The sequence below is a fragment of the Ranitomeya imitator genome, chromosome 10, assembly GCF_032444005.1.
Source record: "Ranitomeya imitator isolate aRanImi1 chromosome 10, aRanImi1.pri, whole genome shotgun sequence".
NCBI lineage: Eukaryota > Metazoa > Chordata > Amphibia > Anura > Dendrobatidae > Ranitomeya > Ranitomeya imitator.
The window spans coordinates 97,504,339-97,576,427 of NC_091291.1; the positions used below are offsets into that span (position 1 = coordinate 97,504,339).

A 72,089-nucleotide genomic window follows, 5' to 3' on the forward strand; every position below is an offset into this window, starting at 1 on the left:
TCTGTCCTGGAAATCCCGCGTTTGATTGGTCGAGGCCGCCAGGCCTCGACCAATCAGCGACGGGCACAGTATCGACGTAGAAATCCCGCGTCTCTGATTGGTCGAGGCCACCATCAGCAACGGGCACAGCGACAATGATGTCAAAGGACGTAGAAATCCCACGTTTCTGATTCAGCGACGGGCACAGTATCGACGTAGATGTCATAATGGTTGCCATGGCGACGATGATGTCATAAAGGTTGCCTCGACCAATCAGCGACGACTGCGCAGGCGCAAGCACAGTCTGGGCCTCACAGAGTGACGCTCCCGGGAGATCGCGGTGTGCGTTCACACTGAACGCACACCGCGATCTCCAACAGAGAAGCAGGGACCGCCAGGAGGGTGCGTATCGGCCATATTCACCTGTCCTCCGTTCCACCGCTGAGCGCCGCCATCTTCCCGGTCTTCGGCCTGTGACCTTCAGTTCAGAGGGCGCGATGACGCGCTTAATGCGCGCCGGCGCCGCCCTCTGACTGAACAGTCACAGCCAGGAGACCGGGAAGATGGCGGCGCGCAGCGGTGGAACGGGACAGACAGGCGAGTATAGTAAATGCTGGGGGGCCTGAGCTGGCGGAGATACCGGCACCTGACCCCCACAGCGCGCCGGTGTCTCCGCCTGCTCAGGCCCCCCAGCACTCGGCGCCGAGCGGGTCAGAGGCAGTATGGGGACGCAGGATGGAGCAGCACATGACAGGATGGGGACGCAGGATGGAGCAGCGCATGACAGGATGGGGACGCAGGATGGAGCAGCCCATGACAGGATGGGGACGCAGGATGGAGCAGCACATGACAGGATGGGGACGCAGGATGGAGCAGCCCATGACAGGATGGGGACGCAGGATGGAGCAGCGCATGACAGGATGGGGACGCAGGATTGAGCAGCGCATGACAGGATGGGGACGCAGGATGGAGCAGCGCATGACAGGATGGGGACGCAGGATGGAGCAGCGCATGACAGGATGGGGACGCAGGATGGAGCAGCGCATGACCTGATGGGGACGCAGGATGGAGCAGCGCATGACAGGATGGGGACGCAGGATGGAGCAGCGCATGACAGGATGGGGACGCAGGATGGAGCAGCGCATGACAGGATGGAGACCATATACCAATATAAATGCTCACCACCCGGGCGTAGAACGGGTTCAATAGCATAATATAAAAAAAAAATATATATATATATATATATATATATATATATATATATATATATATATATATATATATATATATATATATATATATATATATATATATATATATAAATTACCGGCTTTTCAAAGGACAGCAGTGCGTTAAAATTGGACAGCAATACGGATGTTGCGATAAAAAAAAAAAATCTCATGACAATCGCATAGGTTACATCCGTTTTTTCGGTCCAGATTACGGACCGTTTTTTTCTGCCAAGTGGAAAGGAGCCCTTACAGCATGCACAGTTACAGCCGCGGGCTTCCAGCACACATCCTACTTACCATCCCCGCACCCTCGCTGCATCTCTTTCAAGCGCCAGCAGCTCTTCCAGCCGAGCGATCACATGACCCCGCTTATTAAGGTAATGGATATTCACCTCTCTCCACTCCCATAGGTGTGGACTGAATACTCATTACCTTAATGAGCAGGGAGACATGAGCTGCTGGGGCTGGAACTAGATGCAGCGAGGGCACGTGGGAAAGGTAAGTAGGATGTTTTTTTTTTGTTTTGTTTTTTTAATATAGGAACCATGCATACAAGGACAGGTATAGGGAGCCATGCAGACAAGGACAGGGATGAAAGGACAATGCATACCCGGTTTATACTCGAGTCAATATGTTTTCCCAGTTTATCGTGGCAAAATTAGGTGCCTCAGCTTATACTCGGGTCGACTTGTACTCGAGCATATACAGTATATTTGCATCTCAAGGGCTGTGCTCAGTATTTTGCTAGTGAAGACATAAATAAGGTGGAAATGTTCTTATATCAGATCCCATTTGAAAAAAGTAATGTGTCAGAGTGCAAATCCCCAGAGCGAAGAGGAAAGGCTGGAAAAGTTTGGATATTTTTAGAACTGCGAGTGTCACTGTGGAGTGTGACACAGGCTGTAACTTAGTACAAGATAGGTAATGTACTTTCAAGAGGTATTTAAAAATGCAGCATATGAACATGGACTTGGGGGCAATTATTTGTGATCCATTCAACATTTTTCAGGACGCAAGAAAAAATTCAAGTATAGACAAACAATCCTCAAAGTTCATTTTTATCAATATAGAAATTTACAAATAAAAAGGAAAACGAAACGTCTTGAAACCACTCACTCCGCTCTAGTACATGTTTAAAGATATTTACAAACAGGACAGGTGCACCAAAAAAAAAAAAAAAATGTTCACAGAAAATCAGAATGGATTTTCCAAAATTAGTCAGTGTTGGTCCACCAGGAAATGCTACCATGTGGATAATCAGAATGTCAATCTCCAGAGAGGACTGTGAGTCTTGGCACAGGGTCGGTCATGAAACATAAAAGCGCTTGGCTTCTTTCCCTGGGCTGTGAGGACTATGGCGTTTCCTCTTTGTGCGGCAATGAATGGACTTAAATAAGAGTTTTATATACAAAAATACAAAATTTATATACAAAGAAGAAAAAAAAAGTCATGTCTCGGAGTTTGATGTGTTTTCTCCTGAGTCACAGAGACTGAGCAGGCACGGAAATTGTTGCGTCGTTGATTGTTCTGTCGCTTTGGTGGCGTCTTCTTCCCCATGGTCTTCATCCTTGTCTTTGAGATTATTTGCGGTGATGCCCTTCACACACATGATGCATCCCTGTCGGCATCAAAAACACAGACATTAGAGATTCTCACAATATTGCACTGTGGTGAGGACTGTACCCAAGCTATACATTTTTTATATTAAACTCTATAAAAGGCCAGTTTGTATTGTTCTCCTATAGGGCTATTGCACATGACCATAATTTCGGTTTGAGCGCAATCTGACATAACACCGGATTGTACTCAGTCAAAACTGTAAAATCCATAAAGATATCTCTGGAGAGGGGACACATCACCCTCACATTGAACATATGAGTAATTATAAACTGGGGAAGTGAGAAATAGCTGACAATTCAACCTCCATTGAAGTAGGACCTCCTGCCGTGAACAGGTAATTACAACGGGGGATCTTCTGAGAGCCAGTCACCGAGTCTAGGATTCGTATACTCATAGGTGGATTATTAAAATTCCAGAGGCAAGAGCTTCCTATGCTCAAAAGGAATCTCAGACTCTATGGAGCCAGTTGTCAGTGATGAATATTGGGGTTTGCATCAATCCGATATTTATGGGAGATATATTTTTGGCGTCATGGCGAAGTGACGAACATGACATTCTTTAACATCAAGGTAAGGATGGAGTAACTTAATATTGGTCAGATGGACAATGCCATCCATGCCATGTTTCATCTATAGAAAGATAAAATCGTGATAGGAAACATGACATCTCCCACCTAGGACCTCCAGGGGTGAACATATCCTGAATGTTGGGGATCTCATAATCTTCCAAAGACCTAACAAATCCCATAACCAGCCCCCCATATGTGCTCACCAAGGGGAGGTACGTGGGAGTAACCTTGATCTAATAAAAGACAGCATTTGGGTTTTTGTCATTTTTGGAAGAGTCAGTGCTCTGTGGTTGTGTCCATTGCTCTAAGGAGTGCTTTCCTCCGCGAAGCTCCGAGCCATTTCCGGGACACTGGTTTAGCACTTGTTCTTTGGGTATCCCTTTTACACCATGCGATTGCATATACTGTACTGTTTTGTTTCCAATTTGTAAGGCCTCTTTCACACTTCCGTCATTGGCTGTGCGTCAGAGTGCAGTGAAATGACGCGTCAACGGACGTTGTGAAAATAGAGGCAAACGTGTGTGACGCATCATGAGAGAGAGCGAGAAAAAGATTTTTTCTTCCCCCGGGTTGGAATATGCTTCCAGGCATCCTCAGATGTAAAAACTGCATCCGTCACTGGATTCCTGCGTTTCACAGTGTGCGCAGGATCCAGTGTCCATAGGCTTCCATTCTGTAGAATGACGTATGCCGCAGGAGGCGTCGTGGAACTTTTTTCCACTGCAGACAAAAAACGTTTCATGGAACGTTTTTTGCAAAAGATGGCTCGTCAAATTCCGCAGGATCCAGTGCACGACGGACGAAACATGTGACCATCTGTCGCTAATACAAGTCTATGAGAAAATGCAGGATCCTCCAATTTTTTTTTGCAGGATCCTGTTTTCTCAAAAAACGACATATCTCGACGGGACTATAAAGACGGAAGTGTGAAAGAGGCCTAACATCTTTGAATATATTTTTTTGTTTTTATCACTAGGTTATGCAAGTCAATGAGTCCATGGAAACCATCGGACTGCACTCCAATGACAGAGTGTAGTCCGATTTTCAAGGATTAACATAACTGATAAGATAGATAATTATTTTTTTCATCTTTTCTCATCCGAGAGAATTGGATCACACGATCATCAGAGTTTGATCAGAGTGTGATTTCCATAATCGGCCCGATTCTCTCTGATGAGAGAATAAATGCTGGTGTGACCACAGCCATAAGATGAGTATTTAAGGAATAAGAACTGGAATTGTAACCCGTACTTGAGTGTCTATCTCCTGGGGGATTGTCCGGTTTCGAATCCACGAATGCACCTCTGCCAGCTCCTCCTTTTGCGCTTCCGTGAACCAGGGCTGCTTGTTTCGCATGGCAGTCAGTTTCTCCAGGTCTTGTTTCAACAAAGTCTCCATATCCCTGTAGAAAGGAAGAAGGAGAGCCCAGAAATGATATATTAAAGAAGGGTGCATCTCAGCATCAGGAAGCAAGTGAAGAGCACCTGGCACTTTAAACAGACGAGGCGGACTTTCGTAAATATATCATGCATGATCATTTAAGGTTTGGGTACAGCTGCCCTTAAATACACACATTCAGATTATAAAATGAAGAAATCTATCGCATTCTCCTTATCCCTAAAATTGTAATATCAAGAAGGAAAAGTCGTGACTTTATGGAATTCACAGGATCCACAGAAAAGTTAATAATAAGCAAATGATCTGTGGAATTATTGAAATCGTAGACTTTTCATTCTTGGCGCAACAATTTCAACGTTGATGAGCTTATAATGAAATTTGGTAAAATCTGCCAAATTACTTTCCCAATTTGTGAGCAATACAATAATTTCAATTTCCTACAACTATAGCCTCTTTAAAAAGGGAATCCATCAGTAAGATCAACTCCTGAAACCGTATATATGGCCATTTGAAATGTAAATCCATTGTCACCTTTACATCTTCTATCTGTTGCTGCATTCCTGAGAAATTAACATTTACTTTTAATGGGGTGGGCTGATACAATTTTTTTTTTTTTTTTACACTTTATTTTATATTCTACTTTGAGAACTTGAACTCACTATAGTCTGGTTGCCTAAACTATATACTGCAATCTCAAAGTAATGTAGTATATGGTAATTATCATGGCCGCCTATTAAGGACAGCCACAAGCTCCAATTGCAGGCAGGGGTGCCTTCATCAGACCTCTAGCAGCAATAGCAATCCATTGGCACCCTGCAATCCTGTGGGGGGGGGACGATGGATCCATGTCAAGGCTCCGCCCCATATTTGGGCGCTTTAAATGCTGCGGTCAGAGACTAACAGGAATTTAACTGGTTAACAGCGGCAGGTGGAAGCAACTCCACATGCTGCTGTTGCTGATGATGGGTTTGAGCACACGCTGCGGATTACTCTGCGGATTTTTCCAGACTGATTTTGGTAAATCTGCAGGTAAACCGCACTGCGGATTTCCTGCGGAATTACCGCGATTTTTTGGCAGATTTTGTGTGGATTCCACCTGCGGTTTTACACCTGGAGAATTCCTATTATGGAGCAGGTGTAAAACCGCTGCGGAATCCGCACAAAGAATTGACATGCCGAGGAATAAACAATGCTACATTTCCACACGTTTTTTTCTCCGTAGCATGTGCACTGCGGATTTTGTTTTCCATAGGTTTACATGGTACTGTAAACTCATGGAAAACTGCGGCTAATCCGCAGCACGTGCACATAGCCTAAGCATGTACATGATGAAGGACTAGCTTGTAAAGATAAATTGGGCTAGCTGACAAATTTCTTTTATATAACCCCACTTTATCATGAAGCTTAAAGTTGTATAAAAGAAAAACGAAAAAACACATAATCGATGCACCCACATTCTTATGTTAAAACTTTTCAATGACCTACACTGCATTTCCATGAGACTGGTTTTGATCTATCCCTAACATTAATTCTCAATAAACCGTGCGGTCACTGCTGGGGGGCAGCATTAGGATAGGGTGCATAGTAAGTAAAATAAGCAGCACAATACTGGTTCCAGCCATGCCCATTCTTACCTTGCGGGGACCTGATAAGTCATCATAATAGACGTAGGTGTACGCTCGATCATAGTCCATATGGAGTCTCCGGCAGCCCTGGGAAAAGAGTCTGCTTGCACAACCTCCTGACGTTTATGTCCCTTCTTGGAAGTATCGGAGGACTTGCTAGCGAAATACTTGCTACTGTTACTACTCCCTTTAAGGTGTAATAGAGAAAAAAATAATGCAAAAAATTATAAGTCTGGGGGTACTGTTATAATGAAGGCCGCCATTCTCATGTATACAGGTAACACAGCTCACCATTATCCAGGTCTAGACCGTCAGATGACTACTATAATGCTCAGAGTGCAAACAATCTGCAGAACACTTACGTAAATCAGTACAAATGACTGCCATTGTGTCCACTCTGATCATCTGAAAGCAAAAAAAAAAAAAGGGGGCTTGAAGTGGGGATTGTGGGTCCCTGCGCAGAGTCTGGACATGACCGAATAAATAAATGTACGGTAGATTTATCTGTCCGTCATCTCTGCACGGCCTCCGCTGTCCCCCTTTCAAGCTCCGTTTTCAGTCTGAGCTCCCTGGTCTGCGCTCGCCACAATGGACAGGCACAAAAAAAGGGGCTCTACACGAAGAGCTCATTTCCCTTAAGGTCATGTATGTGGTGATGGGCTAACATTTATGAGTACAGAGGTAATCAGAGATGCTCGCTCAGTGGGCGCAGTGTGCATGGGATTTCCAGGATCACAAAAAAATAGAGAGGACATGCAAGTGCAGATCCTGCAGCCTCTAATGTTTATATATAAATATATAGAAAGTAGTGAGTAAAATCTCTCCCTCAGCCACATACATTGCAGGGGAGAACCTTAGTGGAAAACCCCTTTAATATGTCCTGTTTACAATAATGTAAAGTGTAGCTACGCTGTTAATACAATGTCACATTTATATATAATGCGGAGGAACTTCACAAATTATTTGCTTAACTTTGATTGTGCTGCACCGTGTATGGCAGATCTATCCAGAGCTGCATTCAGAGTTCTGCTGTTTGCCCTCCACTGCATGGGTTAGGAGCATAGCCATTAAGGTGTTTATCCCCCTCCTTACCCCATTACTATACTTACTCCAGAGCACTGTACATGTGCAGGGGGCTTACATGCATATAACAGATATAAGCAGGAACTAACAGCGGCAGACTGGTACAGAGCGGACCCTGCCCTCACAAGCGTACAATCTACAGGGTGGTGAGGGAGGAACTGCACCAGCTCCGTTGGTGGCAAGGTGAGAGCAGGGTAACTGCAGGCGTTTCTGAAGAGAGGAGTGTTCAGATTGCAGCTGGAGACTTCAATCATGGAGATTGAGTTCCAGAGTGTTGGGGATGCTCGGAGTGCTGGTTCACACTGTCCAACCAAACAATGCCACCCTCCATCTCTAAAGTGCCAAAAACTTCTTTTTTTTTTTTTTTGCATTAACAAGTACGTAACATCCCCCACTAAGCTCTTAATAACTGCCCTGAAGCATTGCGCTCCAGCATGTGCACGCAGACAGAGTGGGGTACCGGATAATAGACCGTCTGAGCTGCTGCAGGCTCTTCCTCCTAAGCTCATCGCTTCAGAGCAGCCTTTCGGATTGATCAGTGAAGGTCTCACAACCCCGACCCCCACCAATCTGTGAAATGTGTAAGGCAACGTTCACACTAGCGTTTCCCGTTGTGCGTCGTGTTTGCGTCGGGCGACGCACGCGTCATGCGCCCCCATGTTTAACATGGGGGACGCATGCGTTTTTGTTTGTTGCGTTGTGCGACGCATGCGTCTTTTTTGCCGCAAGCGTCGGACCAAGAAAACGCAACAAGTTGCATTTTTCTTGCGTCCGATTTTCGGCAAAAAACGACGCATGCGTCGCAAAACGCAGCGTTTTTGCGTGCGTTGCGTCGCCAACGCAGCGGCACACAACGCTAGTGTGAACGTAGCCTAACAGAGGAATCAATATTTCACAGCTCCAAAAATGCGTCACGGCGCAGAGTGCTCGGCATAAAGGAAAAGACAGAAAGTAGCAAGCTGTGAGGCCGTGCTACAGATTTCTGAATGCAGCTCTGGATGTGACTAGACCAAAGGATCTTAACAATACGCTCAAAAGCGAGCCTACTCTTCAAACGTGTAGTTAAAACATAATTAGAGCGTTCGTGATTTTAATTTTTTTTTTTTTTAACTCTTTAGGTGGCTCCCAGGCAAACGTCACGTACAGCCGATTAGTTATATATCAAAAGATATATCCAAAGAAAGAGCACATAAAAAATGACAATATTCTCACAACTTTATAAAAATCAGGGACTACTTGACAAAGCAACTGCAACACCAAGCAGGTAATTGCTTCCCCTTCTCTTCCAAGATTTCTGGGTATCCCTTCTTTCCCTTTCAGCATGCATCTGGATATCAAATTATTTACCATTCTCTATATAGTAAGCTAACTAAGCTGTGCTAGGGAATGGCACGAATATGTATGTATTCTCTAGCCACTGGTGCCGGGGACCTGCAATCCGATGTCAGGAACTTGTGTATGTTCTTAAGCTCATAAGTTCTTGACATCGGACTGAAGTTCCCTAGCACAAATATTTAAAGACTATAGTGGTGCGTGTGATAGAGAAATACGATAGAGTAAGAGATTATATTGTAACTCCCTTTATTTCTTTTCCTTACATTGGATGATGCCCTATGAATGCAGATACATATTTTTTTTCTTTAGATTTCTATCAATACAGTTGTAATATTATTGTCATTTTTGGTTGTGCACGTTTATTGTGTTTTATGGTCTCCAACACTTGTGTAGTACCCTGGATTTTCTTATTAGAAGTGCCCCTTTATTGCTTTTCTATACATCCTAAAAAATAATAATAAAAAAAAAGAGACTGTTACAATGAAACCGCCAGCTACATTATATGGAGCGACCTACTGCGAAATTACCAACCTCCGCAACAAGTCACAATATCTACTCCCGCTCTGTACTTTACGCTACCACTGTCTGGATGTTATCCCTTTAAAGGTGAATACAAACCAAACAAATGACATAAATGTCAGGGTCACTCTGGGCAAGTGAAAGTGAAGGAAAGGACACATATGTTACCTGTAAAACACATTAGAAAAAATATCTTTAGTAAAGTAACCAAACAATGGTCAAAACTGGAAAGAAAAAGAAAAAGAAGAAAAAAAAGAAAATGGAAAAAAAAAAAAAAAAAAAAGCAACCTAAAATTTAAAAAGTTTCATACGAGAAGTTTAGGATTAGTGATCGAGAAGTTTAGGATTAGTGATTTCCACAACCGGTTAATTGGTGTTGAAAGACACAAAAGTAAGAGCCTTGACAAAGCAGTCACAGGTTACTTACCCATGGCTCTTGGCTATATGGTCAATGCAACTAAGGTGATCTGTCCAGCCCTGCCACCACCTAGAATGTATGCGCTTTATTCAGTTATGCACCGATACCAAACAATCTGGTATACAGTTCAAAGCAGAACAAGACATATTAATTGTGCTGTTAAGTCCATTGTTTGAGCATCGTCAGACTAGGATAATGGATACTTACAATAACACACTACTTATTCAGGTGACCAGCAAACTTTCAGTCACTTCATACCTATGCCACTTCCTGAGGTCCCATTTGAGGTAGAACTGTTTGACCCAGACCTCAACGAGCTGGAGTTAGCAGATCCGCTTCCTGAAGCGGCCGATCCAGTGCCGGACCGGGAGTCCTCCTGTAGTAAGAGGTCGAAGAGTTCACTAGAAGTCGAATGGCTGTCATTGTTCCCGCTGTCCTCCCCCGTGTCCACCTGAAAAAAGGGAACACAACGAGAATGCCCGTCAGACACAAATGATCATCATCTATGCCAGAAATCATGCATTGGAAACTTTGAATATTTTTACATTTATGTACAACTTCTAGAATACTGACCCCTATACACAAAAATATATATAGAAAGGTAGTAATAGAGTTCTATTCTTATATAAATCGGCAGTATTATAGTAGTTATATTCTGGTACATGGGAGCAGTATTATACTAGTTATATTCTGGTACATAGGGGCAGTATTATAGTAGTTATATTCTTGTACATAGGAGCAGTATTATAGTAGATATATTCTTGTACATAGGGACAGTATTATAGTAGTTATATTCTTGTACATAGGAACAGTATTATAGTAGTTATATTCTTGTACATAGGAGGCAGTATTATAGTAGTTATATTCTTGTACATAGGGAGCAGTATTACAGTATAGCATAGCAAAAAAAAAAAATCTTGAAGTGGATGAAATAAATTATATATTCATAGTATTTGATCCCTTGGCTCCCCCTGTTGTATGCATGGCTCACCCGGTCCTGCTTGGCTCGGCTCTCCCTGTCTCATCATTGTATGCATGGTTCACATAATCCCCTCCCACTTACCCTTCTCGCGCCGTCGCTGCATCTCTGTCCCTGCTTCTTCGTTGTCCTGGCGCCGGCAGCTCTCCTCTCCTGTGCTGAGGAGTCATGTGGTACCGCTCATTAAGATAATGAATATGCGCTCCACGCCTATGGGAGTGGAGACTCGTCCATATTCATTACCTTAATGAGCGGTACCACGTGACCGCTCAGCACAGGAGAGGAGAGCTGCTGGCGCCAGGACAGAGATGCACGTACGGAGATGCAGTGATGGAGGGTGAGTATGATTTCTTCTGTTAGCCGGCGGCTGCAGCTGTCACTGTGCCACAGCCGGTGGCTCCTGCCACTGCTCCCCCTCCCCCGCCAGCATTCTGGACAACTGACTCGTGTTTAAGCCGAGGGGGGTGTTTTCAGCACAGAAAAATGTACGGAAAATCTCGGCTTATACACGAATATATACAGTAATTTATAAATTGTGATTTTCTGGATTTTATTTTTCATAAATATTCAGTAATTTATAAATTGTGATTTTCTGGATTTTATATTTCATATTCTCTCTCTCAATGTTAAAATTTACCTACTCTTAAAATTATAGACTGTTCGGGTCTTTGTCAGTGGGCAAACTTACAAAATCAGCAAGGGATCAAATACTTATTTCCCCCACAGTATATTACTCATCCACTTCCAGAGTGCTGGATTTTTTTTTCCTTTTGCTATGTGGTCAGTGATGCCACACTGGATCCATGCACCTGTGCCTCAGTTGAGCGGGCCATGTTCCTTCCTTTTCTATGCAGTATTATAATAGTTATATTTGTGTCCCTTATGAGCAGTATTATAGTAGTTATTTTCGGGTTCCTTACAGGCAGTATTATAGTTTTTCTATTCATGTTCCTTACGAGCAGTATTATAGTTGTAATAACTATTATAATACTGCCTCATGTACAAAAATGTAACTACTATAATATTGACCCAATGTACAAGACTATAACAACTATAATACTGCTCCATACATGGATAAGAACACGGTACGAGCTAGAATATATTCAATCCAATCTTTGCTGTACATAATGTTATGTCGTGGTTACCCCAAACTAAGAACACAACTCACACATTTAATGTCCGCTTGGTCTTCTGTTGTTGTTCCTTCGGGAAGCTCCGCTGGTTTTGGTAACTCCTCTTGGAGAAGGACGAGCTGTAATGGCGAACTGCTTCTAGAGTTACTAAAAAGATGCGGATCATCACTCTGAACATCCTGCTGCTCATCTGCGGACATGGGAGATGACGGTCGAGATGCTGGGTCCATAAAGTCTGTTGGAATTTGTGATGGCACAGTTTGGGGAGCAACTGGCATTCCAGTGTATGGATAAGAAGGTGGACATGGGTATTGAGCAGGTAAGAAAGGCTGAGGTATCTGCTGGTTGATAGGCGGGTACAGATTATAATTGGGGAGGATCACAGCCATTAATGGGCCCATGTAAGGTGGGGGGAACGCTGGGAATGGCTGCATATTGTAGATGTTCGACTGTGGGATGGGCTCAGGAGCTACGGTTGAATTGGTACAGTCTCCTGCCATCGTGGTGCCCATGTGTGGGACCTGGAACCCTGGCATGGGATAAGCTGGTTGAATTGGAATCATCATTGGAGCTGGGAAGGTCATGTTTGAAGGACTTGGGTTTGAGACTTCAGACGGTGGCCAAGACTGTGGCAAAGGTCCTTGCCTTCTCGGTCGTGGTGGTAGATTGGGGTGAGATCCGTTACTGTCCGATGATTCCATAGGTTTTTGCCTCTTGTGCTTGCTCTGTTTTTTACCTTTTTTCCAAGCAGCCGGAGGAGTGCGCTGAGGTAAATGTTCTCCTGAGAATACAAAGCCAATAAAATCCCGAAAGTTATGGAAACTCGAATGGTAATGTAACTAAGACCATCCTGCACCATGCCATACAGTTATGGCGCTGGGATGGAGTAGGCTCAGGAGCTGCGCCCATGCCATCAGTGTTGGTTGGGATCAGTTAACGCCAACCCTTGCCATTTAGTCATTCAAAGCCTAGAAAACCACCTCTTATCTGGTATCGCCTCATCACAACCCTGACTATAAAATGAGCATGTTACTGATCCTGCAAGGTGAAAGGCAGAAAAAAAAAAACGGAGAAGTCGTCAGTATCACAAAATGGTACCAACATAAAACTACAAGTAGTCCAACACGAAAGTCATACTGCTCTACAGAAAAACCTTGGGGTCATTTTTTTTTTTTTTTTTTTACAATTAAATACGGTACATGCATTTTGGGCTAAAATGAGTCAACTGATTGGAGAGTTTCTAACCCTTTTGTCTGTCTTTCTGAGTGGTTTACTGGAACCCACGATATTTAGCAAAAAAATGGTTCTTTTTGGCAAGACACCACAACCAAAACATCTCCTAGCTTAAGCGGTCTTCACATAAACTAAAAAGTTTGACCCCGTGGAAAGTCAAAGTGATAACTATGCTGGGCATTATCAGGATACAAGACAACAGACAGTCAGCCATGACGGCTACCTTGTAAACCTTGCTCATGGGAGCAGGCTTTGCTCCGGCTGTCCTGCTGTAGGTAACTACTGTATGGAGACTGCATGATCCTCTGCCGGAATCTGTGCACATAGTTCTGCTCCTCTTTTTGGGTATGGGCAGACAGGATCTCCTTGGTTAATCCGACCTGCTTAAACTCCTCTGGGGCTACACTGGAGCCCGCAGCTTGAGAAGATTTCATATCTATCTGTTCACTACCAGCTGTAGCGTCTTCTATGGCTGTCACCTCTGGAGAGAAAAGGAAGTAACAGGGTTATTTGTCCGAATTACACAGCCATAAAACACAGCACAACACATCAAAAATAAAGGTAAACAGTGGCAATAATCAAACTAAACAAAAAAAAACAAAAAAAAAGCTGAAAAAATACAACAAATCTCAAGAATGATCAGCAGCTTGCCTTGTAAGTGTATGAACTACACGAGCCAATATGAGTTATGGCTGCAGACATGGGGCTGGGTGAAGCTTTCTAATAAACCCCCTGCCTCCTGTGCACAAGGTTATATGGGATCATGGCATAAAGGGAAACTGTCAGCAAGAAAATGCCGTCCAATCTGCAGGCATCACGTTCTACAGCAGGAGGAGGCAAGGAGATCAATATATAGTTTTGTGAAAAAGGATTCAGTATTACCTGTTTCATTCATTTAATCCTGTGCTTTTCCTTAGATTCGGGGTCCAGTGGGCGGTCCTATCAGTGACTGACAGCTCCCTCTGCATGCACTATTCTACAAAGAAAGCTGTCAGTCATTGATCGGACCGCCCACTGGACCCCGAATCCCAGGACGATCAGAGGATTAAATGAATGAAACACAGGTTGTACTGAATCCTTTATCACAAAACTAGCTATTGATCAGTTCCACTCCCTCTGCTCTACAGCATGATGGCTGCGATTGGACTGCATTTTCCTGCTGACAGGACGGCAAGGAATTAAAAGTAAAAAAAACAAAAAAACCCACAGTGCACTTATTAGAACGCTTCACACCATTTCCATAGTCCTCGTTTTTGTGCTAGTAGGGAACTCGGAGGTTTCCTATGACCGGCCATTTAAAAAAAAACAAAAAAAAAAAACGGCATTTTAGAAAAATAAAGGAGTGGAGACATCCATATCAGACCCCCTCATCACTCCATACATTTATCCAAATCAGAAAAAAAAAAAACTGAGAAAAAAAAAATATATGTATTTGTTTCAAAATGACTAAAAAGTTTTCACCAATTTTTGGCTTTTGCGCTTTTCACAAATAGAAAAAAAATATATATAATTTCCATCGGATTACCCATTTTGATCTTCCTTGAAATCTTTTATTTTTTCTTACATTGTTATAAATATGCAGCGCAGCGAAATAGTAATTGGTGGAGAACGGTCCATTATGGACATTGGATGATTCTATTAACCCCTCAGACTGCAGTTTAGCAGATCTGAATTGGAAAAAAAAAAATAAAAGTTTAAAACCAGGAGTTAAGCAGCACATAGACGTCAGATGTCCAACAGTCTAATGTCTATGGGGCTGCCAGATCTTATGCCAAAAAAAAAAAAAAAAAAAAGATCTGTGGTGTTAAATCGTTCCCGGCGACAATGAGTCTACAATACCCAACTGCTGCTGCTCTCATCTGCATAACTTAGTTTTTATTTTTAAAGGGTTAGCTTGGCTACAGCCAGCTATGTTTTGTGCCGTAATCCAAGAAGGCTTTAGCTGGAGGCTTCCCTTATATTTTGAGTCTTATGGAGCAAGTAAGTGTGGCTTGTTCCTCGAGCACAATCCTGCAAACTAAGAGTCAAATGCATTAAGCATAAGTCAAACATTATGATCTGCAGACAAAGAAAGAACTTGTGAAGTTCTCCTCTGGAATGTAACCCACCTGACTCGGGCCGAGGAACATGTACAATGGTACTGCTGTAGCTACACTGGCTGGTGACTGAAACCACACTCATTGCCTTGATGGACAGGGTAAGGTCGGTCAGTGGAGCTCCCACCACAGCGGCTGTTGTCTGAGCATCGGCGGTGACCATCGATTCTGCTGATAACTGACTCGTGGACATTGGTGCTGGAACATCTTGCAACGATACAAGAAAGTCGAGGACACTTGAAATTTTTCTTTTTTTTTTTTTCACTTAAAATATCCAGATTTCTTTCCTAATTTGTGCAAACTTATTAAAGGATCCTCAGCCAGTACAGTAACATTCCCGCAGACTGCAAAGCTTCAAGGTGGCAAGGTATCGGAAATGTTAGATTACTGGAAGTCGACCCAGTGCATCAGAATTTGAGAGGAGCGGTTACTTTTAAAAGGGCTATTCCCAAAATGATAAGTTATCCCCTATCCCAGAATATACTGATCGCTGTAGGTCTGGCAGATAGATTCCATAGCACGGTTCTTGTGATCATGGGGGAACCTGAGATCTGCAGAGCCCAACCTTGAATGGAGTGGAAATGCTCATGGTCAACCCCGGCTGCATTCAATGTCTATGGGACTGCTGGGCAAAGCAAGCCCCGATCTCAGAATTACAGCGGTGGACTGGGAGGAGGCCCAGCGGTTGGATCAACAGCTATCAGTACGTTATGGATCCCGTAAGGATAGAGGAGGACTTAACATTTCGGGAATAAACCTTCAGTGTCATTAAATGATGCATCGGAGACGTATCCATTCTGTCAGGAAGCCCTCCCAATCATTAAGCTTCATGGTGGCACCAGTAATCCATGACTCAGTAGCGTTACCACCACTAATCAGTGACTTAAAAATTTCCCTAAACCAAAAAAAAAAATAAAAACCACCTTACCTGAAGGTTAGGCCACGTTCACACGTTCAGTATTTGGTCAGTATTTTTCATAAGTATTTGTAAGCCAAAACCAGGAGTGGGTGATAAATCCAGAAGTGGGGACGTGCTTCTAATATACCGTACTTTTCTTCTGATTGATCCACTCCTGGTTCTGCCTTACAAATACGGATGTATAATCCTGACCCAATACTGAATGTGTGAACGTGGCCTTACAGTGAGTCACCATGAAGCTGCAGGTTTTTTTCAGAGATAGAAGGGTCCTTTCTGAAGATCTCAGAAGTTCCTCTCTACAAAGAAAGAACTCTGCTAGGAAAGAGGTTTCTCGGAGAGCGCCACACGGCTAGAGGCCCTTGCAGCACTCGGGATCCTCGGCCATTTTTTTTTTTCTTAGCCACACGGCACTATGCGAGTTTAACTTTTCCATAGTTTCTTCACAAATTTGCACACAATCTCCCTCTTGCTCAGCAGTGGAATTCTCTTGACCCGAGAGACTCGACATGGACATTTACGAAAGCATAAAGCTTGGCGAGAAGTCTAAAGCCTTATTAATGGATCTGTCCTTTTACTGCCGTGAAAACCCGTCAAGATGTGTGTGTGGAAGAACAATGCGGAGGCAAAAAGGAACAATCTCAGGACATTATTTTGCTTGAACAGTGTTAACAGACCATGCACATTAAAACGCCTATACCACCAATCAGGGAGGAAAAAAATACATAGACAACCCCCTCTCGGGAATACTGTATGCTGCCACCAAGGGATACTGAGTCCACCACACCTGGATACAATTATTCATTATTTTTTTGACTTTTTATAGAACTGAAGTTCACAGCATCTAATTGGCCTCTTATATAAAATACGGTGGGAGTATCGGCACACACAAATAAACAAGAAAAATATGGAGTCTATGTAAATACAAAACTTTTAAAGGTTCTGATACCATAGCAAATATACAAAAAAAACAAATCAGGATGCCTACTACAACCCTCAGAATAATAAGCACAAACACCTGATGGTGGTTATGGTATATTTATGCCTCTAATCGACTAAACATTTTTCACATTATGAAATTAAAGCAAAACTTACATATTAGGACATGTGAAACAAAATTATCACATTAGGGTTGCACAATCATCTCAATAGAAATCTTCACTTGGAAAAAAACAAAAAAAAAAACAAAAAAAAAAAAAAACACACTGGTCTGCTTTTATTCTTTCCAAAACAATATTGAGATATAACTCTACCAACTATTCGCCTTAAAAAAAAAAAAAAACAACAAGCAACAAACATAAAAAAGGAAGAATCGGATAGTATTAGTACAAAGCAGATCTACTTCATAAGGCATGTCTTTATAAAAGGACAGTATGATTACGCAGGTCATCACAGCCACAATATATACATACATTTGTGTGTTTTTTGTAATAACTTTTCATGAAGTTAAAAGATATATAAATAAAGTAAGTGTTCCCATTGATTAAATTTGCTCATATCCTCACACAGAAATTGTTTTTACCTTTCAAATTCTGTAGATCATTCTGTCCAGGGACACCCTGCTTGTCGTCCTCCGAGGAGGAGGTGGTATTGGTGCAGGACTCACATTTCCTCTTTAAAGATGGGATGTTGTAGCTCTCCAGATACCTGAGAAGAGGCAAAAATGGAGAATTACAAAATTATACTGATCCTGAGTTACATCCTGTATTATACTCCAGAGCTGCCCTCACTATTCTGCTGGTGCAGTCACTGTGCACATACATTACTGATCCTGTACTGATCCTGAGTTACATCCTGCATTATACTCCAGAGCTGCACTCACTATTCTGCTGGTGCAGTCACTGTGTACATACATTACATTACTGATCCTGTACTGATCCTGAGTTACATCCTGCATTATACTCCAGAGCTGCACTCACTATTCTGCTGGTGCAGTCACTGTGTACATACATTACATTACTGATCCTGTACTGATCCTGAGTTACATCCTGCATTATACTCCAGAGCTGCACTCACTATTCTGCTGGTGCAGTCACTGTGTACATACATTACATTACTGATCCTGTACTGATCCTGAGTTACATCCTGCATTATACTCCAGAGCTGCACTCACTATTCTGCTGGTGCAGTCACTGTGCACATACATTACATTACTGATCCTGTACTGATCCTGAGTTACATCCTGCATTATACTCCAGAGCTGCACTCACTATTCTGCTGGTGCAGTCACTGTGTACATACATTACATTACTGATCCTGTACTGATCCTGAGTTACATCCTGCATTATACTCCAGAGCTGCACTCACTATTCTGCTGGTGCAGTCACTGTGTACATACATTACATTACTGATCCTGTACTGATCCTGAGTTACATCCTGCATTATACTCCAGAGCTGCACTCACTATTCTGCTGGTGCAGTCACTGTGTACATACATTACATTACTGATCCTGTACTGATCCTGAGTTACATCCTGCATTATACTCCAGAGCTGCACTCACTATTCTGCTGGTGCAGTCACTGTGCACATACATTACATTACTGATCCTGTACTGATCCTGAGTTACATCCTGCATTATACTCCAGAGCTGCACTCACTATTCTGCTGGTGCAGTCACTGTGTACATACATTACATTACTGATCCTGTACTGATCCTGAGTTACATCCTGTATTATACCCCAGAGCTGCACTCACTATTCTGCTGGTGCAGCCACTGTGTACATACATTACATTACTGATCCTGTACTGATCCTGAGTTACATCCTGTATTATACTCCAGAGCTGCATTCACTATTCTGCTGGTGCAGTTACTGTGTACATACATTACTGATCCTGAGTTACATCCTGTATTATACTCCAGAGCTGCACTCACTATTCTGCTGGTGCAGTCACTGTGTACATACATTACATTACTGATCCTGAGTTACATCCTGCATTATACTCCAGAGCTGCACTCACTATTCTGCTGGTGCAGTCACTGTGTACATACATTACTGATCCTGTACTGATCCTGAGTTACATCCTGTATTATATCCCAGAGCTGCACTCACTATTCTGCTGGTGCAGTCACTGTGTACATACATTACATTACTGATCCTGTACTGATCCTGAGTTACATCCTGCATTATACTCCAGAGCTGCACTCACTATTCTGCTGGTGCAGTCACTGTGTACATACATTACATTACTGATCCTGTACTGATCCTGAGTTACATCCTGTATTATACTCCAGAGCTGCACTCACTATTCTGCTGGTGCAGTCACTGTGTACATACATTACTGATCCTGTACTGATCCTGAGCTACATCCTGTATTATACCCCAGAGCTGCACTCACTATTCTGCTGGTGCAGTCACTGTGTACATACATTACTGATCCTGTACTGATCCTGAGTTACATCCTGTGTTATACTCCAGAGCTGCATTCACTATTCTGCTGGTGCAGTCACTGTGTACATACATTACTGATCCTGAGTTACATCCTGTATTATACCCCAGAGCTGCACTCACTATTCTGCTGGTGCAGTCACTGTGTACATACATTACATTACTGATCCTGTACTGATCCTGAGTTACATCCTGTATTATACCCCAGAGCTGCACTCACTATTCTGCTGGTGCAGTCACTGTGTACATACATTACATTACTGATCCTGTACTGATCCTGAGTTACATCCTGTATTATACCCCAGAGTTGCACTCACTATTCTGCTGGTGCAGTCACTGTGTACATACATTACATTACTGATCCTGTACTGATCCTGAGTTACATCCTGTATTATACCCCAGAGTTGCACTCACTATTCTGCTGGTGCAGTCACTGTGTACATACATTACATTACTGATCCTGTACTGATCCTGAGTTACATCCTGTATTATACTCCAGAGCTGCACTCACTATTCTGCTGGTGCAGTCACTGTGTACATACATTACATTACTGATCCTGAGTTACATCCTGTATTATACTCCAGAGCTGCACTCACTATTCTGCTGGTGTAGTCACTGTGTACATACAATACTGATCCTATACTTATCTTCAATTGCATGTTGCATTATACTGCAGAGCTGCACTCACTATTCTACAAAATTCCTGCTAGAAATAAATCAGCAGACTTTCAGCCACACTCCCTGCTAACACCTTAGCTGTCTTATTGCTCAGATTATTTTGATTTACATATAGAAACATTAGCAGTAGAGAAAACGTGAGTTGTGGCGCATCATTTTTCTGACACATCAGAGACAGGCTATTTAACTATGTTTGTCCAGGAGGCAATGGAATCACTAGAATGGGGGCCAAGTGTGTGATCCTGCTGGCCTCCTGTAGGAGCAGCCATCAGCCAGTGATTGTATGTTCTCTGTCTGCGCTTTGGCTTTAGATGTCAATAGAGCAGAAAACAAAAAGTACATCAGTAAAAAAGTTATATAAAAATCTTATCAATCCCAAATGCTGAGAATTGACCCTAGAAAACACACACAATCGTGCCTTACCTAATAATACTGTCCACACAATTGATCTGCTGGTAGGAGGGGATTTGCTGGCCTTTTCTGGAGGCATCGCATGATGATGCCGCTTGTCCCTCCACCATCACATTCTCCTGAAGAGGCCTGAAGAAAGCGGTGTGGTTCGGTTTGGCTGTTAAAAGAAGAAATGATCAGTTTTCACCTAATTTCCCTTATCAACAAATGACAGATTATTTTTATTTTACTACTTCACCACTAGGTGGCGCAATTACACTTCGTATGGAATAATAATATTAATAATAATAATAATAATAATAATAATAGTCATAACGTGGCTACAAGACACTTGTGTGGCACATGCCTACTCAACCATAGGTCCTACATGTGTCCACTAATCAGTTTGGGACACTCCGAGACCACACCCCAAGAAGATGTGGGGTACAATCACCTTTCACACGCTCCTTGTTCAGCACCTCTCGTCTGTTGGGCGGACGTTTACTTCTGGTATCTATGTATGCCTCCTGCCCCATGTTCTTGATACGGTTAATGTCTGTGCACACCTTCTTTAACGTCATCTGTAACAACGAGGGTGGGGTGGGGGAAAACAAGTCACGTAAACCGATGGAGAATGGATTCAAATAACGTATTGGTTTGTCTTGCTTATAAAGTGCCATTAATTTCTATACGGTTTCGCAGACATCAAGTAGTATACAAATTATTTATACACAGCATTTAATATAGTGTGGAAAAAACCCAAAAGTACTAATTATATATTTAGCAAATGTGTCCACAGCCACGTCACAACTGTCCCCGAAAATATGCAAAATAATGTCTCAGATTAATCGCTCTGCATGGATAGATTAACGGGTTTGATACACAGTGGACCATCATTTAGGAAAAAAAAAAAAAAAAAAAAACAATGTACACCAGAACCAAATTTACAAATCAAGCATCAAATGTGAAGTAACAAGAAAAAGAAGGCAGTACGCCGAAACGTACGTCGGGGTCACAGGTAACAACTTTCGTGTGTACACATCTGTTTCCCCATGATCTGTACACTATGAAGGTCTTATGTCTGCTGCTCTTTTTCACTTCTAAATCCTATATGCAGTTTGTTTCATGAACACAACACTGGCAGGTCATGGCTACATCATCTATAGGTGGGATCACTGGATGGTCTCCCGTCTGTTGCCTGTACTGACTTCCTTCTGTGGGAGTGTGGCGCCACCTGGTGGTTTACCACCATTTTACAGATTTTAAATCAGTGTATTATTTATTTTCCAGTTCAATAAATTAAATTTGATACTTGATTTGTAAATTTGGTTCTGGTGTACATTGTTTCTCTAGGATTGTTACTAAATACATATGTTTATTTATTTACTTGTTTTCTATTCTCATGCACGCGTTGTTACAACACGAGGACATTGGAAGGTACTGACGGCACGGTCACAAAATATAGTATATTTTTATATCGCCATATGAGTCGTAACAAGACTACAAAACACCGAGAAAAGAAAACACCCGCAGAATGGCATTGGAAATTGATGTTCCTTACCGGTTCTTTGTGCATCTCGTCCACACAATTGCCATTGGAATCACTGGACGAGGCCATGCTTATGTAATGCTCGTAGGAGCCGTTGCTTCCCAGACTCCCGTAGCCGCTGGAGCCATTGTTGTGAACAGGCTGCATGGAAACGATTGAAGATGTAAAATCCGGCCAAATTATGCATAAAAGGACACAACATCTTATGATAATTGCTGCACGATCAATCTAAATCTGCGAGAAAAAGCAAAATGTTTATCTGTGCCGCCATCTTACAGACCACAGCACGTGCTATACCGTATATACGACAGAGTAACCAAATACTAATGTGCCCTGCATTGTAGAATGACACTATGGGGCATATGAGAAGTCACTGGGCCCCCACATGGAGCCTCCGCAGGCCCCCCATATGTAGGATTCTGGTAACCTGGCTTCCTTTACTCGACTCCTCTCCTAGTTTTCCTCTTGGAAATAAAACTTACTAGTTGGGATCTGTCCCTCCACGGTCTACCACTATCCAATCTGTGACATTGGAATAATAATACTCATTTTTCACTTCACATTCATGCATTTCCCGGAGGAACATTGCAATATAGTTTTTAAAAAAATTGATACCTATAATAATCCTAGTAGAGCAATAATTCAGAAAATGCTCATGTCAGCCCTATAAAATGGCTGATAACAGAGAAGACTGCATAAAAAAAGCAGCCACTGGCTGGAGAGTAGTAAGAAGCTTAGAAGAAGTCTGTTTAAAGTCTTATGCGAGAAGTCTACAGAAGTGCAGCATTTATATCTCCGGGGTGGATCGTTGGATTGTGTAACCATGAAACATAAGAGTCATTTGCTTTTCTTTTGAAGATCAAAGTCCTTATCGATCGATGTGAATGGTGAAGTGAGTAAAGGGGAGGATAATTATAGGGGAAGAAGCATTATTAATGCTGACATGGCGTCATTGCTATACCAGAAAGTGGCGTCTTACATAAGAATTTACTTAAAGGAATCAGTGCGGAGGGCTCACCATTAGGGAAAGGAGTCTACTGGGGTTTCTCTCCAGTCCTGTATGCCTACCAGACGGCCATATAAATCGCAATGCTCAGACTGGCCGCAGCTCTGCCGGTCCTGGCGAGAAAGCCGCATAGAAATAGGAAGAGGTCACGCTCGGACTGGGAGAGCCGCCGGCCAGTCGGAGCATTATGGTCCAATTTGGCAAGCTGTATGAAATAAATAAAAAAATAAAACAAGAATGTTTCCAGTCATTGACAGCAAGGAACATCCTGGGAAACTATGAGGAACGGATTCAGAAAAGTACTTGAGAAAGTTATAAAAGTTATAAAGTTTCATTCTTGCCAAATAAAATGTTTTATTTTTTTATTTTTCAGTAACTCCAAGCCGCAATCACTCTCAAGACTGGAGCGAGGGAGAGAAAGTTCATAATAAAAAAAATCTTCTTTTAAAAAAAATAAATAATTGGATCATTTTATTTCCAAGCTTTTGAACCATTTAGCAAAATATGGCGTGCTCTCGTCAGCACTTGCGTGGCTCAACACATGTCCCATTGTATGCAAAAAGAGAAAACAAGCTGTAGAGAAAAGAACTGGAGACAAAGCCAAAGCCGAGCGGCCCTTCTGATAGGCAGCAGATACAGATCCATGTGATGGCACTGAGTCACCGCGCACGCTGCTCGCAGATTGGTCAGGGATGTGTCCTATGTAATACCACCAGATATTAGCGGCGGGCAGTGATGCAATACACCATTCTTCCCTGCAGAGGCAAATTACCTTTCACAATGACCGTGGAGGAAAGCAACAATGGAGGAAAGCAACAATGGAGGACCTTTCAGAGACTGCCTGGAAACAATCACACTGGCCTAAATACACCCTTAAAAAAAAAACAATTCTCGTCTCATGTTCTTGTTTACATAATCACTTTGTTCCGAGACACCATAAATACTTGGCGGACTAAAAACTATGTTCTGCAAAACTTCTTAGACCAGTGTAACGCTGGACCATAACCTCAGAGAAGGAATGAGGACCGAGAGGGGCGATCGGACAGCACGGCAAAGGAGACCCGCAGGAATAACACTGGTGGCCCTTCAGAGGAAGCCCCCCAACTTCCAAAAAGGCATCAGATGGCTGAGCAACCCTGTCGACGTTTATCTAATATGAGCAGGGGGCCTTTAGTTTTCAGAGAAGAACATACTACACCGCCTAAACCTTTAATGGTTCAATGAAACCGACTGTACCTGCAGTAGTACTTTATAGATCTGTCCTTGCAATTCCTTAATCTCCTTGTCAACGTTGTTAATTTCTGTGCTTCGGGCAGCAAAGACATCTTCATTAAGGGGACCCCTATAAAAGAAAAAAAAACAAACATTCATTACTGTCTGACCAAATGATATAACTATGAGACTGCCAATTAGTAGAGTCCCATTCCACTGGCCACAACACTGCATGGGAGCGGGAGTAGCGGCATCCGTGGCTCTTCTGATTAACCACTTGGCCGCGACGTAACATAACCGTAATCAAAAGAGAAGCAGTGGATGCCGTCAGGTAAGAGGTGATACTCCTGCTCCCGTGCAGAGGCCATAGACCACTGTTGTGGCCGATGGTATGGGACGCAAGAATCGATTTGGGCCAACTCTACTTATGAGCAATTGCATTAGGGATTCCTTCACCCTTTCCATAGTTGGGCTGATCGCCAGAGGTCAAGCAGCTATAGGAAAGTAGTAACACATGGTGCCGGCTGCAGCGATTGCTGCACAGAGTAATACAGTCACCCCGAGATCTTCATAGTGAGAGCTGTCTCTCATCAGCCCCTCTAATGATACTTACGTTCTGACTTTGTGCCGACCAATGATGAACGCCACTTTTCTGCTCCAAGGGTTTACGAAGCTCGACCAGCTGGTGTCCAGGGTGATGTAGTCACCATTTTGAGTGCAAAACCTAATTGGGGAATGCTCGAATGGAGGCTGCCCGGCATACTTTAGGACTGATGAAAAGAGAAGGAGAGAAAGGAGATGTTTTTCTATCACATATCATTGCTTACACCAATGATCAGACGATGGGTAATACATAGCTAAATTCTAGTACAGCTGGAAAGCCTCAGGTTGATGTGGGATGGCATGATGATACATAGGTGTGTGGTTTTTCATTAGTCAGCAGGGAAGTCTCCTTTATAGAAAATTATCACAGTGCACAGTAGAAAAAATTAAATCGGATTTCCTTATGATGACATCCAGTCCGTCATTCACCTGACCCAGAGGTCAAGCAGTGGTTTACAGGGACATTTTCATGGCCAGTCCCAGTACTCTGGAGGGGCAGAGATTTACTGCTCTTAGGCTATGTTCACACGTTGCTGTAGTTTTTTTTTTTTTCCTGCAGGCAAAACCTTCTCTCTTGGTAATAAAGATGCTTACAAAAAGCAGGTTTTGCTGCGTTTTTATGGTCTCTTGTGCATGTTAATAAACTTGAGGCCAGCAAAAAAAAAAAAATCATGAGGCAACTTTATTAGGTTTTTGCACCAAAAACGCCGCAAAACCGGATACCTGCTCCTTTTCTCTTTATTTTTGCACTTACCCATTGCTTCCTATAAGTGAAAAAACGCTGAAAGAAATGACATGCTGCAGTTTGCAAAAATGCAGCAGTTTTCCAAAACAGTCAGGAAAAAAATAAATATATGCACATGAGACTTCTGAAATTTTAGACTTTGCTGGTACTGTAAACCGCAACTTTAAATTTGCATTAACAAATGCCGCAAAAATGCAACTTGTGAACATAGCCTTACTGTGCTTTTCCTTCAGATATTAGGGAACATTTTCGAAACCGTAATCATTCACATACATCAGGATGCTACAAGCTAGATAGTGGAAAGAGTGGGATATTACATCGAGACGTTTAGCCAAATCTCATTTCCAAAAACTGCAACCCTCTCCCATTTATTAGGAATTATAACCAACTTACTTTTCCTGTGCATGGCCAGCATCAAAGGACGATCTTCAGGGTGCAAGTATGTCAACACCGAGGTTCCTACCAGGTCCTGCGGCAAGTAACCCAATAATGGTACGGCTCTAAAAGAGAGAAGACGGCAGGTAATGGCAAACTGCAAAAACAGAGCCTCCTGACTGTATCTGGGTCACAAGGGGCTAATAAATTCTGGGTGCCCCAGGTGACAATGCTCACAATGAAGAAACCTGCATGTACGCAACAGCTGTGGTGACCTCAGAGACGGTCATTACATGACTCAGATCTGCGCTGTAAGGCCATTGCTGTACACAGAACAAAAGGAGAAAAACACAACAACTCACCGGTCGTCTACCTCCAGAAACATGCAGCCGGGCGTGTGTGTGGTGGTAAATATCCGCTTATCCAGGGGGATTCTGGGGGCTGCAAGAAGAACATACATCAGCCTTATAAGCAGCGTTTCTGAAGACATAATAAATCTGTGATTATCCTGATGGCGGTCTCTAATAGGTGAATGCATATTGATGGCCTGTCTGATTGGTGAGGGCCAGTGACCGCACCCAGGGATCCCACTGTGGATGGGGGAGGGGGGGGGGGGGGGGGGGGTCCACGCAGCCACATTTCCACTGGTAACCCAACATGTCATACAAGTATGGCGGATGTGCACGCAACACGTGTGGAGCTGAGCCCCCTCCATATTGGCAGGCTGCATTAAACCTAGCTGCGACTGCATCGGTTAACCATCTAGATGCCAATGTCAAATGATGAGAGTGGCATTTAGGAGGTTGGAAACAAGGGTAGGTATCCTCTTTGATGCTCATCAGCCGTGTCACAATGCAAATTGTAGGGTGTCAATGGCATGGTCATGGTAGCCAGGGGCTTGCTTAAGACCCCAGTGTCTGCCATGTATGTATAATCATACTGATACTTTTACAAGCGCAACCAAGTGAGATTTCAGGGTCATATCCCTCAATAAAAGCAATATTAGATAATATAATAGGTAGGGCCTCACTGACAGAAGCTTTGTCTCCACTTACCCTCATATCCTGAGTGAATCTTTTCCACCAAAGCGAGGCAGCAAGGCTCTGGCTCGACATCAGGAGAACTGCGGACCCTGACACCATAGGGTGTCATTCGGTAGGGATTGTATCGGACTTCGTGATCCTGGTCCTTGCCATTTCTGAAAGAAATTAAATTACAATCCTTGATTATGTTAATGCAACATGAATAAATTAAGTTAGAGAAAACCCTCCCGGCTGCCCACACGTGGACCCATGGGCGGCCCAAATCTGGCAACAAGCTCTGCAAGCAGCACATTTCAGTTTTTAGCCTCTAAAAAGTTATTAAAATAGTTTCCATTCACTGATGGCAATTGGAGATATTGAAGATGTTAAGGAATTAAAATGCAAAGAGACAAAAAGATAAAGCAAGAGTTAGGCTGTGTGCACACGTTCAGGATTTTTCGTGGTTTTTAACATTAGATCTTTTTACTATTGATGCTGCATAGGCAGCATCAATAGTAAAAAGTTGGTCTCACTTGTCAAACACTATGTTTGATAAGTGTGACCAACCTGTCAATCAGTTTCCCAAGTGATGCTACAGATTGCTGGGAAAACGCATGCCAATTCCGCATGGGTTTTACCCGTGGCACAGTTGTGGAATTGCTGCGGAAATTTCCACGGAAATTCCGGACGTGTGCACATAGCCTAAAGTGGAGCAGAAATGACGAGGGAGGAAAACTGCAGTCAGGCTAGAGAGATTTCTGTAATCATGGACACACAGTAGTACGTCTTTAGACAAAGGCTATATACGTTTTTCATGTTTGATGCTTCAGAGCAATGAAGTCTGGTTGCAAATGATGATATCTTATAACGGGGCTTTAAAGTCCAAGTTCCAGCATTATGTAATGAGCAGACAGCAGTGATCGGAGGGATGAGAGTCGTGCTGGAGGTAACATTACATTGCACTGTACAGGAGGACATGTCCGCTGCAGACAATAAAGGGTTTATTTTAGGAACCTGCAATCTATTTTCATCAGTGTCTGTCTTTGCATAAAGCCTGCGGTTTATCTACCTGACTATTCTTCCACTTGTTGTGATAATTAGAGGATAATGACGACGGGTCTCCAGTCTTTTCAGCAGAAGGTCGGCGCTTCCATTGTGAAGGCTGCAGATGCGGCACTATTTGTGTAACGTGTTCCTGACACTTTGTGGCATATGGTTATGCAAGACGAATAGAGGAGGGGGGGCATGGCTGGACCGCGATTAATTGCTAGTTGCTTTGATGAGAGAATGATTGAAAAGGAAATCGTGCTCAACAAGTAATGGGATTACATAGCAGCGGCTCCAAGTGTTGCCACAAGTGCACAAAAGACTGCGGCACTCAGAAGACTCGCCGTTCTCACTGATCTCCAGCCGCACTAATCAGCCCATTAGCGGAGACGATTCCAATAATTACTACTGTTACTCCTGCACTAACGGGAGAAATCACATGTCCAGCCATGAGCTAAAGCAGGCAACACACTGAAGACCGTCTACTTACTTGGCCAAAAGCTACCCCCATACATATGCACTTATAGCTGGGCGGGCAGGTGTTCCCAGGCAAATTGACAAAAGCACAACCTTCTCCTAATATGTTATCAGCGGAAAATTGAGATCTCACAATACATGTTATAAGGTCAGACTGTACTGATGGAATTGGTGGTGGGGGAGGGGTCTAATACTGGAGGTAACAAGGTGCTGAGGTAAGAAGGGGCTGCTCACACTGCTGTCCACCGTGTCTTATCTGATCTAATCACTGGATATACAAGGAAAGCTGCGGTAAGAAGAGGCTGCTCACACTGCTGTCCACCCCGTCTTATCTGATCTAATCACTGGATATACCAGGAAAGCTGCAGTAAGAAGAGGCTGCTCACACTGCTGTCCACCCTGTCAGTCCAACTGCTGAACGGTTGCGGTGCTGTCAGGGTTAGTATAGACCCCACGTCATGGTAAGTCCCACCCATTTACCCATCAAAGACCCCTGTCTTATCCCTGTGTCTTTGCATTCAGTTATTAGTTTTTTTGTCAATTTCTCAGTTTAGTTCCTTTTAAAGATTCTAAACAAGAGTTACAAATGAGTTAGCACAGCGTGTTAAACCTTTCCGGCGGCCATCAATGTACTGACATTTGCTGCGAGTTACAAATAAAACAGGACAAAAATCAATTTACAAGACTAACATTATAAAGCGCATGTATCTTTCAGCATCTGAACTAATTTAATACATAAAATAAGAAAAAAAGAAAAAATACTATATTCTACTAAATGTGTGTGTGTATTATATATGTAACAAAGAGGCGCGGGAATGTATCACATCTGAGGCATCCGAATAAAGGACTGCACTAATAATGAAAAAAATAAAATCATTCGGATGCTCTGCATGCGAGAATAATCCCGCATCTATAGACCTAGTAGCTGCCAGATTACTCAATAGTCATTGTAAAGTAAAAAAGGAAAATTCTTTTGCTAGAAAGACAAAATTATTTTTCTCTGCTCAGGTCATCTGCTTCTAGTTAAATGCTAATCTAGAGCTTTGCTTTTCTGAATTATTAGATGCTAGATTAAAGGAATGTCATCTACTTAGGTCTTTCTAAATATCACTCTACTGATATGTACAAAGTGTAGATTTTAATCCAATATTCGATTATCCAGAAACTCTGAAAATCTAAAGACCTGGAATATGGTGTAATTATATTATGAGTTTCTACCATGAAATAATCATCTCCTCTAGAAATCCCCTTCTCTTTTAAGCCTGTAAAGACCAGGCCAGTGTTCGTGTCGCCATATTTTGAAAGGCATAAGTTGTAGAACGGTAATGCTGATGTAGATGGCACAAGCTACTGAGCCCACTGACTGGCTGCAGCGGTCACTTGTGCTGATGTCATCACTGCAGACAGTCAAAAAAAAAAAAAAAGTCAGGGTACCGGCTGGAAAGCAGCACTAGACCTGGGGGCCAAGTATTAAAGTTTTTGCTATTTTCTACATCTTCAGGCCAATGTTGGAATATATGTGGATCCCAGACAAACCCTTTAATTTTATGGACAAATCTTAAGTGACAAGAGAAAAACGAGTCTGCTGCATTAACATTCTCCAAAATGTGCGTAAACCGACAGCAGTCTTACCTTATTCTGCAGAAAAACGACTTCACCTGGGTATATTCATAAACCGAAGCTGCAAAAGTGAAACACAGGTTACAATAAAGATATACATGGTCTAATAAACTAAGCACAATGAGCGTCAGAACCAAATCGGCCCTCCCCGGCCCTGCTGGTTCAGGGTCTACTGACAGCTTGCTTTCTGGGATGTGGGGTTTCCACAAACCCTGTGTAATAAGTGAAGGAGTCCATAGAGCGCAGGGACCAGCAGCACAGTCCCACACAGGTGATCGGTGCTGGCCAGAAAAAGGAGAACGGGTGCTCCATGCTGAAGCAGTGCTGCCGTGCCCCCTGCCAACCATCAGAGCGATGGCATGTATTACGCCCCATTCAGTCGTGGATAGAAAACGAAACCTATTGTAATCTATGGTGCTGTTCACTTTTTTTTTTTTTTGCAGACCATTTGCCCATGCAAAAAATCATGGAGAACTGTCAGTTTTTTTCCCCTGGCATCAGAGATAAAAATAAAAAAAAATGACCAACACACGTCTATGGGTCAGAGAAAATCTCCATTAGCACACAGATGGCATCAGTGGGTAGTTTGTGTGATTAAACATTGTTTTTTGCAATCTTTGTCATTTATTTTTCCATACGTGAAAAATACTGATGACACTGGAATCCAAAGCACTCTTATAATTTTTTTTTTTTTCACACACGCAAACAAACACTGACGACTGAATGAGGACTTAGTGAGACTAGACGGGAATACCCATTTAAAGTTAATCACTTATTACATTTAAAAAATAATTTAGTAATTGACAAGATATATGAATATTGGTGATACGATTTTATTTTGTATTATGCTAGTTACATGTAGCCACCACTAGGGGGAGCGCAAGGCACGTGTGTATAGTCTGTCTGCAGAGAGCTCCCCCTAGTGGTGGCTGTGGGAAGTCTCTATGACACTACAACAATATGATGCGGAACCAGTACAGCACCGAGCCCGATAGAAGTCACCTGCATCTATAGGTATGTCACCAACTATAATCTGACTTTCAGCGAGAAATTAAGAACTGAACAATGGGGACAAATCTAGTCTTAACTGAAATGATCCTTCCCAATACTGCGGTTGGTCCTTAATGGCTGCGTTTTGAGGTTCTTACCAGTTTCTGCTCCGATGTTCCACGGTAGAAGATTTGATTGTGTGGTGTGCTTGTAGAAGACGCTGACGTCCTGAGGGGCCAGAAGCTCCACGAAGCACGAGGAGTCCAGCAGCTTCTTCTTACAGTTCAGGATGTAGGCCGCCTGACTGGAGATGTACACCATCTTCCCAGAGGCCAGAGAAACCACGATGACAAAGGTGTCCTAGAAGAGAGGACGGGGGATAGAAGGTCTACGTCAGATGTGCTAATAGCGGCTGTAGACACGGGATGGCCATCTACAATATTTATATGTCTGACTTTCTGAGAAACCTGTGCGCAGGGTAAGCAATGTGATCTTTTATAAAATTTGAGAACTTTTACAAATACTGTGATACCAAATATGTTTTTTTGGGGGGATTCTAGGAGGTTCCTTTAGATTTTTTATTCATTTATTTATTTTTTAATTTACAGAATGGGAAATGAGGCGATTTAAGGGTTTCTGGTTTGTTTTTGCTTTAACAATTATTTAACTTTTTTTTTTTTTGCTTAAACCAATGTAAAACTATGTTCCATCAATATCTGGCATATGCACAGTGATAACGCCAGGAACATCTGTCGTATATATCAATATGTCAGATGGAGCCCAAAAGAGGCATGTATAAGCCAATGATCTGATGCTATAGTGTCTCCCAAAGTCTCCATACACAGAAGTATTGGGCACGGGGACTTACCGGTGGATGCTCCGACGTTATGGTCCCAAGATTTTCAATTGTATGTACATTTGTGTCCACTCTTGAGGTACCGCTGTCACTGAGGACTTGAAAAAATGCGCTGTTTGCTGAAAAGATATATATCATAAATATTATATATATTTTGTGTCAATTCCTAGCCAATCTTTAATGTAACACGACCAGATAAGACATTATTCCATCAACGGCAAAGAGAAAAAAATAAAAAAAAAAAAGCTCCTCTCACCTTGAACCTGTCGAACACACTTCAAAGCGTAGTTCAGCGCATCGAACGTATTGGGTTTGCTGTGGTTCAGCTTTTCGGCTGGCAGTCGCCGCTTCATCTCCTGCACCACGTTCATCAGCTCTTTGTGTGAACGGATCCGGTCCATTTGTTCACTGTAGGAGATGAATAAAACAAGCGTTGAACGATGATGCAAGGCTAAAGCTGTGTAAAATCTGCATCTATAACATGTGGCTTTTGTTGCAGATTTCACCTGATGCATCGCAAACAATAAATGAAGTTCCCAGTGTGAATTTACCTCTCTGCATAGAAATATTAGGCGGTAATTACCTGTTATTGCTGCTGCCGATGGATTTGCTCAGTCTCCGGAAGTTGCAGCTTGATCTCCTGTTGGATTCATGCACATTGGAATCTGTTCCGCTAGACTCGTGGCCATTGCAGTCATTTCCACTGGATTCGTTGCTGTTGGAGTTCATCTCCATGTCCTCGTGGTGCTCGGAGCTGTGCTCCTCTGAAGTTTCACAGTTAAAAGTCTTTTCGGGAGGGCTTCCCTCCTCCGTTCTAGTGGCTGTAGACCAGGCCTCATTTGGGATCAAGTCCTCACTTTGGGCCTCTGTGCTCATGATGACGATCTGGAATAATACTGCTCAGGTTTATATATGCGCCTCTAACCTCCGGTATAAGATGGGTAGAACAAAACAATTCAGAGGAGATTTCCAAGTTTGTGGCATTTGTGGTTCTCCTGTGGTTATCTAAGCAGCTTCTGAAGAACGAAGTCCGGAATGTATTATAAGCTTCCTATATGGAAACAAAAGAAAAATCAAACTGAATTACTTCAATACACAAGTAAATATCTATGATATGTATTTTTTTGTTTATCTACCTGAAGTGCTTACCCCCACTGCAGCAGTCTGGACCACTCCTCCCCCCCACCCCCCCGCTGCGGCAGTCTGGATTCTCCCCCCCCCCCCATCCCCCGCAGCGGCAGTCTGGATTCCCCCCCCCCCCCCCCGCAGCGGCAGTCCGGCTCCCCCCCCCCCCCCGCAGCGGCAGTCTCGCCATGTAGTCTGGGGCACCCCCCCTGCAGCCTGACCATGGCTGATCTTACTGCAGTAGCCACAAAAACTAAAAGACTAACCACACCACAGATGAAGCATCCAGGAGCAGGCTACCATCGCCTATAGCTGATGCCCACGCTGCCTACTCAGAACCATTATGTAAGGCTGGCTTCACACTAAGGGAGGGCTGCAGATGGCAGCGTACTTCCTCCCTTCTTCCTCCATGAAACCCTGCCTACGCTTCGCCTACTACTCCTGGCATGCTGCGGTGCCCTGCGTACTTATCTTTAACATTGGGTACGCAGGCCATGCAAATGTATGCGGATGCCTCCACATGCGCCGTTTTGACGCTGCGCCGACCGCAACAAGTTGCATTCAGCGCAGCGTCAAAACATTTGCATTTTGTTAGGGTTGGTGCAGCGTCAAAACGGTTTCATGGAGGAAGAAGGGAGGAAGTACGCTGCCATCCACAGCCCTCCCGTACACAAGGGTGAAACCAGCCTAAGCCAGCGAATTCTAATGATGACCAGGAAACCATTAAATGGCAGTGAGCTAAAGGGAATCACACCATTAGCAAACACTGATGTACTGTAGATTGCAAAGCGATGAGACGTGATCACCTCCATCATCATCTTCATTACACTGAATCATGGACGGTGCACAGCTGTCAGCCGGCCGCCCACGTGGTGGCGACACCGGGTGCTTTCAGGTAACTATGTGACAACATTATGTAACTTCACCCTACATGCAGATACAACATACAACTTGGAAAACTAGGTTAGGGCAATCAGCCAAACGCATTTATCATTTCATGGAACGTCTTCGAAATTATTTTAATGGCTCCGGCAATTAGCACACTTGGAACATTACTTCTTCAGAAAAGTGAAGTGCACAAACAAACCGAACACTCGTTACATCTATGACCAGCATGAAAGGTGTCATCACCTTTGGAACCATTTTTTAACGCTTTAAAAAAAAAAAAAAAAAGAAGAAAAAAAAAAAAAATCGGGAAACTTTACTGCTACTGACTAGAGCGGAGCGGTGTTCCAATGTCTGACCTCTAATGCCCAAAACTCTCCTGCCGATTTCTTTCATAAAGTCAATTTTATGAGCACCGCGGCCCTCGTCATCCCTGCAGCCGTCCTGTGACGTTAATGTACAAAAGGAAAAAAAAAAAAAGACTCCGATACAAAAAAAGGTAATGATTGTAATTAGGTTATTAGGCGGCAAAAAGGGAACTCAATGCATCCGGTCTTCAAGCCCCCTTATGTTTAACCAGCAATTTAAGGTAATTTCTAACTCTACGTAAGCAGCACTTCCCCACGTATGTGTTTTTGTTGACGGCAGGCCACAAGGGAAGAGTTGGGTCAATTATTACATTTGTTTAGGAAATAACAATTCTGTAAAAATAAAACTTTTCATCCTAGGGAGTCTTTCCGGGGACGCCATGACTCTCTCTTGTGGCGAGGTTATATTTATCTGCTGTAAAGCAGCCAGCGATGTAATAATCAGCACGTCGTGTACAGTCTGGCGACACACCTACTGGCTGAACATACTGTACGCTGGGAGTGCCGCGCCACGTGAGGCTGTACTCAACGATCTGATCAGGAAGTTCAGACGCTACAGAGAACGTAGTAAACAAGGTACTGTACTTCCGAAGTTCTTACTAAAGGGTCAAACAATAGATGGCTGCCGGGCGAATGATCGTATGGCCGGCAGCTCCTCTCTAGGACTTGTCAATAACTATGAGCACTCGGGGCTTCTATGGGAGACACGCTGAGCGTCGGCTTATTGCACCAAGAGCAAAAGGATAAGAAGACAACATCGGAGGCTGCGCTGTACAGCGTATTCTGACTCCTTCCTACCATAGTCTGCATAAACTGTGAGCAATTTATGCTCATGACTCCATCCTTGCCAAACTGGACCTCCTTCCTGTGTCCACCTTAGGCAGGTACTAGTCACCAAAATCTGGGAACACCCCATATGTTCTGCTGTCTCCGAGATGCTCTAAGTCCTTTAACTATTGCAATTCGTCCCATGTCTAGATTACTCAGATCCCTTCACTTGCTCATTTAAAAATAAATACCGTAAATAAAGTAAGCCCTTGCACAAAATGTAATCGGCAACATTAAACCCTCAGCCCGGCGCGATGGCCGATGAGCATTATTATACACATTTGGGAGGCCATTGACCAGTGTAACTGAGCGGAATATCGGCCAGGTGGGCAGCCGCACCGCCTGATCTCAACCTCACGCTACACTTGAGCTTATACGTGGGATGGATGACCCTTTGTTATAATGGTGCAAGTTAGAACTTGCCCCCTGCCTTGGAGCTTAGAGTCCATGTTAAAGATGATGTCCAGTTTTGAAGACGTATTTTTCATATAAACCATCTAGGAAGTAGATTAGATTAGAGGAGAATGGATTGTTCAAGATCCTCATCTGAGTCCATAAGGAACATCAAGTGTAATGCCAAACTATCCCCTGTGGTGGCGCTGTAATGACATTAAACTACCAGGGTTCCCCACACAAAAAAAAAAAACACATGGGCTACTTGCATAGCGAACAAGTCTGTAGAAACCTGTTCACACCACCAAGAAACCTGAAGACACAAAAAGAGCACAGCGAGGTCAAAAATACTCTGTTGTAAAGAAGTCACAGTAAATGAGCAAGTGCTAGTCAAAAAATGAAAAAAATACAGGGTATTTAGTTAATAAGTTTTTTTTGCAAAAAAAAAAAATGTATATTAAGCTGCTCCACCAATCGTCAAGGTATACCCATAATAGAGCAGTCCTATCTAATGTATATAATCCCTATCTGATGTATTAAAAACCTGATCATCTGTATAGTACCTGTGTGAACAGGGTTCAGAGAGAAAATATCCATGTGGACATCCAGGGTGGAACAGCTCCAGTGCAAATGACCCACAGAGGAGTGGTGAACTCCCCAGTCTTGTAGAAACAAGAGAACAATTATAGAACCAAAAACACATGGGCTACTTGCACAGTGAACAAGTCTGTAGAAACCTGTTCACACCACCAAGAATCCTGAAGACACAAAAAGAGCACAGCGAGGTCAAAAATACTCTGTTGTAAAGAAGTCACAGTAAATGAGCAAGTGCTAGTCAAAAAATGAAAAAACCCACACAACAGCAGTCCACTCAGGGTGCAAGATGAGGGACCCTTTCTGAGGAGCCCATTAACAAGGATCATTCCAGCAATTAAACACTAAGTATAGAACCACTTTGACAAGAGAAGGACCTCATACCAAAGCCTTGTCAGAGGGCATCTGATTGCACACAAGGACTGTAGTACACCCCACCATTTAACCAAACACTACAACTCGCAGCATTCCCTTACAACCACAAGCTGAGAGTTGTAGTCTTGCATCAACAACTACAGACAACTCATTGTATTTCCTGCATGAGAGGTGACCTCTGCCACAGTGTGACTAGTTTATGGCCAGACCCCATGTGTGCCAGCCACGTGCCCCGCTCCCTGTTCTGTAACTTATCTTAGCAGAATATTTGTAGGACGGGCGAGAGAACACACACATCTGAACATAATGTTCAATGCCACATGTGTAGTAAGTGCAACATTACATAACTCCAGGCTGGGACAGAAAGTTGGCATTGAGTCAGACGCCACAGTGAACGGCTGCCAGGTTAAAGGGAAGCGATGCTGCACAGACTGTACTCTGCGGATAGTAAATAACCCGCCTCCAGGAAACCGCTGGCCAGAAAAGGACTACCGAGGAGGGCTCACGTGTAACATGCACAGCACAAACTGTACCCCCTCCATTATGTGGGGCTTTCCTCAGTTATGGCGGACTACGGCACTTTGGTGCAAAAAGAAAAGTCCACAAATCACTAAATGATGAGAAGTCTGAACTCTCCTACTGGTAAATGAGGCAGATCATGGGACCATGTTGCCTGCATCATCCAGACCTGCTCCTTCTACTGGCAATACTCTGCAGGTGGATACAGTACTTGTCACTTATATTGTGGGGTGATGCGGGAGATTTAAGCTTTTGAATACCAAAGTGCATGTCACTTCTCCGAAACAGATCCTGATGGAATCCACTCCAAAATAGTCACTGTCCAATCAATTAGCTGGATAGAAAGATCCAGAAAAACAACCTCTTTGAAAACTACTTAAGAAAAAGAAAGACTCCTCTTCCAAAAATGACCCGTAAAATTGAGCATTTATGAAGTTGTTTAAAAAAACAAACTTGTTTTTGAACGCCTAAAAAACAAAAAAAACCTCCTTGTGGAATAGAAAACCACAGACTAAAAAACAGCTCTCCCCGATATCCTGCAGAACTTCACCAACTGGAGACAGGGAATGCAGGATTACAGTACAGACAGCAGAGCCTTACGTTGAAGGTCAACCTTCAATGACAGCAGCAAAAATCTTGAAAACTACAAAAAAAAAAAAAAAGGTAGTACAAAAAAAAATAAATAAAAAAAAATGCTCTAATGTAAAATTTTAGAATTTATCAAACCTCTTCAATCCATGCCGATCTTTACAATGAGAGGACCACAGCGCTAATTTAGTACCTTCGTTATTCTCATTTGCATGGCGATGACCGCATCTTATGGGTGGATATTGCACTAAATCAGAATTGGTGACACTCCGTTTTTAACATCGAGGGTTCCAAAGTTCTGACCCCACAATTATCAGCAATTCCTCCAGGTACTCCACATAGCCATAGGTTTATAGGATTCCGGGGACATCAGCCATGCAGGACAGCACCGCAATCCCATGCCCCTCAGGGAACTGCTGCAGTCCAATGTCAGTGTGCTCCATGTAAAGCTCCCCGAAATAAGTAGGTGCTAAATAAACAGAGCCGATATCCAAGAGCGCAGTGTTCATCTCTGCTCATAGACTACAAATGCCAAAAGTGGAGTCGCTGGAGACACATAAGAAGTCAGGGTGGCGAAATTAAAGTGTCGTTCTGGCATTTAACTAGAGGAGGAATAGTTAGAGTTAGTCCTAAGAGCTTACCACTAGGAAACGTCATCTGAGCCCGGGTGAGGGAAGCACTGTGGCATCTCTCCAAACTCTGCACAGGGTATTTAAAAGGGAGGTGGATCCGAAGGGTGTCCGCCCAGCGAGGAAGGGTGTGATTAGGATGGAAGAACATGCTCTTCTAAGAGACACGCTGCAGGTACACGGCCCACACTGGCCTCATTACACAACAAACACACCCGCTCCCAGGGCGGGCACAGAAAGGGTGTCGCCTACTGAGCCACCTGGGCACAGGACATTCATATCAATGAACTATAAAGTGGAATTTCCTGCCACACACTAGAACGGACTGACCCACATAAAGGAGGCTCCCATAAAAATGACACATTGGGGCCATGTTCCAACCACACAATAGCAATCTGCTCTGATATTGCTGCAGGTTTTGTTTTTTAGTTTTTTACTGAATCCCTTTTTTGGTGCAGATTTAAACTCTGCATTTAATGTTTTTTTTTTTCTTAAGTGCAGAACTGCGGGGATTCAGAAAGGAAAAGCTGCTATAGGGGGCTTTGAAAAAAGGCCCCCGCTAGGGGTCCTATCCAGTGTCTGCTGCCTCTAAACTCGTAGTATTTGATCCTAATCATGATTCTCGCTTTAATTACTAAGAAAAAAAAAAAAAGACACTTGAGATAAACTGCACCAATCACCAATGCTATGTGCAATCAGAAAGTATTAAGGCTATGTTCACACATTGCTTTTTTTTAGTGCAGGCAAAATATGCTCTCTTGGCAGTGAAGAACCTGCTTGAAAGAAAAAAAAAAAAAAGGTTTTGTTGTGTTTTTGTTACTTATTTGGATGTGTTTTTTGTGCAGATTTGGTGTCATTTGTCTACTGTACATGTTTTATAAAGTTAGTTTTATTCCCCCAAAAAAGTTTGGTTTTTTTTGCAGCGTTTTTTGCACTTCCTAGATGCTTTCTATGATGAAAAACCGCTGTAAAAACAGGAAAGATATATATCTTGATACCGTGTTAGCCAGTGAAAACAGTTTTCCAATTCAGTCAGAAAAAAATCAAACAGTATGCATGACATTTCTGAAATAATATAGCTTTTGATGGTACTGTAAAAAGCAGCATTACATTTGCATTAAAAAAAAACGGCAAAAAACAAAGTGTGAACATAGCCTTAGACGAAGGGTCAAATTCATCAAAGTGTTTTATGCCAGTTTTCCAGAGTAAAACACTTTCAAAAGTCGCACCATTTTTGGGCAACGCAAAATCTACTTAGTTGTTCATAACAGGACTTTTTTGTGTGTTTGATGGTGGAGAGAAAAAAAAAAAATCAGCTTCAAACGAGGCAGTGTCAAATCAAAAGACTGCAAAGGGGCAAAAAAAAGCCTTCAAATCCTCTAAAGAAAAGAAGAAAAAAAAAAAAGGCATTTCCTGAAACGGTTTTCAATAGGAAAACTCATCACTTTAGGTCATTTTCACATGTTCAGTAATGATCAGTTAGAATGGATCCAGCAGAAATCTGCAGACGACAACGCTTGCCCCATTAATGGATCCCTTGCACATTGACGCTAACGGATCATTATCAGAATTGCAGATACTCTGCCTGCAAAATATAACTGGGAAATTGCTCCAGACTCTAGTAGAGGTTTGACATTGAACTGAAAAAAAAAAATAAAAACACAGATTAATCTGTCAAACACCAATCCAAAACAAGCTATATCTCAGCTGCCATCGGGAGCCACTGATGCCCCATGAAAGGGTCTCTAATATTATGGAATTGCCCTTTATGCAGTTCCACATTACTCAGGGGAGGGCTCAAAATAAAACATCAGAATTGTGACGGGATGACAAGCACTGAATTGTCTGTACATGTCCCTGCTTAATTGTAAAGTGCTGCAGAATATGTTGGTGCTATATAGTAAATAAAAGTATTACTGAAGGCTCCACGTAATGGAGGTGCAAGAGATGTTACAAATGCATCCATGATATGACGGCCTGAAACGCGCCTGAGTTTCTCTTCTGCCATATCACATTACACTGGGGTCAGGAATAATCAGACTTTTGCCGGATTAGATGTATTTCTATGTATCTGGACACCATATCCATGTGGAATCACACACCTGAATAGACCATGCACTCTGTTCTGGAACCACAGAAAGGAGGGATCGTTCTGCAAAGTCTGCAGCCCACAAAATAATAGGATTTAGTAAACCTCCGCCAGGTCAATGGCGGACAGAGGGTTTTTCTGTAAGAGCTGGGACTCTGCAGGCGCTGCTGCTGGTGGAGGCATGTGCAGAGCATCTCAGAAAAGCATGTCTGCTTCACGTGAATCCCCCAGCCTGAGAGCAGCCAATCAGGGAAGGACCAATGGAGAGACCAGGCTGAGCCCGGCCGCTCTCATTGGCTCTGCCCCAAGTGTCAATCTCCTGCATGTGTCTGATGCAGAGCTGCAATGATGAGGATCATCCTCATCCCTGAAAATTCTAGAAGATTCAGCAGAACACCCATGCCCACCTATACATAGCCAAATAATACCCCCATTGGATTTTCATGCATCATAACAATACAATGAGGCAGCAATCTGCATCTGATAATGCCCTAGCTGTAGTGGCACAACAACTCCCAGCATGCTCTGACAGCGCACCAGATAACGCCTTTAGCAATGCCTTCAGAAAGTAAATGACATCTTGTGACTCTCCGGCTGCTGTGCAACTACAACTCTCAGCATGCACTGACATTCCCCACCAACTCAGTCTACCAAGCTTCCCTTTATAAGCAATACAATTACGGCTCAGCAACCTGTTGACTGCCAACTGCTGTGTAACTACAACTCCCAACATGCTTTGCTGCTTTTACATTCCTCAGCAACTTTGCCCACTGAGTCAGAAATGCAATCACTGGTTCTATAGTTATTGTAGAACTACAACTCTCAGCAGAGTTACAAATCAAATCATCACTTTTTTTTTGCTAGCAAAATGAATATTATCAATGGACGAGCGACATACATTCCAGTGCAATGATGGGCAACGTAAAGTTATTCAGTTGCCTGGGATCTACAACTCCCACCATGCTCTAACAGGCTGCAGTTGCTGGAGCGTGCTGGGAGTTGTAGTTTCCCAGCAGCTAGCGCAGCTTGCAGGTCCTTGCTGTAAGGACATAGCTGAGCACCAGCGAGCACAGGCAGTGAGGCAGGAGGTCAGGTGTCACCTCCACATGATGCTGTCACCGGTTCCTCGGCCTCCGACATTCTAAGGACCTAAGGGATCAATCAACAATGGGAAAGAAATAATCCGCCAATCCTACAAAATCCCTGCAAACAATGGCACCGGGAAATATAGGGAGCAGTGGGCACAACCCCCACGAGCTGTCAGCACCCAACAATGTGCAGCAGAACGGAACAACTACAACTCCCAGCAAACAGCAAAATCTGCAGGACCTCAGGAACAGGGGCTCCCAGCACCCACTTCACACTAGCACCTCATTTACTGCATATTTTCAAAATTGACCAAAAGTCACAGATTTCTAGAGGTGAAATAACCAAGTAGATGACAGCGTTGTCATAAGGGGGCACAGTGGTGGACAGACAGAAGAGGGCCCCTGTACAGGAACAATACGCGGGCCCCTCTGTGTCTGGGACAGACGCTGCCTGCTGAGTGTGGAGGTTGTACTGGCCCCTTAGCTCTTGGGCCCGAGTGCGGCTGCACCTATGGCATGTCCACCCCTGCGGGGGCATCCTCCCCCATATACAGACAATGGCCACATACACGGCCTGCAAGGATCAGCGCTGGTGTTGTCTTCTACCAATGTCAATGTGGAGATTTGTAATGCAATGTTGGCATCTTGGCAGAGAAGTGGCCTGTCCTGGTGACTAACCGGGTCTAAAGAGGACTAACACCATGATAAATGTCTAGGCTAGTAAACTGCAGGGGGAAAGGAGCCTTGATTAGTCGGCACTGCCAGGCACAAAGGGTATATATATCTTATGTGTACTGTATATATAGGTAAAATTATATGTATTGCATATACTAATATATATATATATATATATATATATATATAATATATATATATATATATATAATATATATATATATATATATATATATATAATATATATATATATATAATATATATATATATATATATATAATATATATATATATATAATATATATATATATTATATATATATATATATTATATATATATATATATATATATATATTATATATATATATATATATACACACACACACACACACACACGTATATATGATGTACACGCAATACATGTATACAGTGCATATAAATTAGATATCTGTGTGTTACACGGTATACACAAATTTATACAATAGGCTTATACATATGGAAATATATATATATATAACATATAGTAGATGCAAACAATTAGACAAATATATTATATACACAGTGCACGGATACAGACACATAGTAGACATATACAAATAAACACACATAGTAGATGCAAACAATTACACATACAGATATATTACATACATAGCACACCCATACATACAGTATATACACACAGTAGGCAATTACAGATATAAACACATAGATGCAAACAATTAGACATACCATATATACATATAGATATGCACAGTGTACACACGTATACACCATACACACAGTACAGACATATACCTATGCACTGCACACACGTATGTATGTATGTATACATATGTATGTCTGTACTGTGTATATGGTGCATATATTATATATATATATATATATATATATATATATATATATATACACACACAGTAGAGACAATATAGATATGCGGTGTATACATACACACAGTACAGACATTCATATGCACAGTGTATACACACACCATATACACAGTACAGCCATATGTACATATAGATATGCACAGTACACACACACATATATATACATATACACACCATATACACAGTACAGCCATATGTACATATAGATATGCACAGTACACACACATATATATATACATATACACACCATATACACAGTACAGCCATATATACACCATACTTTCTGTAGACGGACACCATTGCCCAGAGCCACAGCACTTACCAGGCGGCAGCTCCCAGGACCCTCGTGTTGTATCCTAGGCCTCCACACCAGGCCCTAGCAGCACAGTCCGGGTGCTCCCGGTCGGGTGGCGCAGTCGCTCAGCTCGGCAGCGCACAGCTCTGTGTCCGGCGCCCGCTTCTTCACACTCCGCTCCCCTTCTGACTCCCCATGTTCTCACACACACAACACACATTCACCGTGCAACGTGACAAGACCACACCCTCCTCTTCACCATTGGCTGCACATTCCAGCACGCCTATTCTCATTGGTCGGTGGTGACAGAGGGGGCCGGGTTTCCAGCCGACCATTGGTGCTCTTTCCGGGACACGATAGCCTGTCACCTGTCTAGGCACGTTACAAGAACAGCCGAGGAGCTGAGCACTGGGGGCGTGTCGCTTCCTCGCCCCGCCCCGTCCCGCCCCCGCCCCTTGCAGTAGAGGGCCCGCCCCGGCCGCGGGGAGGACAGTCAGCTGCAGGCGGTGCGGGCGCTCTGTGTTCCCCGCTGTCACACGGTCATTTCTGCTTTACCGCACAGATTACGGTTATGTTCACACACTGATTTTTCAGGCTGACAAATCCTTTTTGATTATTTTTTTCTTTCCTGATAAACTTTTCCTCAGGAAAGTCTTCCTATTCATTTTATGGGAAATCCACTTTTCTGTTCATGAGGAGATTCTCGGCATTTTTCCTTATTTCAGGTTTTGAAAAACACTTAACGGAAAAAAAAAAGTGCAGGAAAGGAAACGTCTCCAAACTACACACCGCCCAATCAAAAGGCTGCAAAAAAAAAAAAAAACAGGAAAATAAAAACAAAAACAAAAAAATCCCCAAAACAAGAGCCTTCCCTGCAGCAATTTCTGTTGGAAAAGCTTGTGAAAAAAAATGCTGCGTGAAAACAGCCCGAGGGACTAATTCACACACGGCGTTTCTGCTGCATTCTATTTTTAGGGGTTTTTTTTGTTTGTTTTTAATGTGGAAAAAATGCAGAGTTACACAGTAACAACAGAAGGAATATGATTTCTAAAACCTCATTTTTTTTCTTGATTTTTTAATATTTTTATTGACATTTTTATAATAGAAACATTAATAAAAAAAAGGACTAATACAGAGATAAGGAAAGTGAGGAGATAACAATGGGAAGAAACACCTGTTAAGGTACCGCACTGGGTTCCCATTGCGTTATGGGACCGCGTTTAACGGACAGCGTTGCACGGCGAAATTAACGCCGTGCAACGCGTCCGTTAACGCGCCCATTGAAGGCAATGGGAACGCGCTTCACTAGCGCGTGCCATGTTCGGCACGCGCTAGCGACGCGCCGGTGATTCCTGGCGCGCCGCGGACGCTGCTTGCAGCGTCCGAGGCACGCCCGCGGTCCGTTCCCCGCTCTCGCAGATCGGGGATCTGCGAGAGCGGGGACGTTACCGCGACCCCGACCGCAGCCCCATAGAAAACATTGTGTTAGCGCAATCCGCTAGCGCTAAACGGATTGCACTAACGCAATGTGACCCTAGCCCTACGACCCTAGCGACGCTGCAGCGATACCGACAACGATCCGGATCGCGCAGGGCCGCGCTTAGTAACCCGATGTTTACCCTGGTTACCATCGTTAAAGTAAAAAAACAACCACTACATACTTACCTACTGCTGTCTGTCCCCGGCGCTCTGCTTCTCTGCACTCCTCCTGTACTGTCTGTGTAAGCACAGCGGCCGGAAAGCAGAGCGGTGACGTCACCGCTCTGCTTTCCGGCTGCCCGGCGCTCACAGCCAGAGCAGAGAAGCAGAGCGCCGGGGACAGACAGCGGTAGGTAAGTATGTAGTGGTTGTTTTTTTACTTTAACAATGGTAACCAGGGTAAACATCGGGTTACTAAGCGCGGCCCTGCGCTTAGTAACCTGATGTTTACCCTGGTTACCAGCGAAGACATCGCTGAATCGGCGTCACACACGCCGATCCAGCGATGTCAGCGGGAGAGCCAGCGACGAAATAAAGTCCTGGCCTTTCTGCCCCGACCAGCGATATCACAGCAGGGGCCTGATCGCTGCTGCCTGTCACACTGGACGATATCGCTAGCCAGGACGCTGCAACGTCACGGATCGCTAGCAATATCGTCCAGTGTGACGGGACCTTTAGTAACAGGAAAGGGAATAGAAACACCAAATGATATCCCTAACAAGACCATGAAGGCATAAAACCGATAATGTGTGTAAAGCGCTGCGGAATATGTTAGCGCTATATAAAAATAAAGATTATTATTATTAACCAAACAAAATACCAAAAAACAAACCTTCACAAAAGAAGTCGAGAATAAAATATAGCAAAAGATATGAACTTTATTGAATATAAAAAATAACAATAAAAACAAGGCAGTGGCCACCAGTGCAGCAGCAAAGGTGGGGCTCACACAGGGGCACCCTCAATGACACAGCATATATGGCAGTAATAAATAACAAGCAGATAGCACTGTCTAGGTAATTACAACAGTGACCACATAAGTAAATAAATCAATAGCAAGTGGGTACATATAAGACAAAAGACAGAGGTAATACAATAATGTGTACAATACCAAGTATGCAAGTGAAAGACTAATAAACTATGTCCCCTAGCATAGACAAGAAACTATCTAAGATAAATAAATAAGCCATATATATAGACTCTGTATAAATAAACGGTATAGTTACCACGAGGAGGCACCCTGAGACCCACCACACCCGACGCGTGTTTCGCAAGGAAATGCTTCGTCCAGGGGAATAGACAAATGAACATTAATGATTTATTTTTTTAACTCAGAAATAAAAATGCCTCCCTGCACCGTGATTTTGTAGCTTTATGTTATGTACGTTATGTACACATAGTCCGTAGACGCCGGCACCGTCAGGGCTGCCACTAGGAACTTCAGGGCGCCATACTGGCAACATTTTTGTGTCCCCTTGAAGCCCCGCCCAGACTCCACCCTAGCTCCGCCTCCACACCTCAAACCTTCCACAGTCCCACAGTCCACTCTGGGAAAAACTAATCTGCAACATGTCCTCACCAATCTGATATTAACAGTTCCCAGCAGACACCAGATCACATACATAGCCAGCAGCTTTTGCTTTTGCCAAAATAATTTTTAAGTCACCACCAAAACAAAGTAGACTCTTTTGGCCGGGCCCTACTCTACTCTACTCTAACCTATTCAACATTTCTTAAAATATCCAATACTCTTTTTAGGCATATTTTTATCTTTCTTTAAGGGAATGAGTCAAATATATTTTTTAGAATGACCATTAATACCACACACAAGGGACAAATGTCACCACACCATGACCAGACCACATATTACCATGGCATAGTGACCAAATAATACCACATACAAGGAAGAAATACCTCCACACCATGACCAGACCACATATTACCATGGCATAGTGACCAAATAATACCACATACAAGGAACAAATGCCACCACACCATGACCAGACCACATATTACCATCACATAGTGACCAAATACTACAATACTGATCATTAATAAAAGACAACAATACAATACTAATGTCATTATAAACAGGAGCTCTGTATTTATTGTCAGTGTACAGGTAATACAGGGATCACCGGTGACATTATACACCGGAGCTCTGTACATAGTGACAATGTACAGGTAACACAATGATCACCAGTGGCATTATATCCAGGAGCTCTGTATACATTGTCAGTGTACAGGTAATACAGTGATTACCAGTGACATTATATATAGGAGCTCTGTATATAATGTACAGGTAATACAGTGATCACCACTGACATTATACACAGGAGCTCTGTTTATAATGTCATTGTACAGGTAATACAGTGATCACCATTGACATTATACACAGGAGCTCTGTATATAGTGTACAGTGTATAGTGTCATTGTACAGGTAGCACACTGACTCACCAGTGACGTCTCTAGCTGAAGTCCTTCAGCTTCGCTTTTCTTCTTCATCCAGAGCTGACCTCCATCATTTCTTCCAGCCAGGACTCATCTCTACAGAAAATAACACATAGTTACCTAGATCACTGCTTCCAGAGCACATCCCCCACTTTTTCCCTTTCTTCTACACTACACAGCTGAATATAGACATACACCCACCATTAAAGGGAATCTGTCACCTAATTTTGGCCCTATAAGCTTCGGCCACCACCATCAGAAGCTTATCTAGAGTATTCTGTAATGCTGTAGATGAGCCCCCAATGTAAAGGTACCTTCACACTAAACGACGCTGCAGCGATCCAGACAACGATCCGGATCGCTGCAGCGTCGCTGTTTGGTCGCTGGAGAGCTGTCACACAGACAGCTCTCCAGCGACCAACGATGCCGGTAACCAGGGTAAACATCGGGTTACTAAGCGCAGGGTCGCGCTTAGTAACCCGATGTTTACCCTGGTTACCATCCTAAAAGTAAAAAAAACAAACGCTTCATACTTACCTTCCGCTGTCTGTCCCCGGCGCTCTGCTTCTCTGTACTGGCTGTGAGCACAGCGGCCGGAAAGCAGAGCGGTGACGTCACCGCTCTGCTTTCCGGCCGCTGTGCTCACAGTGAGTGAAGGAAAGCACAGCGCCGGGGACAGACAGCGGAAGGTAAGTATGAAGCGTTTGGTTTTTTTACTTTTAGGATGGTAACCAGGGTAAACATCGGGTTACTAAGCGCGGCCCTGCGCTTAGTAACCCGATGTTTACCCTGGTTACCAGAGAAGACATCGCTGAATCGGTGTCACACACGCCGATTCAGCGATGTCAGCGGGAGAGCCAGCGACCAAAGAAAGTGCTGGCCCTCTAGCCCCGACCAACGATATCACAGCAGGATTCTGATCGCTGCTGCGTGTCAAACTGAACGATATCGCTAGCGAGGACGCTGCAACGTCACGGATCACTAGCGATATCGTTTAGTGTGAAGGTACCTTTACCTGAAAGATAAGAAAAACAAGTTAGATTATACTCACTCAGGGGCGGTCTGGTCCAATGGGCATCGCAGGTCCGGCTCCGGCGCCTCCTATCTTCATGCGATGACGTCCTCTTCTTTGCTTCCTGTCTCTTCTTTGCTTCCTGGTGACAGATTCCCTTTAATATATAATTGGTTATTATGCAATCCACTATTCTAAATATAAAGTATAATCTACCACTGCGCCCGCCATTTTCCCCACCTAATAAATATTAAATACATCAATTAGCCCTTGTACTCTTTCCCCCCAATTTATTACCAGTCACTGCATCCTCAATGCCCCCCATTATGTGCCTCTTGCTCTCCGATTCATTATATTTACATGTCCCTTCCGCCCCAATTCATTGTCATATCTTCTCTCTCTTCCACCCCCACCCTCTATTCATTATCAACTGCTCTCCCTTCACATTCAATACATCACTTAGTCCCACCATCCTCAAAATTCATTCTTTGCTTTCCCCAGGGCCTCATTTGCTCTCCCCATCTCCCACCTTCAATTCAATTGCTGTCCCCGTCTCATCCCTCAACCACAATTCATCATTTGCAGTCCCTCATCTGCCCCTCACTTCATCATTTGCTGTCTTCCTCCCCTCACTTCATCATTTGCAGTCCCCCTTCCACCCTCACTTCATCATTCGCAGTCCCCCTCACTTCACCATTTGCAGTCCCCCTTTCTCCCTCCACTTCATCATGTGCAGTCCCCATCCGTTCAGCATGTGCAGTCCCCTTTAGTTCATGTGTAGTCCCCCTTCCCATACTTCATCATGTGCCATTCTCGTCCTCTCCCTCACATCAACATTTGCAGCCCCCTCCATCATTTGCAGCCCCCTTCATTATTTGCAGCCACCTCCTCACTAAGAACCCTGTGTTATTTAGATGCACTTTTGCTTTTTATTTACTTAGTTACAGCAGGGTTTTTGCTCATTTTATTTTTTATTTTTTTTGAATTCCATGCAAGCAGGGGTGTAGCCTCCCTCTCCTGAGCTGGAAATTACATTTATTAATAATAATAATAATAATAATAATAATAATAATAATAATAATAATAATAATAATAATAATTTTATATCTATAGGGCCAACATATTCCACAGCACTTTATATTTTAGAGGGGACTTGTACATACATTAGACATTACAGCATAACAATAAGTACATACAGTTAGGTCCATATATATTTGAACAGAGACAACATTTTTCTAATTTTGGTTATAGACATTACCACAATGAATCTTAAACAAAGCAATTTAGATTCAGTTGATGTTCAGACTTTCAGCTTTCATTTGAGGGTATCCACATTAACATTGGATGAAGGGTTTAGGAGTTTCAGCTCCTTAGCATGCGCCATCCTGTTTTTAAAGGGACCAAAAGTAATTGGACAATTGACTCCAAGGCTATTTTATGGATAGGTGTGGGCAATCCCTTCATTATGTCATTCTCAATTAAGCAGATAAAAGGCCTGGAGTTGATTTGAGGTGTGGTGCTTGCATTTGGAAGGTTTTGCTGTGAAGTAAACATGCGGTCAAAGGAGCTCTCCATGCAGGTGACACAAGCCATCCTTAAGCTGCAAAAACAGAAAAAAACTCATTCGAGAAATTGCTACATTATTAAGAGTGGCAAAATCTACAGTTTGGTACATCCTGAGAAAGAAAGAAAGCACTGGTGAACTCATCAATGCAAAAAGACCTGGGCGCCCACGGAAGACAACAGTGGTGGATGATCACAGAATAATCTCCATGGTGAAGAGAAACCCCATTCACAACAGCCAACCAAGTGACCAACAGTCTCCAGGAGATAGGCATATCAATATCCATATCTACCATAAAGAGAAGACTGCATGAAAGTAAATACAGAGGGTTCACTGCACGGTGCAGCCACTCATAAGCATCAAGAATAAAAAGGCTAGACTGGACTTTGCTAAAAAAAACATCTAAAAAAGCCGGCACAGTTCGGGAAGAACATTATTTGGACAGATTAAACCAAGATCAACCTCTACCAGAATGATGGAAAGAGAAAAGTATGGCGAAGGCGTGGTACAGCTCAGGATCCAAAGCATACCACATCATCTGTAAAACACGGCGGAGGCAGTGTGATGGCGCGGGCATGCATGGCTGCCAGTGGCACTGGGTCACTAGTGTTTATTGATGATGTGACACAGGACAGAAGCAGCCGAATGAATTCTGAGGTATTCAGAGACATACTGTGTGCTGAGATCCAGCCAAATGCAGCCAAACTGATTGGTCGTCGTTTCATACTACAGATGGACAATGGCCCAAAACATAAAGCCAAAGCAACCCAGGAGTTTATTAAACAAAGAAGTGGAATATTCTTGAATGGCCAAGTCAGTCACCTGATCTCAACCCAATTGAGCAGCATTTCACTTGTTAAAAACTAAACTTCAGACAGAAATGCCACAAACAAACAGCAACTGAAAACCACCGCAGTGAAGGCCTGGCAGAGCATCAAAAAGGAGGAAACACAGCGTCTGGTGATGTCCATGAGTTCAAGACTTCAGGCAGTCATTGCCAACAAAGGGTTTTCAACCAAGTACTAAAAATGAACATTTTATTTAAAATTATTGAATCTGTCCAATTACTTTTGGTCCCTTTAAAAACAGGGTGGCACATGTTAAGGAGCTGAAACGCCTAAACCCTTCATCCAATTTTAATGTAGATACCATCAAATGAAAGCTGAAAGTCTGAATTTCAACTGCATCTGAATTGTTTTGTTTAAAATTCATTGTGGTAATGTCTATAACCAAAATTAGAAAAATGTTGTCTCTGTCCAAATATATATGGACCTAACTGTAGATCAAAACAGATGCCAAGAGGAATGAGGGCCCTGCTTGCAAGCTTACAATCTAGGAGGAAAAGGGGAGACAGAGATGTGGATGGTAACAATTGCTTTCATTGTTCGGAACAGCCAAAGTATAAGAATCAGGTGTTCATGTAATGCTGCATGGACCAGTTAACAGCCTAAGTATGTAGCAATACAGACACAGAGGGCTATTAACTGCATAAAGTGTATGAGAACATGATGCAAGGAACCTGGTTATGGTAAAAATTATGAATGGGCCACACAGGGATAGTTAGGTTAATGCGTTGAGGTGGTAGTCCAGTCTGAACAAATGCGTTTTTAGGGCACGCTTAAAGCTGTGGGGATTGGGGATTAATCGTATTAACCTGGGTAGTGCATTCCAAAGAATTGGCGCAGCACTTGAAAAGTCTTGGAGACGGGAGTGGGAGGTTCTGATTATTGACGATGCTAACCTCAGGTCATTGGCAGAACGGAGGGCACGGGTCGGGTGGTAGGCTGAGACCAGAGAGGACATGTCGGGTGGTGCTGAGATATGGAGCGCTTTGTGGGTGAGGGTAATAAGTTTGTACTGGATTCTGGAGTGGATGGGTAACCAGTGTAATGACTGGCACAAGGTAGAGGCATCGGTGTAACGATTGTCGAAGAATATGATCCTGGCTGCAGCATTCAGGACAGATTGGAGCGGGGAGAGTTTGGTAAGAGGGAGGCCGATTAGTAGAGAGTTACAATAGTCCAAATGAGAATGAATAAGAGAAACAGTAAGAGTTTTTGCAGAGTCGAAAGTAAGGCTAGGGTCACATTGCGTTAGTGCAATCCGTTTAGCGCTAGCGCTAGCGGATTGCGCTAACGCAATGTTTTTTATGGGGCCGCGTTCGGGGTCGCGGTAACGTCCCCGCTCTCGCAGATCCCCGATCTGCGAGAGCGGGGAACGGACCGCGGGCGCGCCTCGGACGCTGCAAGCAGCGTCCGCGGCGCGCCAGGAATCTCCGGCGCGTTGCTAGTGCGTGCCGAACATGGCACGCGCTAGTGTAGCGCGTTCCCATTAGCGTGAATGGGCGCGTTAACGGCCGCGTTGCACGGCGTTAATTTCGCCGTGCAACGCTGTCCGTTTAACACGGTCCCATAACGCAATGGGAACCCAGCCTAAGAAAGGGTCGAATTCTAGAAATGTTTTTTAGGTGCAGATAACAAGAGAGAGACAGTGATCGGATGTGGGGGGTGAATGAAAGCTCGGAATCAAGGATGACCCCAAGGCAGCGGGCATGTTGCTGGGGAGTAATGGTATATCCACACACAGAAATGGCAATGTCAGGCATAGGCACATTAGTAGAGGGAGGAAACACGAGGAGTTCAGTTTTTGACAGGTTCAGTTTCAGATGGAGGACATGATGTTAGAGGCAGCGGTAAGACAATTACTGGTGTTTTCTAAAAAGGCAGGCTTGATATTAGGAGAAGATGTGTATAATTGGGTGTCATCAGCATAGAGATGATAATGGAATCCAAATCTACTAATTGTTTGACCAATAGGGGCAGTATACAAAGAGAAGAAGAGGGGCCTAGGAATGATCCTTGAGGAACCCCAACAGTAAGGGGAAGGTGAGAGGAGGAGGAACCAGCAAAAGATATAGTGAAGGATCGGTCAGAGAGATAGGAGGAGAACCAGGAGAGAACAGTGTCCTTGAGGCCGATGGAGCGGAGCATAGTGAAGAGGAGCTGATGGTCCACAGTGTCGAATGCTGCAGAGAGATCCAAGAGAATTAGCATGGAGTAGTGACCCTTAGATTTAGCTGTTAGTAGATCATTAGAGACTTTAGTGATGGCAGTTTCAGTAGAGTAAAGAGCGGAAACCAGATTGTAGTGGGTCGAGAAGAGAGTTATCTGAGAGAGTGCGGATAAGACGGAAGTGGACCAGGCGTTCCAGGAATTTAGAGATAAAGGGAAGATTAGAGACAGGTCTATTGTTAGCGGCACAGTTTTAATCGAGGGATGGTTTTTTAAGTAATGGATGTATGATGGCATGCATAAATGAGGGAAAGACACCAGAAGAGAGAGAGAGGTTGAATATTTTTGTTAGGTGAGTGGTGACAGCAGGGGAAAGGGACTGGAGGAGATGTGACGGAATGGGGTCATTGCTGCAAGTGGTCGGGCGAGAAGATGCAAGGAGCCTGATTACTTCTTCTTCTGTAACTGGTTCAAGGTCAGAGTGAGCTAGATGCAGTGGGGGAGGGAGGACAGTGCATGGTATGAAAGGATTGGGAGATAATTTCCTGTCGCATGTGGTCAATTTTTTCTTTGAAATAATTGACCAGATCGTCAGCGCGGAGATCCGTGGTTGGGTCCTGCACTCTTCGGTTGAGTAGGGAATGACAAGTGTCAAAGAGACGTTTCGGGTTATTGGATAGTGAGGTGATGAGGGTGTTGAAATTGGTTTGTTTGGAGAGGTGAAGGGCAGAGTTGTATGTTTTAGTTTCAATGTGTTTATTCAAATTTATGAACATAAAACATAACATAACAGTGCTCAGACGTTGGTACATGCAGAAGAAATATGCAGATTATTAGTACGAACAATACTTGTTGAACTGTAGAGTCAAATTGACTCAAATTGAATCAAACAAAAAGGCATGGTATAAACATCATAGACATGGACAAAGGGAATAAACAACAGGGTTGGGAATATCATTGCTGTCAGCATAATTATAGCTATAACACCGGAGGTAATGAAATGATATAATGCGATACCAGGGCGCGCACTGACTTTAATTGGGAAGAAGCACACATGGCCAAGTGGTTTTAGAGTTGTATGTTTTAAGCATAAACTCATAATGGATGAAATATTCGGGTAGATTGGACTTTCTCCACAGACGTTCGGCACACCTGGAGCACCGCTGCAGGAAACGTGTTTGCAGCGTGTGCCACGGTTGTCGCCGTTTGTGCTGAGTTGTTCTATGTATAGGAGGTGCAGCTTCATCCTTGGCACTTTGCAGGGTTTCATTGTAATGCTTCAGAGCAGAATCAGGACATGAGAGGGAGGAGATAGGGGCAAGTCATAACTGCAAGTTCCTGATAGGTTTCTGAGTGTTAATGGCCTGTATGTTTCTATAAGTGTGGAAAGTAGGGGTGACCTGAGCAGGATGGCAGTTCGTGATAGAGAATGATAGAAGGTTGTGGTTAGAGAGCGGGAGAGGGGAGTTTGTGAAATCATCCACTGAGCAAACCTGGGAGAAGACCAAGTCGAGGGAGTTTCCGTCTTCATGCGTGCGTTTAGAGATAAAAGGTGAGAAGCAGATGGGAAGAGGGGAAAAGTAACTGGGATGTTGAAATCACCCATGATGAGGGTGAGAATGTTGCAGGAGAGAAAGTGTGGAAGCCAGGTGGCAAAGTGATCCAGGAACTGATGAGAGTGGCCCGGAGGACGATACACCACCGCCACTTGCATGCAGAAAGGGATGTAGAGTCTGACAGCATGGACCTTAAAAGAAGGGAAAACAAGTGAGGGTACTTGATGGATAACCTGGAAGGTACATTTGGGTGAAAGGAGCAGACCAACACCTCCACCTGCTCTGTTGTCCGGTCTTGAGGTATGAGAGAAGTGTAGTCCACCGTATGAGAGAGCAGCAGCAGCGGTGGTGTCTGACTGCTGGATCCAGGTTTCAGTAAGAGCCAGGAGGTTAAGAGAATTAGAAAGGAAGAAGTCATGGGTGAAGGAGAGTTTATTACACACTGAGCGAGAATTCCAAAGTGCACAATTGAAAGAGACAGAAGGCATGCAGAGTATATTAATAAGGTTAGAGGGGTTTCTGAGTGTAGCAGTTGGGGGGGTTTGACTTGCTATAGCTTTGGGGCCGGGGTTGGGAGAGATATCTCCTGCAACTAGGAGAAGGAGGATAGAAAGAGTGAGCAGATGGTTAAGTGATTTGTGAGAGCGTCTCTTGTGTTGGATGGTGTGTTATGAAAGACAATTCAGTATCACAATGGACATGGAGGTCAGAGCACATACAGTGATCTGACAATAACCCAAAATAATAGAACGAGCTCTGAGACGTGGGAACTCTGCAGACCGCAATCCCTAATCCTCTCCAAACAACACTAGAGGCAGCCGTGGATTGCGCCTAACTCTGCCTATGCAACTCGGCACAGCCTGAGAAACTAACTAGCCTGAAGATAGAAAATAAGCCTACCTTGCCTCAGAGAAATACCCCAAAGGAAAAGGCAGCCCCCCACATATAATGACTGTGAGTTAAGATGAAAAGACAAACGTAGGGATGAAATAGATTCAGCAAAGTGAGGCCTGACTTTCTTAACAGAGCGAGGATAGGAAAGATAACTTTGCGGTCTACACAAAACCCTAAAGAAAACCACGCAAAGGGGGCAAAAAGACCCTCCGTACCGAACAAACGGCACGGAGGTACACCCTTTGTGTCCCAGAGCTTCCAGCAAAACAATTAGACAAGCTGGACAGAAAAAATAGCAAACAAATAGCAAAGAAGAACTTAGCTATGCAGAGCAGCAGGCCACAGGAATGATCCAGGGAAAAACAAGTCCAACACTGGAACATTGACAGGAAGCATGGATCATAGCATTAGGTGGAGTTAAGTAGAGAAGCACCTAACGACCTCACCAGATCACCTGAGGGAGGAAACTCAGAAGCCGCAGTACCACTTTCCTCCACAAACGGAAGCTCCCAGAGAGAATCAGCCGAAGTACCACTTGTGACCACAGGAGGGAGCTCTGCCACAGAATTCACAACAGTACCCCCCCCTTGAGGAGGGGTCACCGAACCCTCACCAGAGCCCCCAGGCCGACCAGGATGAGCCACATGAAAGGCACGAACAAGATCGGGAGCATGGACATCAGAGGCAAAAACCCAGGAATTATCTTCCTGAGCATAACCCTTCCATTTAACCAGATACTGGAGTTTCCGTCTTGAAACACGAGAATCCAAAATCTTCTCCACAATATACTCCAGTTCCCCCTCCACCAAAACCGGAGCAGGAGGGTCAACAGATGGAACCATAGGTGCCACGTATCTCCGCAACAATGACCTATGGAATACGTTATGTATGGAAAAAGAATCTGGGAGGGTCAGACGAAAAGACACAGGATTAAGAACCTCAGAAATCCTATACGGACCAATGAAACGAGGTTTAAACTTAGGAGAGGAAACCTTCATAGGAATATGACGAGAAGATAACCAAACCAGATCCCCAACACGAAGTCGGGGACCCACACGGCGTCTGCGATTAGCGAAACGTTGAGCCTTCTCCTGGGACAAGGTCAAATTGTCCACTACATGAGTCCAAATCTGCTGCAACCTGTCCACCACAGTATCCACACCAGGACAGTCCGAATACTCAACCTGTCCTGAAGAGAAACGAGGATGGAACCCAGAATTGCAGAAAAATGGCGAAACCAAGGTAGCCGAGCTGGCCCGATTATTAAGAGCGAACTCAGCCAAAGGCAAAAAGGACACCCAGTCATCCTGATTGGCAGAAACAAAGCATCTCAGATATGTTTCCAAGGTCTGATTGGTTCGTTCGGTCTGGCCATTAGTCTGAGGATGAAAAGCCGAGGAAAAAGACAAGTCAATGCCCATCCTACCACAAAAGGCTCGCCAAAACCTCGAAACAAACTGGGAACCTCTGTCAGAAACGATATTCTCTGGAATGCCATGCAAACGAACCACATGCTGGAAGAACAATGGCACCAAATCAGAGGAGGAAGGCAATTTAGACAAGGGTACCAGATGGACCATCTTAGAAAAGCGATCACAGACCACCCAAATGACTGACATCTTTTGAGAAACGGGAAGATCTGAAATAAAATCCATAGAGATATGTGTCCAAGGCCTCTTTGGGTTCCGGCAAGGGCAAAAGCAACCCACTGGCACGAGAACAGCAGGGCTTAGCCCGAGCACAAATCCCACAGGACTGCACAAAAGTACGCGACAGAGATGGCCACCAAAAGGATCTAGCCACTAACTCTCTGGTACCAAAGATTCCAGGATGACCAGCCAACACCGAACAATGAACCTCAGAGATAACTTTATTCGTCCACCTATCCGGGACAAACAGTTTCTCCGCTGGACAACGATCAGGTTTATTAGCCTGAAATTTTTGCAGCACCCGCCGCAAATCAGGGGAGATGGCAGACACAATTACTCCTTCCTTGAGGATACCCACCGGCTCAGATAAACCCGGAGAGTCGGGCACAAAACTCCTAGACAGAGCATCCGCCTTCACATTTTTAGAGCCTGGAAGGTACGAAATCACAAAGTCAAAACGGGCGAAAAACAGCGACCAACGAGCCTGTCTAGGATTCAAACGCTTAGCAGACTCGAGATAAGTCAAGTTCTTATAATCAGTCAATACCACCACGCGATGCTTAGCTCCTTCAAGCCAATGACGCCACTCCTCGAATGCCCACTTCATGGCCAGCAACTCTCGGTTGCCCACATCATAATTTCGCTCAGCAGGCGAAAACTTCCTGGAAAAAAAAGCGCATGGTTTCATCACTGAGCAATCAGAACCTCTCTGCGACAAAACAGCCCCTGCTCCAATCTCAGAAGCATCAACCTCGACCTGGAACGGAAGAGAAACATCTGGCTGACACAACACAGGGGCAGAAGAAAAACGACGCTTCAACTCTTGAAAAGCTTCCACAGCAGCAGAAGACCAATTGACCAAATCAGCACCCTTCTTGGTCAAATCGGTCAATGGTTTGGCAATACTAGAAAAATTGCAGATGAAGCGACGATAAAAATTAGCAAAGCCCAGGAACTTTTGCAGACTTTTCAGAGATGTCGGCTGAGTCCAATCATGGATGGCTTGGACCTTAACAGGATCCATCTCGATAGTAGAAGGGGAAAAGATGAACCCCAAAAATGAAACCTTTTGCACACCAAAGAGACACTTTGATCCCTTCACAAACAAAGAATTAGCACGCAGGACCTGAAAAACCGTTCTGACCTGCTTCACATGAGACTCCCAATCATCCGAGAAGATCAAAATGTCATCCAAGTACACAATCAGGAATTTATCCAGGTACTCTCGGAAGATGTCATGCATAAAGGACTGAAACACTGATGGAGCATTGGCAAGTCCGAATGGCATCACTAGATACTCAAAATGACCCTCGGGCGTATTAAATGCAGTTTTCCATTCATCTCCTCGCCTGATTCGCACCAGATTATACGCACCACGAAGATCTATCTTGGTGAACCAACTAGCCCCCTTAATCCGAGCAAACAAATCAGATAACAATGGCAAGGGGTACTGAAATTTAACAGTGATCTTATTAAGAAGGCGGTAATCTATACAAGGTCTCAGCGAACCATCCTTCTTGGCTACAAAAAAGAACCCTGCTCCTAATGGCGACGATGACGGGCGAATATGCCCCTTCTCCAGGGATTCCTTCACATAACTGCGCATAGCGGCGTGTTCAGGCACGGATAAATTAAACAGTCGACCTTTTGGGAATTTACTACCAGGAATCAAATTGATAGCACAATCACAATCCCTATGCGGAGGTAGGGCATCGGACTTGGGCTCATCAAATACATCCCGGTAATCAGACAAGAACTCTGGAACCTCAGAAGGGGTGGATGACGAAATTGACAGAAATGGAACATCACCATGTACCCCCTGACAACCCCAGCTGGACACCGACATGGATTTCCAATCCAATACTGGATTATGGGCTTGTAGCCATGGCAACCCCAACACGACCACATCATGCAGATTATGCAACACCAGAAAGCGAATAACCTCCTGATGTGCAGGAGCCATGCACATGGTCAGCTGGGTCCAGTATTGAGGCTTATTCTTGGCCAAAGGCGTAGCATCAATTCCTCTCAATGGAATAGGACACTGCAAGGGCTCCAAGAAAAACCCACAACGCTTAGCATATTCCAAGTCCATCAAATTCTGGGCAGCGCCTGAATCCACAAACGCCATGACAGAATACGATGACAAAGAGCAGATCAAGGTAACGGACAGAAGAAATTTTGACTGTACCGTAGCAATGGTGGCAGACCTAGCGAACCGCTTAGTGCGCTTAGGACAATCAGAGATAGCATGAGTGGAATCACCACAGTAGAAACACAGCCCATTCAGACGTCTGTGTTCTTGCCGTTTAACTCTGGTCAAAGTCCTATCGCACTGCATAGGCTCAGGTTTAAGCTCAGGTAATACCGCCAAATGGTGCACAGATTTACGCTCACGCAAGCGTCGACCGATCTGAATGGCCAAAGACATAGACTCATTCAAACCAGCAGGCATAGGAAATCCCACCATGACATCCTTAAGGGCTTCAGAGAGACCCTTTCTGAACATAGCTGCCAGCGCAGATTCATTCCATTGAGTGAGCACTGACCACTTTCTAAATTTCTGACAATATACCTCTATCTCATCCTGACCCTGACAAAGAGCCAGCAAATTCTTTTCTGCCTGATCCACTGAATTAGGCTCATCGTACAGCAATCCGAGCGCCAGGAAAAACGCATCGATATTACTTAATGCAGGATCTCCTGGCGCAAGAGAAAATGCCCAGTCCTGAGGGTCGCCGCGAAAAAAATAAATAATAATCAAAACCTGTTGAACTGGATCACCAGAGGAACGAGGTTTCAAAGCCAGAAATAGCTTACAATTATTTTTGAAACTCAGAAACTTAGTTCTATCTCCAAAAAGCAAATCAGGAATAGGAATTCTTGGTTCTAACATAGATTTCTGATCAATAGTGTCTTGAATCTTTTGTACTCTTGCCGAGAGCTGATCCACAAATGAAGACAGACTTCTAATGTCCATCGCTACACCTGTGTACTGAACCACCCAAATGTCTAGGGGAAAAAAAAAGGCAAAACACAGTGCAAAGAAAAAAAAATGGTCTCAGAACTTCTTTTTTCCCTCTATTGAGAATCATTAGTACTTTTGGCTTCCTGTACTGTTATGAAAGGCAATTCAGTATCACAATGGACATGGAGGTCAGAGCACATACAGTGATCTGACAATAACCCAAAATAATAGAACGAGCTCTGAGACGTGGGAACTCTGCAGACCGCAATCCCTAATCCTCTCCAAACAACACTAGAGGCAGCCGTGGATTGCGCCTAACTCTGCCTATGCAACTCGGCAGAGCCTGAGAAACTAGCTAGCCTGAAGATAGAAAATAAGCCTACCTTGCCTCAGAGAAATACCCCAAAGGAAAAGGCAGCCCCCCACATATAATGACTGTGAGTTAAGATGAAAAGACAAACGTAGGGATGAAATAGATTCAGCAAAGTGAGGCCCGACTTTCTTAACAGAGCGAGGATAGGAAAGATAACTTTGCGGTCTACACAAAACCCTAAAGAAAACCACGCAAAGGGGGCAAAAAGACCCTCCATACCGAACTAACGGCACAGAGGTACACCCTTTGTGTCCCAGAGCTTCCAGCAAAACAATTAGACAAGCTGGACAGAAAAAATAGCAAACAAATAGCAAAGAAGAACTTAGCTATGCAGAGCAGCAGGCCACAGGAATGATCCAGGGAAAAACAAGTCCAACACTGGAACATTGACAGGAAGCATGGATCAAAGCATTAGGTGGAGTTAAGTAGAGAAGCACCTAACGACCTCACCAGATCACCTGAGGGAGGAAACTCAGAAGCCGCAGTACCAGTTTCCTCCACAAACGGAAGCTCCCAGAGAGAATCAGCCGAAGTACCACTTGTGACCACAGGAGGGAGCTCTGCCACAGAATTCACAACAATGGTGGGACTGAATGGATCTGTGCAGTTTAGCAATGTGAACAGAGCGTGAGTGCTATACATAGGAGAGGAAAGGACAGAGGGGCTGATATGGATGGAGTGTAAAGAGTTAATGCAAGGACGGTGGAAGTGAGTGAATGCAGCAGCCAGGATAATAATAAATAATAATAATAATTTTTATTTATATAGCGCCAACATATTCCGCAGCGCTTTACAAATTATAGAGGGGACTTGTACAGACAATAGACATTACAGCATAACAGAAATACAGTTCAAAACAGATACCAGGAGGAATGAGGGCCCTGCTCGCAAGCTTACAAACTATGAGGAAAAGGGGAGACACGAGAGGTGGATGGTAACAATTGCTTTAGTTATTCGGACCGGCCATAGTGTAAGGCTCGGGTGTTCATGTAAAGCTGCATGAACCAGTTAATTGCCTAAGTATGTAGCAGTAACGACACAGAGGGCTCTTAACTGCATAAAGTGAATGAGAACATAATGCGAGGAACCTGATTGTTTTTTTTGTCTTTTTTTAAATAGGCCACACAGGATATCGATTATACAAATGCGCATGGTAAATAGTTGTTGTAATACAAATGTACTGGGAATAGGTTTGTTTAATTGTCTTACCTGTCTCCTGCCCTGTATAACAGCCATGCTGTAACTTCCAGTACTTTGATAAAATGTACTTAGATTAAATGTACATAAATGCATAAATGCACCCCTGCATAAATGCTTCAACAGAATATTTCTCAATATATAGGAGGCTTGCTCTAAGATCTCTCACAATATTACCTCGTTAGCAATCAATCAAACTAAGTTGAGGCAGTAAGACACAATAAATGTAGTGAACAGATAAACAAGTGTCCAGGCCTACATGGATCATAAACCACTTTGAAAAACATTAACATGACCTCACAGCATAATGGGGCAAGCAGTGTAAAGGCTTCCCCAGACTGGTGTCCACAGGTCAGGACCTGGTCCTTTTGTCTGCCCTTATTCGCCCCCTGAGGTCAATTCTGACACATGGTAAGGTTTTTAGTATTAGAGAGGGTAGGACCATCCCGATCAGGGTCACCTTGTCGACGGTGGGATGGCTTTATTGCTATTTTTGATCAAAAACAGTATTACTAAGAACCCTGTGTTATTTAGATGCACTTTTGCTTTTTACTTATTTAGTTAAAGCAGGGTTTTTGCTCATTTTGATCCTTGTAGGTTTTGATTGCCCAGGTTCACGTCTGAGAAGCAATAAAAGAGGGAGAGAATTTTAATTTCTCCATTATGCATTGCCCCACTGATTGTAGATAACTTTTCAAAAGTAATAAAGGTCACACCCTAAGAGACTAGAAACCATACAGTATATAGAGTCACATATTAGTGCATAAAGTAAGGGAGAACACTTTGTATTAATGGACGGGGCAATATGTAATAAGGGAGGACAATGTAACAATGGATGGTGCAATTCATAATAAGGGAGTACTTTCTTTAATTTCTTCATCTAGTAAGACCTTTATGTCTACTTCATCCAATCAGAATTTACTGCACAGTAGTCTGCTGCTTATCTCTTCTTCTACAGATTAATATGTCGCCTGAAAATAACAAGGTTACATACATGTATACTCCAGAATACATTTCCCACACTGTGCCCATGACTAGAATTCAGCACTACATGATTAATGTTTAATTAGCCACTTATTAAATATAAGTTCATAAGCCAGCACAGTGCGTACCCCTATTAACTTCAAATTAATTAACTATTTTTCCCCAACCCCAGAAATTATAAGGTACGGTAATTACTATGTGCCCCCCCCCCCCATTAAAAATCACAATGAAGCTGGGGAACAAATAGGGTTTTATCCGTGGTGAAAGGATATGAAAACAGGGGGTGCTTGCTCACGTTTTCTTGAAATATCAACAATTTACATACGTGTACCAACTGCTGCAATTGTGGGTCACGGACCAAAAGGTAGTAAGGAGATAGGCGGCTTTCCTTGCACTGTTGGCGATATCCCAAATGGATTCGAAAGATGATTGAGGATAAAAACGATGTTATTCTGTGTTGTACAATCTATGCGTTTCGAGGTTATCCAACCTCTTCTTCAGGATTCAACCACATGTTGTATCCTGAAGAGGAATCTCATAGAACTGGAAGAATTTTCCAAGGAAGAAAGGATGAAGATCCCTCAAACAAGAATTGAAAGACCCCTTTCTGGCTACAAAAAGCGTTTACAAGTTGTGATACTTTCAAAAGGGGGTGATACTAGGTGCTAACCATGCAGGCTGCCCAAACTTTTGCATCGGCCCATTTTCCTTTTTGTAACTTTTAGAATGTAAAAGATGAAAATATGTAAAAACATTTTTTTGCCTAAAATACAAAGTAAATACGTCATTTTTAACATTAACCCTTTTAGAGATCATTTCATCTTCAACTTGCTTAGCTGTTCACAATAACAATAATTTGGCTAAGCGTGCAAAGACATTTACATGCCACTGTATATATACACTGTTCAGCATAAATGAGTACACCCCCCTTTTGAAAAGTACGTTTTTAATCAACGTCTCACTAAAAACAAGAACAATTTCTAAAATTTTGACGAGACTGGGTTTTATAGAACATTTTATTTACCCATAACATGAAAGTAAGGTTAATAATATAACTTTCATTACAAAATCTCCAGTTTTAAGCGAATTAATTGACGCAAAAAAAAAAAACCAACTACATCTAGTATTTTGTATGACCTCTATGATTTTTGATTATCCTCCAGTAGTTCTTGATTTCATGTTTACTTTGTATTTGTCATTTCATGTATTTACGAGTATCATCCTGCCCTGGATTCATATGCTTGCACTAATATTCTATGTGGAGTGGAGATTACTCACACATAATTGGTCCTCGTCTACTCTTCTCTACTTTACAAAAGTAATCTGTATTTATAAATGAGAGGATATTGCAACCATTGTGCGAGGGGTATCCCGTTACAATTATAACACCTATCATTTATTTGTTCACTTAAATAATGATTTCCGCTCTTTGATACAGTAAAATAACTCATTTTCCATTCATCAGAGTCTGATGACGCCAGACGGAGTTTTTAGTTCTATGTGGAAGCCTGGATGTTTCACAATAACACATTAGAAAGATATTTATATTCAAAATGCCTGATTGTGTCATATTTCCATCCAAATTACATTCTTTACACTTTGTAAATGACAGTCTGGCAAATCTGGAGTTATTATAGAGAGCAGGGGAGGGGAGAAATCATCATCTTAATAGTAATTACTCTGCTGGATGTTTAGAAATAGAAACAAGGCTCTTTCTATAGATATAAAAAAGTTATTTTTTACTCACTGTGACCTCACAAAGTAACATTTGCACAGTAAACCCGAGGATACATTGTATCAACAGCGTCATTTATATTCTGAAAAGGCATTGACGATGAAGACTCAACTGATATAATGCGCAGGAAAAGTGGGTTGTAAAATGGAACAAAACTTCAATGAAGGAGCAAACTTTGAACAATAGAAAAGTAGCAGAAAAAAACTTCATTCTTGACCTTAAGGCTATGTGCACACGTTCAGGATTTTTCGTGTTTTTTTTCGCTAGAAAAACGTGATAAAACGGCAAAAAAAAAGAAAAAGAAAAATTAAGCATCCTATTATTAGAATGCAATCCGCAATTTTTGTACACATGTTGCATTTTTTTCCGCGGCGGAATCGCTTTCCGGAAAAAAACGCAGCATGTTCATTCCTTGTGCGGAATCACGGGGATTACTTTCTCTGTCTCTGTCTCATGCGAGAGGATCGGAGCGCAGAGCACTGACACTCGGCTCCCGCTCGCAGCATATCGCATCCGATGTGATTCACTAGTGTGTCTCTGGCCTTTGCCCTGTGTGTTTTTTACCATCAGTGTTTTTCATGGATGGATAAATAAATTAACTAAAACGCTTCTCTTATCCTTTGCAATGTTAAATATTGACAGCACATGGATATCACACAATTGCCATCTGTGTGCTTTATGTGTTTTTCACGTCTCTATAGACTTACCGTATATTGGTCCTTACATCCGAAACAAAAAAATGGAAAAAAACTAACATGTGAATAGCACCATAGATTATAATGGGTACGTGCTGTTTATGTGAAAGAAACAGATTCAGCATGTACGTGAAACATGAATGCCTGAATGAGGACCTATGAACAGCTTTGTTTGCTCCTTTCGTCTTCTGTGTCAGCACTAACCCTTTCAATACCAAAAAGCGTCAGACCATATGTACTGCCATCATGTTTGTCTACAAAGTGGTTTACCGCATCTCAATATGTTCTATTGTTACTATTAATGTCTGATGATGTCATCGCTATCCTTTTCTTTCATTTTCTCTTGGTGCAGCTGACATGTTTCACATTACAAATATTGTCCTAAATGCAATAAATAACATGGTTGGTATGATAATAAATGAAGAATGTGTAGAGTGATTGTCGCTAAACATCTGTGTTTTTGGCATATCGCATACTTTACTTTTTTATGCACATTTGAAAAAGCCTTTTGATGACAGCCACATAGTTTAGGATAAAGAACATTGCCCCAAAACAGGCCTCTCCTTCCTATACGCCTGTGACCATGTTTCAAGATTTTATTGAAAGTTGCATCTTGGTATAAAAGTGGAATATAAATCACAACAATAGTCTTTATTTTGTTTTACTTTATATACATTAGATAGGACTGCTCTATATGGGTATACCTTGACGATTGGTGGAGCAGCTTAGTATACATTTTTTTGCAAAAAAATTGTATCAACTAAATACCCTTTTTTTCCCATCTTTTTGACTAGCACTCACTTATTACTGTGATTTTTTTACAACAGAGTATTTTTGACCTCACTGTGCTCTTTTGTTTCTTCAAGTTTCCTGGTGGTGTGTGAACAGGTTCCTACAGACTTGTTCAATGTCATCCCATGTGTTTCTGGTTCTATAATTATTCTCTTGTTTCTACAAGACTGGGGAGTCCACCACTCCTTATGGGTCATTTGCACCAAAGCTGTTCCATCCAGCATGTCCACATGGATATTCCTTCTCTGAACCCTGCTTATACAGGTACTATACAGATGATCAGGTTTTTAAATACATCAGATAGGGATTATATACATTAGTTAGGACTGCTCTATATGGGTATACCTTGACGATTGGTGTAGCAGCTTAGTATACAATTTTTTGCAAAAAAGTATCAACTAAATACGCTGTTTTTTCCATCTTTTGACTAGCACTCGCTTATTACTGTGATTTTTTTTTACAACAGAGTATTTTTGACCTCACTGTGCTCATTTGTGTCTTGAAATTATGTCTTGTTTTCTAGGTTCTTCAAAGTAGCCACCTTTTGCTTTGATGACTGCTTTGCACACTCTTGGCATTCTCTTGATGAGCTTCAAGAGGTAGTCACCGAGAATGGTTTGCACTTCACAGGTATGCCCTGTCAAGTTTAATAAGAGGGATTTCTTGCCTTATAAATGGGGTTGGGACCATCAGTTGTGTTGTGCTGAAGTCTGGTGGATACACAGCTGATAGTCCTGAATAGACTGTTAGAATTTGTATTATGGCAAGAAAAAAGCAACTAAGTAAAGAAAAATGAGTGTCCATCATTACTTTAAGAAATGAAGGTCAGTCAGTCCGAAAAATTGGGAAAACTTTGAAAGTGTCCCCAAGTGCAGACCTACACCTTGGGCATTCAGAGTCATTACGCAGACCTGCCTTGTGTAACACCACCGGAGACTTATAAACCCTGTGTATCACATAGAGTTGTGACAGTCTATACGGTTCGCTCAGTGACAGTCTAGGAACCCATTCTAGCACCGATTCCCAAGTTTCATTTTCCATTGGCCCCAGATCCCTCTCCCACTTAGCTCTCGCCATTATTGGAAACCCCAATAGGAAAGTATACAGCAAATCTTTATACAAAGTAGATATGACCCCTCCAGTGGTCCCATCATTACACACATACTCCAATACTATATCCCTTTGAATTCTAATACCTCCGTCCCTACTCTGAGCCCCAAAGGCATGCCTCATCCGCAAATACTGATACTCCCCTGCAGTCCCAAGACCAAATTCCGCCTGTAATTGTGAAAACGATTTCAATTCACCTTGCTCAATAATTTGATACACGTACTGAATCCCTTTGTCCTGCCATTCTGTCAGTACCCCCAGTGCCTCAAACTCCTTCAGATTTATGTTATGCCATAGCGGCGAGAATCTAGTCAAGTCTGTGACCCCCCGTATGTGCCTCAATCTACCCCACAGCTTGCGTATCAACAACACAGTCGGGTGTAACTTCCCCAAAGTCTCCAGGGATCCATCCTCCAAACATTGTACCACTGGCCTTCTTTTTGCCACCACTTCCATCAACCGCTGTACCGTTCCAGATGACCCTTCATGCGCCCAGCCCTTTAAATGTTGACTCTGGGCTGCAAGAAAATATATTTCAGGGTTAGGCAGTGCCAGTCCCCCATCTTCCTTGGGTCGCTGAAGTGTCTCCAGTTTGATACGCGGATGTTGTCTCCCCCATATCAAATTCCTAAACATAGAGTTAATCTGTCTAAATTTCCCACGTGGTATCCAAACTGGCGCATTATGGAGAATATACAGTATTTTCGGCATCAGAATCATTTTGATAAGATTCACTCTACCTACCACAGATAAGTGCAGCTTAAGCCAAGCATCCGCTTTTGCCCTAAGAACACCTAAAATTGGAGTCAGATTCTTATGTATATAATCAGTAACAGGCATAGATACCCATATTCCAAGGTACTTAAATTTACTCGTCACCTCCAGTCGCCCATCCTCCAGTGGTTCCCCACCCGTGTCGTCCACCTTAAACAAGATAGACTTACTCCAGTTTATCCTAAGTCCCGACACCGATCCGAATCGTTCAATAATCCCAATGGCTCCCTCCAAGCATGCACCCGGATCAGCCAAAAATAACAAAATGTCATCCGCATACAGCGCCACCCTTTCTTCAATCATCCCATATTTAAACCCCATCACCTCATCAGACCGTTGAAGCTTAACAGCCAGTGGTTCCACAGCCAGAGCAAACAAAAGAGGAGAGAGCGGACACCCTTGTCTCATCCCTCTAGCCATTTGTATGGTCCGTGACAACTCCCTGTTCACCCTAACCCTGGCCATCGGCATCGAGTACATTAGTTGAATCCAGGATATGAACTGCGGTCCAAACCCCATACTCCGCAACACCTGCCATAGATATTCCCACTCCACACTATCGAACGCCTTGTGGGCATCTAAAGATGCAATAACTCTCTGGCCACAGTTATCGGATCTGAGTTGCAAGTTGATATACAGCCTTCGTAAATTGATCGCAGTTGACCTATCAGGCATAAAGCCAGACTGATCTGAGTGTACCAGGCCAGAAATAACACTTGTCAACCTCATCGCCAACACCTTAGCCAGGAGTTTAACGTCTATGGTAAGCAAAGAAATTGGCCGATATGAATCTGGCTGTATCGGGTCCTTCCCCTCCTTAGGAATCACCACTATAGTGGCCTCCCGCATAGATGCAGGTAGCCTTCCACCATTACTAGCTTCCTCCAGGACCTCCTTTAATTTAGGGATCAACACTTCCCCCAAGTTTTTATAAATTTCGGCAGGAAATCCGTCTACGCCAGGCGCCTTCCCATTGGCCATCGACTGCAGTGCCCCCCCCAATTCCTCCTCCGTAATGGGAGCCTCCAAATCGTCTCTATCCATGTCACTCAGCCTTGGGAGCTCCAACTCCTCAAGAAATGCCACCGTTTCCTCCATCAACCCATCTACCCGAGAGGAGTATAAGTCCGCATAGAAATCTAAAAAAATCTCCAAAATCTCTGAAGTCTCAGAGACAGCCATACCGCTCCCCGACACCAGCGAATGAACAAAGGAAGTATTTCTCTGGGCAGAGGCCACCAGCGATAGCAAATGACCCACAGATTCACCCTCCTGATAATAAGCCAGATTCATGAATTCCCTTTTCCTTTCAGCCTTACTCAGCAAAACCGCCTCTAGCTGACTCTGAGCCGCTTTAACCTCTTCCCAGCCTCTGGAGTACCCATTACTACCATCTCATCCTCGACCATCCTCAGCCCCTCAATCGCCAACCTCTCTGCCTCCCTCGATTTCCACTTACACCTACTAATATCCCTAAACAACAGCCCTCTCAAGTACGCTTTCATGGGTTCCCAAACAGTAAGCACATCTACACTTCCCTAATTTATCTCAAAAAATTCCACCAACTCCTTCTTAATCTTTTCCAAGTCTATACTGTGTAGCCAATTAGGGTGAATCTTCCACTCCCTCCTGCTCCCGGTCCGTGTCCCCACCGGCCGAAATTCCACCTCAACTGGACTGTGGTCTGAGAGAGCCCTAGGCAAATATCTCACCTTCCCTACCATCGTATCCAGTAAATGGTTACCCAGTGCCAGATCAATCCTAGACAAAGGACCATGAGCTGGCGAGTAGCATGAGTACCCCCTCTCCCCGATATGCCTAACTCTCCATAAATCAATTATGCCCACTTCCCCGACATAGGTGCCAAACGTAGTGATATGTCCCACTGTCCTATTCTGGGGGTTTTTGTTCTTATCCCAAAAGTCATCACATATATTATTAAGGTCGCCGATAATTAGTAATGGTAACGGTCCCCAACGCTCCACCCTTTCCAACACCTCTCTTATCTTCTTGCTTGAGTATGGGGGTGGAATATACATTGCCGCTATACACATCAAAACGTCATTCATTTTACATTTCACCACCACATACTGACCATCCACATCCTCTTTTACCATTATCTCCTCATACTGCACCCCCGCAGGAATTAACACAGACACACCCCTAGAATACGTCGAGAAAGTAGAATGATACGCCCTCTGTGTGCCCTATTCAATACGTTCACCCTCTCCCGCACTAAATGTGTCTCCAGTAGACATATCATTGAGACCTTCTGCTCTCGAACATACTGTAGACTTGCCGCCCGCCGTGTTTTATCCACCAGACCCCTAACATTCCAACTCAATATTTTAGTACAATCTCTCCTCGTGTGGCTCATCATTTCTTAAAGTATCCACTTTCCCAAGTATGAGCTGTCCCACCCCTCCCACCCCCCCTGCCCCCTCCCAACTTACCCCCTAACCCCCCCAATGTAATGCATTCTTCCTCTCAGCAAGAGTGGGGCTCCACTGCCCACTATGAACACTCTCCCTTACTTAACCCTTACTTAACCCTCTCCATTCGCATCCCGCTGCCATAGTAATCATAATTCCCCCCAACTTTTCACCTTATTATATCTTAACATTCCATCTTATATGGACATATAGAAAAAGTATCAAACTAATTCACAGTATCCGGCATAGCCCTCCTCCCCCACATTTAGTAGACGGTACTGTCCCCTTCGGCCAGTCCCTCAACATGGCCCAGCAAAACCGTCAGCAGTTGCTCAACTCTTTAACTAACGCTAAGAAGCGCAGAACCCTCCGTCAGCGACAGAGAAAACAATTCCCAGACAAATCTCGCCGAAATGTCAGTCGCCCACTCCTTTCAGCTTTTTCTCATTGGTGTCAAGCCACTGGGTGGCGTCCTCCGGTGTCTGGAAAAAGTGAGTCTTATTAAAAGCCACCAGTCTCAGCTTAGCGGGAAACATCACTGAATACTGCACTCCCAGCTCCCTCAGTCGCCGCTTGACTCCAGTAAACTTCATCCGCTGCTTCTGAACCGCAGCGGAATAATCCGAGTAAATGGCGATTTTCTGACCTCCAGCCGTCAGATCCTCCATCTCTCTAGCCTTTCTAAGGATAATGTCTCTGTCCCTGTAATTGAGTATTTTAGCAAGCATGGTACGGGGATTTGCTCCTGGGGCAGGGGGCTGCAGCGGGATCCTATGAGCTCGTTCAACAGGAAAAACTTTTGTCAAAATCGTACTCCCAATTTTCTCCAGCAGCCAGTTCTCCACAAACTCTGTGGGATTTCTCCCCTCAGTCTTTTCAGGCAACCCCACTATACATATGTTATTTCTTCTGGACCTATTTTCCAGATCCTCATTTTTGGCAGCGAGCTCGGCTATTGCTTGGGCGAACTTCTTTTCAGCTTTTTGTAATTTAACTATGTGATCTTCTGCCGTGCTCACCCTCTCCTCCACCACTCCTATACGTTTGTCCATTTTCTGTAGGGTCACATTAATCTGTGCCGTGTCCCCTTTAACCTCCTGCATCTGTTGGGCCAGGGAGTTCAGGGATTGCTGGCACGAGGAGATCAGGGTAATAACATCCCTAAGAGTCGGCTCCTCTACCTGTGGTATGCCTTCAGGTCCCCCACTAGCCCCTGCCATGTTGCCTCCTTCTTTCCCCTTCTGTACCTCATGCTGCTCAGCCGTGCCTGCTTCCTCCAGCTCCTGGTCAGCTCCAGCTCCGGATCCTGGTTCTACCTCCTCAGCAGCCTCCACTCTGGCATACTGCTGCAGCTTCGTAGCCACCTCCATACGCCGCTGACATGCGGCGTTCTCCTTCTCAGCGTCCTCTCTGGCATCAGCGCCATCTTGGCCGGCTCCTACATCGCCGGTACCAGCGTCTTTCTGCCGCCTCCTGTTCATCGCTGCCGACTCCGGACCCGCCGCTCCACACCGCTGCACTCTCCGGACCTTTAGCCAGCCGGAGGTTAGTAAGTATCCCCTAAAATCGGGGTTACAACAGGATTCTTAGTCCTTCTGGCAGCGGGAGCGCTCTTCCCTGCGTCCGCTCACATGGCCAGCTAGGACATGCCCCCACCATCATTTATTTTTCAACAGGACAATGACCTCAAACACACCTCCAGGCTGTGTAAGGGCTATTTGACCAAGAAGGAGAGTGATGGGGTGCTACGCCAGATGACCTGGCCTCCACAGTCACCAGACCTGAACCCAGTCGAGATGGTTTGGGGTGAGCTGGACCGCAGAGTGAAGACAAAAGGGCCAACAAGTGCTAAGCATCTCTGGGAACTCCTTCAAGATTGTTGGAAGACCATTCCCGGTGACAACCTCTTGAAGCTCATCAAGAGAATGCCAAGAGTGTGCAAAGCAGTCATCAAAGCAAAAGGTGGCTACTTTGAAGAACCTAA

At 43.6% G+C, this 72,089-nt stretch overlaps 1 protein-coding gene across 6 annotated transcripts; it reads right to left on the bottom strand.

Annotated features, from left to right (window-relative positions):
- Nucleotides 1-2,251: 2,251 nt before the first annotated feature.
- PER3 (period circadian regulator 3) lies at nucleotides 2,252-43,656 on the bottom strand. 6 transcript variants are annotated; one of them, XM_069742392.1, is made up of 22 exons: nucleotides 43,457-43,656; nucleotides 32,676-33,143; nucleotides 32,349-32,500; nucleotides 32,105-32,211; nucleotides 31,395-31,596; nucleotides 30,259-30,307; nucleotides 27,136-27,278; nucleotides 26,443-26,521; nucleotides 26,099-26,205; nucleotides 24,971-25,127; nucleotides 24,382-24,487; nucleotides 22,152-22,280; nucleotides 21,045-21,171; nucleotides 20,624-20,768; nucleotides 17,657-17,781; nucleotides 15,231-15,425; nucleotides 13,346-13,603; nucleotides 11,925-12,670; nucleotides 10,036-10,228; nucleotides 6,432-6,609; nucleotides 4,651-4,801; nucleotides 2,252-2,829 (listed from the first exon to the last, which is right to left on the bottom strand). In XM_069742392.1, exons 2-22 carry the CDS (start codon nucleotides 32,966-32,968, stop codon nucleotides 2,659-2,661), a joined length of 3,813 nt encoding a protein of 1,270 aa, XP_069598493.1. In that variant the 5' UTR covers nucleotides 32,969-33,143; nucleotides 43,457-43,656; the 3' UTR covers nucleotides 2,252-2,658. The 6 variants fall into 6 exon arrangements, 4 of the variants coding, with proteins under 4 accessions (XP_069598493.1, XP_069598495.1, XP_069598497.1 ...); XM_069742394.1 differs by lacking the exon at nucleotides 43,457-43,656 and adding an exon at nucleotides 38,409-38,453; XR_011315544.1 differs by lacking the exons at nucleotides 2,252-2,829; nucleotides 4,651-4,801 and adding exons at nucleotides 9,372-9,527; nucleotides 9,787-9,846 and having other exon boundaries at nucleotides 6,474-6,609.
- Nucleotides 43,657-72,089: the final 28,433 nt, after the last annotated feature.

Excerpts from the sequence above, each read along its gene's own strand:
- PER3 (XM_069742392.1), bottom strand. The coding sequence starts at position 32,968 with ATGAGCACAGAGGCCCAAAGTGAGGACTTGATCCCAAATGAGGCCTGG. Across the intron at positions 27,279-30,258 it reads TCGTTTTTCTGCAGAATAAG|AAATGGCAAGGACCAGGATC; the intron begins GTAAGACTGCTG and ends AATTTCTTTCAG. Across the intron at positions 17,782-20,623 it reads TGTGTGGACAGTATTATTAG|GTATCTGGAGAGCTACAACA; the intron begins GTAAGGCACGAT and ends GCCTCTTCTCAG.